The 72089-nt window shown below is 37.2% G+C and overlaps 1 protein-coding gene and 1 pseudogene across 4 annotated transcripts; both read right to left on the minus strand.

Moving 5' to 3' along the window:
- Positions 1-5675: 5675 nt before the first annotated feature.
- Tsc22d2 (TSC22 domain family member 2) lies at positions 5676-57302 on the minus strand. Of its 4 annotated transcripts, XR_007977521.1 has the most exons (5): positions 54480-57302; positions 43009-43080; positions 33825-33983; positions 13054-13105; positions 12392-12411 (listed from the first exon to the last, which is right to left on the minus strand). XR_007977521.1 is itself a non-coding variant. In XM_052180475.1 (4 exons), the coding sequence occupies exons 1-4, from the start codon at positions 56396-56398 to the stop codon at positions 12151-12153; spliced, it is 2304 nt and encodes a 767-aa protein (XP_052036435.1). In that variant the 5' UTR covers positions 56399-57297; the 3' UTR covers positions 5676-12150. The 4 variants fall into 4 exon arrangements, 2 of the variants coding, with proteins under 2 accessions (XP_052036435.1, XP_052036436.1); XM_052180475.1 differs by lacking the exon at positions 33825-33983 and having other exon boundaries at positions 5676-12411; positions 54480-57297; XR_007977522.1 differs by lacking the exon at positions 43009-43080 and having other exon boundaries at positions 12393-12411; positions 54480-57301.
- Positions 57303-65624: 8322 nt separating this feature from the next.
- On the minus strand, positions 65625-66091 carry LOC127683690 (40S ribosomal protein S13-like; annotated as a pseudogene).
- Between the last annotated feature and the right edge of the window lie 5998 nt (positions 66092-72089).

The raw sequence follows: 72089 nt of genomic DNA on the forward strand, positions 1-72089 counted from the left end.
TTATGCATTCTTCCTAATTTCTGAATAGAAACCCTTTCCCAGACTAGACACATGGGAGCCACCAGAATAAGTGGACACAGCCTCTACCCCCAGCCAGTCTGTGTTGTATGTGTGTGTGTGTGTGTGTGTGTTTGCATGGCTGTGTGTGACCAGCAGCTGGTGCAGGCCAAGAAGCAGGCCATTAATAAGCAATCTGTGGCTCACAAGCAAAAGAACCCGAGGAGGAGGCAAGCCAGTCTGGGGTTGAGAGAAAGAACAGAACCACCTACAGGGGGAGGAGGAGTGCCAGGGAGAAGCTGTGGCTGAGAGACTCCTTGACAGTGAAGTCTAAAGGGGCCTGAGGAGCACTGCAGAGCTTCCTCTGTGGACTAGAGGGGAAGTGCTAGATGACCTCTGTGACTTCTGGGCGGAGGTCCACAGCATAAATAGAAGAGGGAGATTTGGTTCTGTAGAAGTCTGTGACTTAAGCAAATGTGTGTGTGTGTGTGTGTGTGTGTGTTGTGTGTCAGGAGCTTGCTCATTCATGCTGGGCTGTGCGACTGAGCTACATCCCAAGTGTTTTTGTTTTTTGTTTTTATCTTGACATAGGGTCTGGCTAAGATGTTCAGGCAGCCTTGGTAGCCCAAGCAGACCTTGAAGCTGTGTCCCTCTTGTCCTAGGCTCTTTAGCAGCTACAGTACAGACTTATGCCACCAGGCTTGGCAAGTGTGTCCTTATGCAAGGCAAGAGATTCCGTATTGTATGTCCCTTCCTCTTTGTTGAATAGTAACTCTTTTTTTTTTTTATTTGCACAGCCTTGGTCTTATCCAAAGATGTTATCTTTCAGTCTAAGATTTCCTAGCAATTTAATGAGTATATTTTGTCTACTTTTCTATCTTTTAGCTTAGCAGCATGACCCAATTTTCTTTCTTAGATCTAGTATAAAACTGCACACAATTTCTTGGAGGAAGAAAGAAATATTAAGTAAAATTGTCCCTTTATACTTTTCTTAAAGGTCAGACTAGGCTGTGTATAAAAAAGGAGTACATTGTTATTTGTAACTTATATGAAGCAGCTACCAGCCTTGTAATAGGGCAATTCACTAGCACTGTGTGGATGACTACATTTATTCTAACCCAAATCGCTGACTGGCAGGGCTCAAGAGCCTGTCTGACCTGTGTTGTTTGGTGTATTGATGAGTCCTTTACAAGTAGTAAAACTGTCAAAAAAAAAAAAAAAGGAGTATGCACTACTTGTTAAAAAAATATTTTAATAGTCTTTTCTTTTTGAGACAGGGTCTCATTATGTAGCCCAGGCTGACATAGACCTACTAGAGGGATCAGCCTGGCCTCCACTTGCAAGCCTGTCTCCGCAGCCCAAATGCTGAGATTATAGGTGTACCACACTTGGCTTGAAAATCCACATTCCCGACAAAGGAGCAGTCGGCCCTGAGTTCAGAGAGCTGAATGGAGACCGCCTAAGGGGAGGGTGTGTTGTTGTGTGTGTTATCCTACTGTTGGTCCTGAAGGCCGGCTGTTAAACACAGAGCCCAAGGTTTATAGATGTCATGACCCAAACAAGCGAGGTATAAATAAATCTTCAGCATGTTTGGTCCAGAAAACGTGCTTTTATCCCTTTGATCCTGAGCATGTAAGCACAGAGAAACATGGAATACCAGGTCTCTTACACTCTGGCTGTACCTCTGGTCAAATCTGAGATCTTGGCCAGATGACAAGCTCCTAAACATGTCTCCATACTTGTCACATAAACAAATATTTGCTGTCCCACGCCATGGGGGTAGTTGTGCTGTTCTAAAAGGGTAAGGGGGAATTTTTTTTTTTTTTTGTCAAAGGGCTTGTAAAATTTCCCAGTCTTTCTCCAGAGCCTCTGGTGAAAACAAACAAACAAACAAACAAACAAACAAACAAAAAGATAAAGAAAAAGATCACAGCTTTAATCAGGTCTGGTGAAAACAAACAAACAAACAAAAATGTTAAAGAAAAAGATCACGGCTTTAACCATGTGCCCAGAAAGTGGTAAAATAAAAAAGCAGAAGCCGGCACTGCACAAGGTGCCATGTCCTGCCAGAAGCTATGAGTAAGTTATTACCCTGATACTTAATGATCAGAAAACTTAAGAATAAAAAAATGTACAAGGTTCATTCATGTGAATCTTCATTCACTCCTTCACTAATCCGAGTAATTAGTGCCAGAACATACAACTCTATGAAAGCAGGATCCCTGCTCTCAGAGACTGCAGCTCTGAGGCCAGCTGATACAGAAGGCTATCAAAGGGCAAAGGGGACTTTTAATGTCATACTGCTCAGCTTCTGCCTTTGATGCTCTCCTGCCCAGAGTCTAAGTTGTTCATGTTAAATTTCTGTAAGTTGCAGACATGACGCTGAGTCTCCTGTTCCTGTGCCTCCCCCACCCTGGGGCTGGCAGTCAGGACCCAAGGGGTAGAAGCTCATTAGAGGGTGTGATTATCTAGCGGAGAATGTTTCCAGGAGGCTGCGTTTCTGGATGAGTCAGCTGGCATCAGAGCCGTTTCTGAATGCTGAACTGGGTAGATTCCGGAAGTTAAGTCAGTAGTGAAAAAGCCAAGGCTCAGAGGCTTGGAACTCCACTTGTTCGCGCTCTCTAGAGACTAGGACAGCGCGGTCTCTAAGGGGCCTGCTTTCATGCTCTAAAGGCACTCCTTTACAACTTTTCTCGGTGATTGTTTTTGCAACAGTTGACTCTTAGGGGCAGGATGGGAGAGCTGAGAAAAAGGATTGGAGGAGGACCACACAGACCTAGGTTCTTGCACAATCTTGCACAAGATTATTAAGCTAATGCTTCAACACTAAGTCCTTGTCCTGAGTCACTTTCCTTGTGTCTGGAGAAAGTCCAAAAGGATGATAAATTGGTCTTTGTAGAGGCATGCTGAGCTAACACAGCAGAACCCATGGGTACCGATGTTGCTGAGCAAACTATTAGAAATAGTTTGCATATCCTGCAGGCCATTCACCCACTGCCATCTTTCTTAGTAAGCATCTGGGTCATGAGCTTATATGGAAGCATGTTCAGTAACCACGTGGTAGAAGCTGAGCTTGTAGGAGTGGACTCCTTAGCTGTGAAGTGACTCCCTGGGTCCTGGGACAGCTTCCACTGCTCTGTTTCTAGCTGCTACTGGTACTCTCAAAGTAGTGCCAATTGTGCCTGGATATGGGCTTCCTAGCTTGTCTTAGTTACTTCTCTATTACAGTGACAAAACATCAAGGCAAGGCAACTCATAGAAATATGGGTAGACTTTGGGATTAGGCTTCCAGAGGGATGAGAACCCATCACCATGACAGCAGGGAAATCTGGCAGCAGGTAGGCATAATGGCAGGAATAGTGGAGAGCTCCCATCTCAGAGCCACAAGCAACAAGCTAAGATAGCCCTAGCTGGGAATGGCCCATGACTTTTGAAACTTCAAAGACTGCCCTTAGTGATGCACTTCCTCCAGTAAGGCCATATTTCCTAAACCTCCCAAAATAGTGCCGCCAAGTGGGGACCAAATATTCCAAAGGCCAGAAGTTGCGGTGGTCATCTCATTCAAACCACCATATATCCCTACCCCTCAATATATATATTTTTTTTTTCTGAGAGTCCCATTCTATAATCTGGGCTGGCCTTCAACTCATGGCAATCCTCCTGTTTCAAAATGCTCTTGACTCAGAAGTCACTCTGTGACTCAGCAGTAGAGACCAGTTGTTTTTGCCTGCTCTGCATTGGTCCCTGGTACCGCTCAAGTAAACAAGTCAGTAAACAGCACCTGAGTCCCCTCTTGCTGCTGTCTGTAGGGACCTTTCAGTGGGGATTTTGTTGTTTTTTTGTTTTTGAGGCAGGGTTTCTCTGTGTAGCCCTGGCTGTCCTGGAACTTACTCTGTAGACCAGGCTGGCCTTGAACTCAGAAATCTGCCTGCCTCTGCCTCCCAAGTGCTGGGATTAAAGGCATGCGCCACCACTGCCCGGCTCGACCAGTTGTTTTTGATCACCAACTTTTGTCTTTTCTTTAGTTCCTTCCTGGTTCTCCCTACAGAGCACCAGAGGTTTGGTATCCCAAATGAATTCATTTTATTTTCCCATAGAACAGGATATCAGTTCTTTACATATTTATTTTTATTCATTTGTAGAACTCAATGTATTAGTTTGAAATTGGCAATAAAAGGAAGAAATAAAGCCCCCACCTTTCTTAGATGACTAGGTAACAACAAGGACAAGTTTCTCTTTAAAGGAGTGTCCCATGAGTGTGAGAGAAAGTGTAACAAAACTCATAGGCACATGGAATAATGATCTGTGATGGCAATATTGCAAGAGTAGGGGCAATCAGACAGAAACATTCAGCAAACATGGTGTTTGAATCAATTCTGACAAAAGATAAATTTGAAGTTTCAAGATCTGATTTAGAAATAGAGAACTCTACAAATATGCAACCAGGGAAACTCAAGCTTCAGGGATAGCCACAGAAAAATAGCACAGATTACTAGAGTATTTCAAGGGGTGGGGAAGAGAGACACACATGGACCTTTTAGATGAAGAGATTTCAAGATATGACAATCATTTAAAATGTGCTATCAGTCCTTTGGTCCAGATTCAAACAAACTATAAACGTGACAGAAGGAAGATGTGACCATCAGGAAACGCTGACTAGATTTCCTATAAGACAAACAGATTGCTCATTTTGAGATGGTGCAATGGTATGGTTACAAAAAATATCTTCGTGAATGTGAAGTCTAGGACATCTCAGGGTCTCTTCAAAATAATCTAGAAGGTCATGGGAGCAGTAAATAGAAACATTAGTAATATAAGATTGGACATGAGCAGATATAGTTTAGATTGGGTGGTGAATATATGGGCATTTACTAGACTACTACTTTTGCATATGTTTGGGGATTGTCACAACTTAGTGACAAAGATGATGGTAAAATAACTACTAGTTTGAGTGGACACGAGATATATAACTTTCCAATAATAAAAGGGGTAAGAAATGAGTAACAGTATCAGTAGAATAAGCCAAGAGGGGGGAATGAGACAGTTTCCAGAAAGTATTTTAAAGAGATAGCACAAAATTACATGGCAGAAATAGTCCAGACATGCCAGCAATGGTGATGCATGGGAATGGAGTAAAAGACACTTGTTACAAGACAGAGTGAGTAAAAAACAAAGGACGATCAGCTATACACTTTAAGAGACACTCTGAAAAATAAAGCGTCAAAGACAGTGAGGAAAATTGAAAGTGAAAAAATGGAAAATGATATCTCATCTAAATTAAATTATAATAAAAAATTAGGCATAGCATTCCAGCAAGAACACTATAGTTGATTAGCATCAAAGGAGCATTGGTGGCCTTGACAAGAACAGCTCCAGTGGCTCTGTGAACTAAGGCCAGTTGTCACTACTGTGACAGCCCAGGAGAGCAGGGAAAGCAAAGGAGAAAGCTTGGGGAAGGAGGGGGAGGAACAAGAGTCTGTTAGGGGAAAACTGTTACATTTTGTTGTTCATTATATACTTACATGTATAATCCAGAGGAGAGGGGTGATGTGCAAGAAGTCGGGAAGGGGGAAGCCGGGGAGGAATGGAAAAACATTCCTGGGACAGTAGTCAAGTAGGGAGGCTGAAGAAGAGACCTAGGACGTTGAAGGAGATATTAGCAGTAGACAAGAAGAAAACACTTTCTATTTCATTTTATTTCTAATTTATTGATGTCACTACAGAAACAGTACATGAATGCAAATTCACAAACATCAAATATTACACTTTAAGCTAACGCACACCGCCAAACTACTGTAAACAGCTTGGTTAGTATCCTTCCAACTCTCTATTTATATTGTACACAGATAGTTATTTGCAGAAGTACACTATACAGTATTGTGTATGGCATGTTTTTTTTTAAACGTCAACAGTATCATGTGTATTACTTTTAACAAATTTAACATTGCATCCTAGAGATCTACTGTCAGCATACAGTTCTTCTTCCTTCTTTTTCACCGATACCTAATATTTTATAGCATCTAGCATATTTCATTACCTTAGTAGATTTTGATTTTTCCAACTTTATATTAGAAGCTGCCTTATGAATGTGTGTTTCTTTAGGGTACTAAAAATTGGATCCATTGGGTCATAGGGCATCTAAAATTTCAATTTATTGGACATTACCCAGCTGCCTTTAAAAGTGGCTATGCAAACTTTATGACATCAGATTTGTTTTTCCACATTTGTCAGCTCTTAATCCTTATGTGTCTAATGTTCACCAACTGGATCTGAGATAGTGTGTTTCATGTGCACTTTGCTTTGCTGAGGCTGAACCTCTCTTCATAATTTGTAAAACTATTCACCCTCATGCATTATCCATTATCAAGGTTTTGAATTTCACAAAGTAGAACACTCACTTCTAGTGTAGCTGGAATTTTTAATTTTTGAAAGAGTGCTAAGCTTACTTTTTTTACCCTCAAAAGGGTACACAGTCTCAGTATTGCCTGTTGACTAAGCCATTCTTTCCCCACTGATCTGAACTGTAAGGCTTACCACTTACCACTTACAAAGCCTTGTATTTATCTCAGAATTCTCAGTCCTAGCGGAGATTCATTTTTGGCATCAGGTACCTGAGTTATTAACTGCATTCATTGAATAATAGCTGATTAGGACAGCCAAAATGCATGTTGCTTATGAGACGAGACAATATAATTTATGACATGGAAATTCTAGTCAAATTAGGTTAAATTAGATCAATTATCTATAAACAGAGTATTAAAATTTTTGTGTAAACTCTCACAGATTAGTTTTTGGTGGTGACCTCCCAGGCTCAGGTGTGAAAAGTCTTTTGTCTGGTCTCCTCTTTCCAGAAGGATTATTTGATGCTAAAGCTTTTTGGTGATTTATTTCCTGGCAATGGCAACAGATTTCACGCGACACAGCAGATTGTTATTTAGAGACCCTCCACCTAACAGACACGGTCAATAAACTGAGTATCTATTGTGGATAAGCAACATGGCACTTCTGCTTCTCTTTTCACATTGGATGATGAGACCCTGGGGTTGGGGAGGGGAGCGCACAGATCATGTCCTAAACAGCTTTCTCTCCTCAAACATTCAGCATAGGGTTAAGCACCTAAGTTAAGACAGAATCAAACTACTTTTCAATGTTTCTAGGAAACAAAAATAAAGCTCAAATGATTTTCCCAAACATCTGTGAAGACTACTACCTCATTAAGGGATTTACATATTTTATTTTTCAGTGAGCTAGAACTAGTCACTGGCTGAGTATTATAAATGCCATGTGTAGATGTTTTCTTTTCTGCGGTGTTCTTTGGGTTTATCTATCTATGTACTAATTGCAAGAAGAAAGAAATTATGACCTGGAAGACCTTGTGAATTGCAGTGGGCAAGAGCACTTTACGGTTATTCTATGAAAGCATGCAAACAGTTGGCACTACAAGTAACTTTAACTTTTATTATGGGAAAGCTGAAGTGTGTCATTTGGCTTGTCTTAATCTCCAATCTTTTATTTTCTAAAGTTAGCAATCTCTTTTCCTTCCTTCTTTTAGAGGAACATTATGGCTTCTGAGGGAAGGTCCTAGTCTGTAAACATACGGACTCTGGATCTCTGAAAGGCAGTAAGGAAACACTCCAAACTGTCTAATTTATCAGTTTCCCTGCATGAAAAGGAAACATAAAGCTAACTCACTATTCAATCATGTTGAACAAATTTAGTTTCCAAGTAGACTGTGCCATCACAAAATAACAGCTTATCTTGCCATCACTAATCACCAGTCTCTCAAAGACTGCTCATTTTTAAATTCCATTAAAACAGAGAGAAAAGAAGGTCTGTGAACTTTTAACTTGCTTTCTATAGTACTCATTTGGTAATTCCTCCATTTGAACATGCCAGACCAATATAGATCACTAAGGGAACTATTGTACAATAACCCTTCACATATATAGGAAAGATGTGCACGAAGAGAGATTGAAATAAGATAAATTTGTAACCTATTATGGAAATATCAGACAGGGATGGGCCCTGGAAGATCAAACGGTGGGCCAGTTGGTGCAAACATCGGAGGAGACTAGTATTAGAATTATTAGGAGGGCTTGAAGCAGGGGGCAGGAGAGGTCTGTTACTGCATTAGCAGATTGTTGAAAGAAGGCTGCAGGGCTGATCTATGTTAGAGATGAAAGGCAAAATTAAAGGAAAACCTATTCTTAGATGTCAGTACTTGCACTAGAGTCAGAATCTTCAGGAAGCAAGGGACTGGAAAGGTTGTGGAATTATCGACCACAGTCGATTGTTTACCATTGGGCTGAGTCTACAGAGGCATAGAGTGACCAAATTCCTGTTTGCCCCACTCTTTGGTCAGATTCTTGCAATTCCTTCAACAAGGAACAAAGACCTTACTTTTGAGGATGCATGGCTCCTGGCATGAGACTGACTAAACAAACATTGGCTGAGCTGTTTTCTCAAAAACCTAAGAGAACAAAGTGCTGATTCTGGAAGTGGAATATTCACTGAGAAAGTTGAGGAATTCCCAGCTTCTTCAATAAACTTCAATTTGCCCCATGGAAATGCTGTCTAACCACTTTTCTGGATTTTTCTAAACTGTCTTGTTTCCACCCACCACTCTACCAATGAACTGAACTGAGCTTCTCCCACTAGCTGTCATCCAATGAATCATTCTTATTAATAATGCCAAACTACCAACACTGATGAGCCAGTTAATTCTAGTTTCCTTCCCACAAAATTCTGTGCTCTTTAGGAGCCCTGTTTACGTTTTCAGAGCTTTGAGAAGGCTTTTCTTGAGTTTGGAACACACCTTTCCTCTCATGACCTTCAAGAACTGGATGCCGTTTCAGAAACCACCCAAGAAAGCCATCCTTTACTCTATTTCTTGTCATTGGTTAGTTTATGTAGCCTCAATTCAATTGTGAACCCTGGGGACTGGCCTTTCACTTTTCATCACCGAAGACAAAAGAAACATGTCCACCATAAAGGACATGTTATCAGGGCTTAATGCCCTTCATCTAACAGTTAAAATAGCAGAATGCTTAATTCTCCAACTCCCTGTATCTTTTTGTTTTGTGGATACTTAAGATCATTTTAGGACTACCTAAAAATAACTTCCTTTGGGCAAAGTTAGCTTTCAACTGTACATGTAGTACTGTATTAGAAAATTAAACCAACATAAAGCCTATGTATTAGCACCTGGTCTATAGGCTGAGACAGAAAATTAAAGGTAGATCACATTCTCATAAGACTTACCTCATAAACTGGAATTTCAACTAGTTGATAGTTTAGGTATTCAAAGACTTTAACTCCAACAAAAACCTAATCTAAATGAAGATCCTTAACAATTCCAAACCAATTTGGAATAAATTATTCAAATATTCCCAAATAAAAGCACGCTACCTGACTCTCCTTTGTGCCTGACTTGAGTGTGCCTCATGGACATGGGAAACAGATTTAGATGTAAACTTCATTACAACTTTGGGTAGGGACAAGAAATCAATAAAAGTTTTGTATCCTAGGAAGGAATGAACATATAGGATAGACACACAACTGCAGTTTTTGAACCCTGCTCCCTAAGTATCACACCACTGACCACTGAGCTTGTTTATTAATATTTAAAGCTCTGCCAAATTTCATTCAGGAGAAAAGCCCACCTTACTGCATTAACTCCTGCTATTTAAAAGATATAACTGATTAAAATGATTTGCATTTCCTAGTTTATCAAAAGTCAATTCTTTTGGAATCTCTTTTTATTAACCATTTTCTAGGATTTTTGCTCCTTTTAAAAAGATACAGGTACTAGCAATTGCTGTCACCATTTTTAACCGTAGAATATTAATGATCTCCTTGGTGGATACTATTATATTTTGCTTATTTTTCTATCCCTAGAATTAAAAACTCATTTGTTTTCACAAAAATCACTTTTTTTTTTAAGTGCCAAGCATCAAACAAAATCTTATACATTCTTGGGCAGCCATTTGCCACTTAACTGTCTCCTTCTGCAACTCTTTTCTAACATTCTTCGTATGAAGTACCACACTATTAGCAATGAAGGGCATGGAGAGAAATCTTCAGGTTTATATTCCAACAGCAGTCTCACATCCTATCCTGCCCATAGTAGTTCTACTATAACCTCACTCTGAATCCTTAGGGCTATAACACAGTCAAGTCTACATACTTACCTAGTTCTTTTAAGTATTTCTAATATTACTAATTAACATGAAAATTTTGTTTATTGAACATTATTTCTTGTAGCACAACTAGAATTATAAAATATTTGGTAATCTCATGTATGTTTCAATTTTATGCCTTTTGTTTGAAGTTAGAACGTTTCAAATAGATAAAGAACATTTAACCTCTTCTAACATGGAAAGCTAACTACTGTTTCTCATTAAGACTTAATTAGCTAGTGGGCTACCCATACAGGACATGTTAATTTCTACAGGCACCTTTCTGAATTCAAGTAAAAGTTTTGGTAGACGAGGATTTTCTATTTATATTGTTAACATAATATGAATATTGAGTACAAATATTGCTCACCATTCTTGTGTTCTTTAAATTATTTTACTTTGAAAATTTAAGAACTATCATTGTCATTAACATCATGGGTGTTCACTTAAGGAATATTTTGAACTGTGAAAATACAAATCTAGTCAAATTCTGAACACATATAGAGCCAAATATTTGAACAAAACTGTAGTTTAATTTCAGAAAATGTGTTAAAATATATATTTTTACATCAATTTCTGACATACACTTAATGTGTTAGTATACACAAAATGATGCTTTCTCTTGAAACTGTATTTATGAAATGTACATTTTAATTTAAATACTCAGTATACACTGCACTTAATCTGCATGTTGCATTTATTAAATACATTAAAATCTGCAATGTAACAAAACGTTTTCTGCATATGAAATTCAAAACACCATTTTAAATGAACAAAAGATGGCTCACTTCATTTTTGTCTCTGTACAACTGGTGCATTGTACACTAGCTCAGCTCCACCATACGACCTGTTCGTTCTTTTTTATTTGACATTGTTCACAGACTAGTACACAGTACAATAAGAGTGCTGGATAAAAACATGAGGTACGAAAGTGGTTCAAAGATTACAGGCCATGCAGATCATGCTAGACAGCAAAGAAAATTGTGACCAAGAAAACACTAAATAAAAATACATAAAGAATGTGCATTATAAAACAAAACAAAACTCCATTACACAGCTTTGCTTCTTTGGTTACAAAGTAGGTTGAACAATTTCACAGCTTTTTTTTATTCCCACCCAAAAAAAAAAAAAAAAAAAAGTCATACGAAATGTTGAAAAGCAGAGGAATCGTGGCAATTTCTATTAGAAAGTAGAAACAAATGAACAAAGTTTTCTTCATGAAAATAGCCCAATTATTTATTATATCACAATAACTGGTGACTACCTGTACAGGTGCACTGTGTTTTTCATACTTACAACTATACAAAATTTACATTCAAGCTGGATTTTACTATTGAAAATAAATACCAACGGTAAATTGCCATTAGTGTTAGAAATGTGCCAGGATTCTTTTGTTCAATTATTGCCTAAACGGTTTTTTATTTATCAAATGTAATCCTGTCGTTCAATTCCTTTACTGATGCTTATAATTATTCAAGAAAATTAAAAAAGTTCTGTGACATTGTTCATGTACAATATGAAAATAGCAGCCCTGTAATAAATAAAACACAAAATAAATGAAAACTTATGTAGGCAAATGTTACTGATATTGAAAGAAAAGTGGCTCTTTAGATGAACTGTTATTTATAATGTGACAGGAAGGCTCAAGGTACATCCATGGGTGATAAGAAACATGGGAGAGCCACCAAAACTTTTAAAGATCCCACTCATGCGCACATGTAGAATGCAGACTCTGCTTGCTTTAATGAACCCCGTCTAGTATTCTCCTCGTGTACTGATGACACACAAGTGGACATCAACAGTGCCGCATGACATCTTAGAGGGAAAGCTCCTGGAGAGCGATTGTCTAATACTGAAAAGGCCAAGCACACAGCCGAAGCATGGCTACTTGCTTTCTATAAAGTGGAAAGAACACCAAGTGGCACACAAGGAAAGATTGCTTTCAGTTTTTTCCTTAACGAGGCTTAAGAAAGCTTTATGCTGAGGAGACATTCGGCTGCTGTGGAGGTTGCGTTGGCTGCGGAGGCTGTGCTATCATTGCTTGTTGTTGAGAAGTGCTACCAGGATTGGCCTGTTGGGCTGGGAGTTGGGACAACTGATCATTGTTTGAAAGAGATTTTAACAGTGCATTTTCTCGTTCAAGTAAAGAGTTTCTTTCCACTAATTCTTTTATTTGCTCCTTTAGAACTTCCACTTCTTCTCTTACTGCATACATCAAATGGCTTTTCACCAGATCCTGTGAAGAACAAAATTAGGAATGTCAAAAAACGAGTTGATGAGAGTTAAGAGCTACTTAGTTCTAGATTATTTGGGTGCCTTATAAACACTAAATGGTTTCTATATTTTTGTTTTTTAAAAGCAGTTTTCTCCTCTTGCTTTTTAATGTTTCTGTGATATCTTAACAGGGCCTGTGGGAGGTGGGGTGGAAAAAAGTCTCTTTCCTAGCTAGTATAGAGTTTCCAAAGTTTAGCGTGAGCATTTTAAGATGCAGAATAAAGACAACAGAGAAGTAACATTTCAATAAATGCAAAGCTGTCTGACACAATCTAGTCACAGAGTATTTTAGAGACTGAAGTGCCACATAGCCTCCACTTTAAATGAACAAAAGGCCGAAGCTTTTCAGATGAACACATACTGTAATGAATTATGTGTTTCCCTCTTATGGTCTGGATCCATGGTGTTGTACAAAGTATGACATGATCAGATGGAAGGACAACTAGTATGCGTGGATTAGAAACTTTCCATGATCTAGCATTTTCTAAATTTTGATAGTAACAAGTAACTTTTGGCTTAAAGAAATCTAAGGATTCTGCTATTTGGACTTAGGAGATACAGGCAGTCTGACCAATGAAGTGAAGGAAAATTGGAACCTACTTACCATTGCTTGTTCTATTTTGTTGTCAATGGCTACAACACCGCCCCCAGATGCACTGGAAAAAATTAGAATAGTTTATTAAATTATCCTCAGAACTTTAACCATCCTTCTAACTCTTAAAATAATGTAAAAGATATTTGTGTTTATCCAATATGAAATGTGATGACTTTTAATATAATTTATTAACTTTTTAACCTGAGGATCTTGGTACATAGCCATCATCTAAAAATCATTTATAGTCCCAATATTTGTAATTTGTCTATGTCACTTTAAAACTTACTCCCAATTTTAATTAGGAGGTTTCTCTTTGGTGGTCTTAATATATTAAAACTCAGGTAATGACTTCTACCAATTTTATATTTTAATGTCTGTTTTTTAAGTGTGTAGGAAGGGCTTCTAAAAAGAATTCAAGAGGATTTTGAATAAGCTGGTTAAAATGGAATTCAATATTCTAGTAGATTTATGTACTTTGATTACAGGTTACTTGCTGGCAGATATCACCTAAGAAAAGCGTGTGTTTTTCCTGAAAATAATTCAGTTGTCTGACTATTAAGTAGATATCCCAAGTTCAAATACTACCTGAGCATTTATATGTCACAGAAGATTAAATAATTGTTCTCTACGTTTTATATTCTCCCATTAAGTAGTAAAAAGTAGCATGACTCTCTCTATATACACTCACTCTTGTTAGTACTTTTATAGATTTTTGAAAGACAGAATTAGTTTAAACTTTTTGTTTTAAAATAGTCTTGTAAAAGAAATCTGATACTTCTTTGAGTTAACATGAGGTCTTTAATTTTGGAATAAAACATTACTTAGACAGGGGAAGAGAAGGGGGCTTGCGGGACTTTCGGGGAGTGGGGGGGCTAGAAGAGGGGAAATCATTTGAAATGTAAATAAATTATATCGAATAATAAAAAAAAACATTACTTAGTACTACTTACAAAGTATACTATTGCTGACAAGAATTTGGGATTTAAAATATCTGAAGACTACTTTACTTTGAGTGGTTTGGACTATTATATTAGTATTATGCCAGGTTGAGGTTCAGAATCATACTTTTCCATGTACCTTTGAGATTACAATCCAAGTAGGCCTGGCTATCATGCCAGGTTCTGCTACTCACTCATTTATTTAATGTCTCTGGATCTCAGTTTCCCTATCTGTAAACGAACAGGGTCAGTCCCTAAGCTTCAATGGACTTGCCACTTTGGTACTTTCAGCCAACACACAGAAAATGCTTTATGTCTTTATGAGAGCCCTAACAGTATACTAGTTAACTTTTTGCTGCTGTTAAGATAAAAGGGTACTGCATACTTAAGATCTTGAAAGGATATTCACTAACCAACACTGTTTATATGCTGGGCTTTCAGTCACTGGAGAAATATGTGCAAAGTAAAATATATCTATACAGCTTTAGTATAAAAAAAATCACCACAAATAAGATGGTGACAGGCGTTTGAACTACATACACTTGCTTGAGAATCCTAGTTTATATTTTCTTTATTATTACTTCTACCAAGAAAGGCTGTTACTTTAAGTCATTTCATGGTGTGAAAACTCCTATTCGTTTGATACATGTGGCTTAAATAGAATACTTTAAAATGTTAACTATAATACCAGTTTTATACATTAACAGTTTAAAAATTAGAAACAGGAGTTTATTATTTCCTTTTCTTGTTAATTAAAACGAGTCAGGAAGTTTTCAAGTCATTACTACAACTAAGGAATAGTAATGAGCATGCTATACTTTGAATGCTAACCTAACAAATTCTTGTCCTGACTCTGATCTCGTTGCAGCAAGGAAGAAATGAATTTACAAGCTATAGAAAGATCATTTTAAAGAAAAGTAATCCATTAGGACTCAAATTTTAATTTTGTTGAGCACTGTGCTCTAATAAAATTAATCACAAGTACAATATTCAACTACTTATATTAATTATGGTTTATGCAAACTAGTATGCACCAGTCATCTTGGGGTCTAGTATAAACAGATTGCTGAGCTCTAAACGGCTCTTCTAACAAGTTCCCAGAAAATACTGATCTTGTGCCTGACTATTTGAGAACCACTGACTTACTGCGAGTGAAAGTTATAGGAGAAAGAGTAAACAAAAAAATCCCAATCCTATGGGGGGGGGGGGGGGAGGTGGGACAGTTAACAGTCTTACTATGCAAGGTGGTCCAGGCTGGCCTCGAACTCAGGAGATTTATCTGTTGCTGGCTGCCCAGTGTTTTTATCAAAGGTATATATACCATCACACACAGCGACCAATTCTATTTCTAAAACGACTTAGTATAGGAAATTCTTCACAACTTTGACCTTTGCTATAGATGGTCTCTTACCCTTTTATGTATCCTGCTCTTATGTAATATTTATAATCTGATACATGTTTTCTCATGCTTCCTTCACTTTGTAGAAACTGCTCTCCAGATGGAGATACCTGTAGTTCTAATTTATGTGGCTTTCACTTGTTCTTTAAGGTATGCAGGGCCATCTCTTTTTGTGATACCTTTTGCTGTTCTATAGTATAGTCAAATATTCTATCCCTCTTCTAGTCCAGAAACATGTATAGTTTTAATTTTAAATAGTGTAGGAGGGTACCACAGCACCATACCAAATTCTTGCTCCTTAATATACTCACTGTGAATTCTGAGAAATTTATATATATTTTTTCCTACCTCAAATAGGCATTTTATGTCATAATCCTCTGAGGATTAAATGAGTTTAAATACTATTTTGCATAGTTCTTGGCACAACGAATTATCAATGCAAGGTGATTGTTTTTACTATATTAATAGAACTACAGTTGATTTTATTAGATTGAATTCTTGAGGGAACTTCAATTAGCTTTAGAGAAGTAAACAGTGCCCTGACACATAAGAGCTCAAATGCATTCTGACAGTAATTAGAGATAACAATAATTTGATTTCAAACACTAACGGCTTATATTAGGAAGCCATGAAAATTCTTTGGATTCAAATTAGTTTTCAAAGTGAAGTTCATTTCAAAGTGAAGTATTAACTGGTTAATACTGCATCAACGTTATCTGGAAACTTGCTAGACGTGGATATATCTGGATCTGTCCCAGAACTACTGAATCAGACACTCCTGAAATGAAGACAGTTAATGTATTTTAATAACCCCTCTGGGTGATTCTGATAGAAACTTAGGTTTTGGGAACCACCATTTAAATGGCTAGATTTATAATGACGATACTTAACACTGTTAAGTCTTAAGTGCAGTTTCAAATGAGGTAAATGTTCTCTGTGGTGCTCAGGCCAGAGATTCTGCTTCCTTTAAAATGAAACTGATAAATTAAACAAAATATCTTTCCCTTCAATTTTTCTTCATCTAATGTTTATTTATACCATGATTTCTTTTTTATTACTACATCTACCATATTTTGAATAGTTTCAAGTTCTAAGCTCAAGGGAATATTTTGTCTTTTTTTTTTTTTTTGCAATGTATTCATATGGTACCTACCCATTAAACAATTAGGTACTCCTAAATGTAGTGTTGGAATAAATGCAGTGTAATAAGAATAAACCATGTGTTTTAGATTACGGGGTGGTACACACACACACACACACACACACACAAACACTCAAACTGAAGTAAGTCCATTTTAAATTAAGTGCTATAATTACTACCAGAAATACAGAGAAAAATACACTCAGAATCTTCTTGTTTTAAGCTATTATTGTAAACTAGAAGTGCAAAATGAAGCCAAAGGTTAATTTTTAAATATGGGCAACATCTTTCAGGGAAAAAAATTTTCCTGATCAGCATTTATTAACAAGTTAAAAGTTCTAACAGAGGTAATGAACAAAAATACAGATGTTGAATGATAAGAACTACTGAGCTACACGCTTAGCCCTGAATTTAATGTTTCAATACAGCTAATTACAGTTCTAGTCAAAGAAAGAGCAGAAGTCAGAGTAACCGTGCTACTTTAGCTAGTGTGCCTTTTCAAGCCGATCTACTTCATCCCAGCTGGCAGCTACCAGCTGCTTTTCTTCCCAGGTTTTTCTTATTCTTTAGCAACTGGTCATGACCAAGTATGTGTAGACCAAGAAGTCAAGAAGTCAGAAAGAAACCTGGACTTTACAAGTGAAATCAGTGAAGACAAGGTCGTCTAATTTGATTTCACTTTTTAAATGACATGAGAGGTAACCTTTGTGTAATCTATAATAAGGTAGACCAGCCTTTTAGTTACCTGTCTAAACTAAGAATAGGAACAATAAAAGAAAAATGCAAACATATTTTTCCAAGTGGACATAGTGCTTTAACATATAAGAACTCAAATGCATTTTGACAGTAACTAGAGATGTTAGTAATTTGATTTCAAGCACTAATAACTTGTATTGAGAAGCCATGAAAATTCTCTGAATTCAGATAAACTAGTTTTCAAAGTGAAGTTCCTTTTAACTAGATGCAGCAACATTACCTGGGAACTTGCTAGAAGTGGATATATCTGGATCTGCCCTAGAACTACTCAGTTAAAACACTTGTGGAATGAGAACAGTTAATATATTTTAATAACCTCTCCAGTCTCCTGTCTTTTCTCTATCTAAATGCTAATGAACAAAATGATAAAGCAGAAGAAGTTTATAACAATTCATTTTATGGCAGGCCTATAATCATCAATAAGCCTGGGCAATATTCATATTGTCAAGTAAGGAAACTAACATGCCTCGGAAAAATTCAAACCTAGACCTAAGGTTAAAATCTACAACTTTTTTCCCTGAGAAAGACTGTGAAAGAAAGCCCCTATCTATAGTTACCTAAATAAATCTTGAACTATTGCATACTAAAGAATAAGCACTAAATGTTAGCTTTAAATAAGCACTAAATGTTAGCTGTGAAACTGAGCATGGACCCAAAGATTAAACAGTGTTCACAACATGTTATTATCTTATCTAGTACATTCCCAGAAGTAGTCCCACTCTCCGTAAGGGAGGTAACTTCTTAGAAAAGGCATTTATTTGCTGATCTTTGGACACCCAACACAGTCTGCCTGTTTGCTAGGAACTAAAATGTTCTTGTCTGACAGAGTTAATATATTAAAATTCTATGTGTCTATAAATCGAAAACTATAGAAAAGTTACCTTGTTTTTACTCAAACATCCTTCAAATTTTCTGTCAAGTCACATTCACAGTGATACAAATACAGTAAAGAAATTTCTTAAATTACAGAATTAAATCTGTAATAAGAGTCAATTACTTTGAATAGGCAATTCTGATTCTTTATCCCTAAGCTCCATTCTGCAAACCAGGTAAAAGTGACTCTTCATCAATCATGATAGGAGCTAAGTCCTATACCCCTCAGAAATCATATGCTGCTTACAGTAAATTATTTACCATTTCCTACCATTTCTCAAAAGAAGAGATATAATAATAGCATTATTACTAAAACATTTATTGAAACCCAGGTAGCATTTTTCCTGTCTTTTAAGAAATACAGTTATTTAAGAGAAATAATACAACTGTGAGTTGCTGATTGAAGACTAAATCTTATAAAGTTCTACAAAACTGAAGGTTAAATATACTTAAAAAATTACTGATTTCTTAAGATTATATTACACCATTTCCTCCTGTCTTTTTCTCCCTCTGAAGCCTCCCTTTCCCCCCTCTTTGCTTTCTTTCAAATTCATGGCCTATTTATTTATTTATTTATTTATTTATTTATTTATTTATTTATTTATTTATTTATTTTTGTTGTTGTTGTTGCTGTTGTTTTTCAAGACAGGGTTTCTCTATTTAGCCCTGGCTGTCTCCTGACTCTTGTTTCTTGAGTGCTGGGATTAAAGACATGAGCCACCATGCCCAGCTTAATCATGGCCTTTAAAAAAAATTAATGTTGTTAACATATGAAGATGCAAACACACAAACATAATTCTAAGTACAACCTTTGTAGTCCATATAGTTTTGTTTGGGTGCATGTTTTCAAAGCTATTTGGTAATGGGTAATTAATTGTGTGTTTTCCCTGGGAAAGACTAATTTCTCCAAACTCACATGGGCCTAAAATACTTTAAGTTTACAGTTAAGAGCAATGAATTCTCCCCTCCCCTGAAAGGACCAAAGAAATAAAATTCACAAAGAACTAATCTCTAGGCAAATGCAAATTTTAATCTTCTGTCTTCAGAAGAAAATATTATGGCTAAGTGATTACATATAACCTATGTGAAGTCCTTGGCTTATCCCTAGGAAAACAAGACAGGCAGAGCATGTATGTGTGCATGCATATACTCCCCCCCCCCCCCACAGAGGTAAATTAGCTAAGCATTCACATTTTCATGTATTTTGTACTGACAACTGATCATAACTTCTAATATAAAAATAATAATGTGCTTAATTTAATGATGAAAAGTTCCCAGAAAAATGTTCCACTGAGATTTTCATTAGTAGTAACCTAAAATAAGAAGTGGGGCAGGGGTTTTACTATGGTCCCACTATACATCCACTATACATCCCAAACTGACTTCTAACTTATGGTTCTCTTCCCTCGGTCTTAAAAATACTGGGATTACAAATATGCACTCCCATGCCTGCATCACAGTGATTTTTTTTTATAGCTATTATTTATCTTGAGCAAGCAGATACGAAGGCTACTGTAAGATTTAGATTTAGGTGTTATTATTTTCTAAAGTAACCAGAGTTAACAAAGATGTAAAAGCTTTTCACAAGGAACCTTTGAAAACTGAGATAAATATCTATGCAAAGACCGATATTCACTGCTAGCATTTTCTATGAAAATTTTGTTCACTAATCCTTCAATTTTTTTTTTTTTAAAGAAAATTCATTAGCTAATTTTAGGTCAAATTCCTAGCTAGAAAAGCAAATGTTTAAAAGGAGAAAAGGAAACGTGGATTTTATGTGCCTATGTCAGGTTCCTAGTTTAGATACTACAGTCATAAAAGATTATTCATGGAAGACATTGGTGAGTTCAGAAGTCTTCCCTCTATATGTGTGTGTTTATGTGAGAATTATTATATTAAAAAAATTAAAGACATTCACATTGAACATTGAAAGACATTCAATGTTCCTTTTCTAATTTAGCCCTCTTTTGTCTAAAGTCAACTACGTAATTTATATTAAGGGGTTCAAAAAACTTATTAAGTCTAATTATGTCTGAAACATAAAAGCAAAAAAAAAAATTGTCGTCTATACTTTTCCTATATATAAAGTACTTACAGATATCTAAAAGACTCAGAGCCTATCAGAAAGATAGAAGAATTCACATAGACAGCTTACAAAAATATTTGAAAAGGCCAGACTGGTCTACATGAAACTGTTTTCCCAAACAAAATAAAGCAAACACCCCAAAACACAACAAAAAACCAGAAGATATGAAAAAATCATAAATCATAATATATAAAAAGCTACAACATGGTATTTTTCAATTTAGACACTCAACCCAATTTTCCCTTTATTCTTTATTTATTCACTCTGAACCACTAATCTTATATCTAAGAATTTATCTCTCAGGTACACATATAGCATATCTTATTTACAAGGCCATTCATTACAGCACTGTTTTATTTATTTGAGATTTTATGTTCATTTTATGTGTATGAGTATTTTGTCTGAATGTATGCCTGTGAGGGTGTCAAGATTCCTGGGACTTGAATTACATACGCTGTGAGATACCATGTAGGTTCTAGGAATCAAACTAAGGTCTTCTGGAAGAGGAGCCAGTGCTCTTAATGGTGTGGTGCTTCTCCAGCCACTATAGTACTATTTTAATAGCAAGAGTTCTATCAGTGGAAAAATGGTTAAATAACAGCTGAATGGTATGCATCTCTATAAAAGCAAACACAAAGGCAGTTTTTCTCACAGCATAGCAATATATTTAACTGAACAGTACATATCTTTGGGTCAGGGGGATGCTTCTTTTATTTACTGAGGAGGAGAGAATGTACAGAACATCTTTAAAATTGTTGTGTGTACAAATATTATCATATACACAAAGGAGTGCAAATATACAAAGAAACCAAATAAATATATACACACAAACTAAGAAGGTGCATGTCTGGAAAGGTGGGCAAATGGGTAACAGAGACAGAGGACTGGTTTCACTGTATGTTATATAATATAGGAAAAACATTAAAAAATGACTTAAGTTACCCTGTGCAGCATACTTAAGACATGAGTCTGTGACTGCAGAAAAAACTAAGAGGAAAAGGGGAAATGATGGAAGTAAAGGAGGAGCTATTGATTCCACTGTCTCTAGGGAGACACACAGTAGGGCTTTTCTTTTTACTTTTCCACTTAAAAATGTGTGTATATGTGCATATACTACAGTGTCTGCATGTCAGTCAGAGGATAACTTGAGAGAGTACGTTCCCTCCTTTTGCCATGTGGTTCCCAGGGATCAAATTCAGGTTCTTAAGTGTGGTAGCAGCATCCATATCCATATCCACATCCACTGAGCCATTGCCATCAGGCATTTAAATTTCTATTTATTATTGTTGTTTTATGTGTGCGGGCAGGCACACATGTGTTATAGCACACATGTGGAGATAAGACAACTGAAAATCTCCTCCTCCTTAGTAGGTTATAGGGATTAGAACTGAAGTTTTAGGTTTACAAGGCAAACACTTGTACCCACTGAGCCATCTCACTAGCCCAGAATAAGGCACTTTATTAGCTTCTACCTCCCAGGGTTAGGACTTCATGATATGGCATGCACCAGGATGCCAGCTTTATGTTGCACCAGGGGATAAGCCTAGAACTCTGTCAAGTACCCTACCAGCTGAGCCTCTACTTGCTTCTTATCCCACTAACATCAAACAAGTTTTGAGAAGACTTAAAGATTACCTTCCTTCTGATTCATTCTAAAACAAGGAAGGATGTGAGGAAGGGGAGGAGAGTGGCATTCTCACTAATGCTGGGGTGCTTACATTTAAACAGGCTTTTTTGATTTCATTTTACTGTCTGCAGAGCAGCAATTAGCTAATCTGAAGATAAACTACTAAGAAGTGGATGCTACACACCAAAGGGCTTAAATTCAAAATTTAAAAAGTGGCACTATAATGATGAGTACTTCTATATTTTAACACCATCCTTTAGTTTACTGGGGTAGGAGTTGGTGGTCAGCTGGCTTCTAAGCATATTGGTAATTCTTACAAGCAAAAACCCGAGTAAATCCTACATGGTTCATATATCAGAAACACCTAATGAGTTAGAAGATTTCAGCTGGGAAAGGAATTAACATTAAGAGCCAGACATTTTATAGTAGAGATAATCCTCCTCCTTTCATAGGTATTTTCCCCCCTTAACTAAGAGGAAATGTTACCTAATGTTTATGGTAGTTTTCATGGTAAACATCTGTGAAGACAAATACAACCTGAGAAAAACTATGGCAGAAAAGAGTGTAGATAAAAACATACAAATATAAAAAGTTCATCCAGATTCCTGTTCCATTTTAGAACCCATAAACAGAAAAAAAAATTCAAACAGTAGTGGGACATAAAAATAATCTTCAACAAATAACCATATTCATTTAACATTAACTTGGGAATTCTCAGCAGTAAGGATGCCTCCTCTCCCTGCAAAAGGAACTAGGCTATTAATGGAAACTCCTAAGATTTTAAAAGGTAACTTATTTTTTTTTTCTTTTTTTGAGGTAGTAGCTCATTAGTCTAGGCTAGCTTTGGCCTCTTATGTTCATGCTGAGGTCAAAGGACAACTTGCCGGTGTTGATTCTCTCCTACTATGTAATTGCAGGATACAGAACTCAGGTCAACTGGCTTGGCCTTTACCTGGTGAGCTGTTTCACCATCCCGATTTTGAACTTTTTATATTTTATATGTATTGGTGTTTTGCCTACATGTATGTTCATGCATCACATGCATGCAATGCCCAAGAAGGCCAGAGGAGGGTGCCAGATCCCCCTGGAGCCAGAGCTAGAGAATGGTTTTGAGTTACCATGTGGTGGGTTGGCAACTGAAGCCTAGTCTAGAAGAGCAAGCACTTCTCTTTACCACTGTGCTCATTGCCCAGCCCCTAGCCATGAATTCTCTTGATCCTCCTGCTTCCACATCTAGGGTGCTAGGATCACAGAAATCAACTACCAACTACCATATGTCATCCTTATGTTCTTTCCTAAAGCCATTTCAAATATCTGTTCAAATTTTAAATTGGAAATTCTTCATTTCATTAAACCCTCCAAGGTTCCTTGGCTCCCTTTCCACCTCCCCCCCCCCCCCCCAAATGCTGAGGCTGGGGCCCAGTGTCTTCTGTAGAAGCCTGGCAAGGGCTCTATTACAGAGCTTTTTCCCCTCCAGAACTTATGAGATAATTAATAATAGTAATAATAATTCCTCCTTTTTATTTGCTCTCAGCTCAAGTTCAAGTTTTGTCTTCTATAAAGGTTTAATAAAAAAAATTGTATACTTGAATTCTGTGTCATTTACTGTGCTCTAATTCTGAGGCCGCTTTCTCTGTGTATACAATTTTATATCACTTCGCAAACTTTTTCCTTCATTCACTGTATAACTTTCTTTATGATAATTCTTCCTAGCTAGTATACATTGACAATTTTACACTCAATGGACATAGTTCTGAATCTCATTGTTCATTTTTAGTTTGAAGCTAACTAAATACTTGCCACTTTAAAATTTTACATTGATTTCATATAAGCATGCATACATACAAACATTCATACACACAAAATAAAAATAAGTAAATCTTAAAAAGGGGGACTAGAGAGATGGCTCCGTGGTTAAGAGCACTTCCTGCTCTTGCAGAGAACCCAGTTTGATTCCCAGCAATTACATGGTGGTTCACAAATGTCAGTAACTCCAGTCCCAGGGATTTTGATATCTTCCTTTTCTATACCAAGGATGCCAGCCAAAGAACATTGGTTATAAGAAAAGTTTGGCAGCATCTAGGCGTGGTAGAGTCACTCACTAGATATGGAATTAGTAAATACACAGTGTTGCTTGGCTTTAACTCAAGTCATCTGTCCTTTGGCAAATTACTCTTATTAGATATATATTCCTTTATCAATTGGTTTTATAGTTTTATGAAATAGTATTACCATGTAAATACTGTTTCTTTCCCTTTCTGTGTAGGAACTGATAATAAGATGAATGGTAGAAAAAAGTTAAAGAAGAAAGAAGCAGAAGTAGATAGATATTCATAGGTATGAAACAGTACTATATACTTAAGGTTAAAAAGGGTTTTCACAACTGAAGCATAGAGACCATGAGAGATCAAACAAATGAAGAGGGAAAGGGACTCTTCTGTAAAGAAATGCAAGGAGGCAGGGGACAGGGCCTAGGACTATCTGGAAGTGGATAATGGTAGTATGTTATAATGAAAGCAGCTAGATTTGTAGGTAAAGTAGGAAAGGAATGAAATGAGTTTAAGCTGCACTTGAAATGTGAACGCTGCAGAGAAATACAGAAAGAAGACATAGAGAGTAAGCTCCAGGAGTCTCAGGCCAAGAGCTCTAGATCTGAGAGTTGTTAGAATGTGGTAGCTAGTTCAACCTGTTGAAGAAAATGAGAATGCTTAAAGTTAAGATAAAATGGGAAGTACAAAACACATGAACAGTTATGGAGTAAGATGGGATTGAGAAAGCATGTATAGTTTTTAGAAATACTATTTATTCAATAGCCTCAAACTATCTCCTTTCTCAAGCACCTAACATACTGTTTCTTCCAGTTTAACGGATATTTTTGAACAGATCCTCTCAATCCCATTGCTACATCAGACTTGACCAAAATGAAAATCAAAACTATTCCTTTGTAAACTAAAATGAAATTCAAATGAGTACATAGTTCTTGCTGGTTTTATAGCTATTGTTTTCAGTTATGCTCACTTCTTAACAGAAAAAATATTTAAACCTGTGTTCTAGAAACTCTATGGACAATACAAATGAAAATTAAGTCTTAAGATTAGACACTAAGATCCCACAGCTCAATCACATTCAAAGGTTACTTATTTTTTTCTTTGCTACTTTATGTTCCTTCATTCATAACCTACCCCTATCCAAAGTCCAGGGTAGTGATAAATAAAAATGAAGGTTGTCAGGGAATTGTTTCAAAATGGGATTAAACCCAGAAGCACAAGAGAACATCTTGACGTTTCTAAATATGTAATTGCTTGCTTCTTGTTTGGATTAAAATAACAAGTCATTATTCCTTAAGGAAATTCTTTATTCCTTAAGTATTCTTTATTGGGGGAACTATCTGCTCAATTTATTTTGCTTAGGATATCTTCATGTAGCATAGGCTAGTCTAAACTTGGAATCCTACCCCTTCTTCCTCTGGAGTGCTATGATTTCTGGTGTGTATCAATACACTGTGGCTTTTTTGGGTTTTAATAAACCAAATTGGTTTTTAATAAACCAATCAATGTTTTACAGTTGAGATGTGTAAAAATTACAGTCTTAACCCTGAATAAACGAACACCTTTAACAATAGAAGACAGCATAGATTAAGCACAATGCTGTTTAGGCCATCATTTCACTACTACTAAAATCCCTTTTTCTCTCTGTTTCATGATGAGGTAGCCATTCTGGGGGGTAAAATATCTTGTCATCTGTTGTCTGAGTCAAAAATTGAATTCTCAAAGAATATTACATTTTTAAGAGCACAGGCTTTTGAATTAGAAAATTTTTGTTGTTGTTAATGTTGTTCAAGATAGGACTTCGCTACATAACCCAGGTTAGCTTCAAACATGCAATTTTCCTGTTTCAGTCGCCAGTTACTTGTTACATCTAAATTCTATCCATTTATTATAGGGGTATATCCCCTAGAGAGTTAACATACTATGACCAGCCTCATCTGTAAAGTGGGGATCACAGTTGTAATATATTAATGGAACCTCGTCAAAAGGTCTTATGCAAATATAATATTTAATTAATTAGTTCATTCTACTGTAACAGTTACCTTGTCTTCTGACCCTGTAAAGGTCAGCTTTTAAAAATTATCTTAAACAACAAATTAAGAATTAATTTGGATTCTGAGGCCATGAAATATTAAGACAGTTGCTGGCGCATGCCTTTAATCCCAGCACTCGGGAGGCAGAGGCAGGCGAATTTCTGAGAATTGAGGCCAGCCTGGTCTACAGAGTGAGTTTCAGGACAGCCAGGGCTATACAGAGAAATCCTGTCTGGGGGGTGGGGGAGTGGGGGAGGAAGGGAAGAAAAAGAAAAAGAAAAAGAAAAAAGGAAAAGAAATTAATTATGCTTAGTTATTAAAAACATGTTTACTGTTACTCCAAAGAATTTTAAACAATTCTAATTAATAGCCTACTATATTTACTTTGATTTTTTTTGTATTCTATTAGTCAAATTTTAAGACTTCATACAATCCCAAAATAGATACAATAAAATTGAGATTGAAATTTGTATTAAGGCTCAAGAAACAGCATTTATGTAGACTACACAGTAATAAATCTAATGCTTAGATTTAAATAACCCTTAGATTGTCAGAGTTTAACAGTATAAAATAAAATATAGTTGCCGTGGAAAAAAATTGCCAATGGTTACTAGAATATAACAGAATCAATTCAATATAAATTTTGCAAAAAAGGATAACTCAAAATACTCCAGAGCATTTTTTAGTGTTATGTGAAACTCCAACAATAAATATTACAAAATGACAACAATAACAAAATAACCTAGATGCACTGGGATACCGGGCTGCTTTGCTTAAGCCATTTATTTTCCTAGTCTTTTACTACTTTAGACTTTCAGAGTTAAGAGCCTGGTGCAGAATAAAGGCACTAGGAAAATAGCACTAGGGTTTCAAATTTTGTTTTTCCATTAAAGAATGGTACAAAGAATAGCACATGGTTAGCTTTTAACAACTTTCTAGTTTAAAGCTGAATTGTATTTCTGAAATGATAGGTATATTGTAGGTAACAGTGAAATTTAAATGGCAGGATGGCATAATAGCTGTTTACATCAGCTTGTGTAAAACTTTCAAAAACTTTTTAAAGGTTTATTTTTTTTATGTACATGAGTACACTGTAGCTCTCTTCAGACACACCAAAAGAGGGCATCAGATCCCATTATAAATGGCTGTAAACCAAGCCCCACTGAGATCTCTCCAGCCCCCTTTAAAAACATTTTTAAAAATTATATTTAATAAATTAATGTATTGTGTGGGGTGTGTCTGTATGGAAGTCAGATGAGAAGTTGTGAGATTTGGAGTTGGTTAGCTCTTTTTCTACCATGTGGACAGAAATTGAGCTTGAATTGTCAAGTATGGTGGCAGGTGCCTTTATATTCACTAAATCATCCTATGTGCCTCAGTTTTATATAAAGTCTTTATGATGAATTTTAAATTTCTATCATGGTCTGATATATTTGTTATATTAATTTAGATAAAAGAGCTAAGTCATCTGCGATGGGACCTTTCCTATGAGGCCTTCATTATCTGCCTGTCTTGTCAATAGTCTTCTGATTCTTCACCATTCAATTTTGTTTGTTCTCTTTATCAAATGCTGCCTTAGTGTAAACCTTAACAGCAGGAACTATCCATCTCAGGGGTCTTCTTATATACTCTGAATATGACAAATATTTAAAATATTTCCAAAGAAAATGATGAAACACAGCTTGTTTAATTTATATTAATGTATAATATAAATGATTAGAAATGACTAGAAGAGTTTCATAGGAAGTTAAAAATGAGCAGTTCTCCCCACTAAGGTTAGTGAAAGTCAAGACAATAAGAACAGCTCTTCCTACTTTTTTTTGTTGTGAACCTATCCTTTAATGCATACTCATTCTAAAATGTTCTTTACATTTTGTTTTTATTTACTGAGAAAAAGATTACAGCAATTTCTATATGTTATCAGCTGTTGCATGATGTATATGCCAGTGAAACACAGCAGTTCTGTCCTGAGCAATAAAATATTTCATAAAAAACACGGTGGACTTTCTAAACTCCTAATCTTTCAGATAATGAAGATTTCACATTGTAATTATAGGTTCAGAGGTCAATCTAGTGAAAATATAAATTTCATAATATTTCAGAAATACCTATTTATGAATTCCTCTCAACTGACCAATCCCTTTGGCAATTTGATCAGAAATGAGTTTAAAAGGAAGTAAAAGAAACCAAATTTTCTGAAGGTGATCAGAGCAGGACAAGGAGTTGAAGATTTAATTAGATGAGATGAAGATGATTCATAATGCTTTTAAAATGCCTTATAACTAGTGGGAGTTCTTAGTAAATGACATTTTGGAGCACGAAGAAATTCCAAGACACTTTACTCTTTTTATATTAGTAGATCTGAGCATAAATAATCCTAAGAAGTCCCTGTACAATCAACAACTACAAAGAAGTCATCCTTGTGATTTCTAAAGTTAAAATTGTGATTTCTTTTAAGCAATACCTCCTTACCACTTTGGAACTATAGTTATATTAGTATTATAACTTATATGAGCACAAATGGAAGCCTACATTTATAATTAAGACAGCTATAAGAACAGCTAACTAGACCATGTACCTTCTTTATTATTTCATATGCATTATGTGGTAGTAATCATCTTTTTGGTATCATCTAAGTGATGCTGGCTTTCTAGCCATGCAGAACTTAACACTGAGAGGCCATAGAAACTTCCACTGATATCCGAAGGAAGTCTTGAAAGCCAGGCAATGTGTGGCAAGATTAGAATCCCTGTGGGAAGCCCTGGAAAGGTCAATTACGTGAAGTTGTAAAAGTTATCCTTAAGCTGACATGAAGATTCCAGAAACCCAGAGATGACAAAAACATGGGATTTTTGCCAAGGAAAGCCATAGGCAATGAACAGAGCCAGCCCAGTAGAGAGGTCATATGTGCTGCAACCAGCAAGGCCAGACGGGTAGGGCTGGCTAAGTGTGTAAGAGTACACATCATACCACTGCATGTAGCAGATGCCACACAAGGAGCTAGAGGATTTAATGTCTTTTCTCCTGGGGCTTGGTTTTGCTGTGGTTCAATTCATGTCTATGTCTCCTTCACCGTTGGAATGGCAATGTTTATACTGTGGGCAAATTGTTAAGTATATAACTTATTTTTGTTTTGTTTTGTTTTTTAAGATGTATTTTTTATGTGAGTACATTGTTGCTGTCTACAGACACACCAGAAGAGGGTGCCAGATTCCATTACAGATGGTTGTGAGCCACCATGTGGTTGCTGGAATTGAACTCAGGACCTCTGGAAGAGCAATCAGTGCTCTTAACCGCTCAGCCATCTCTCCAGCCCTATTTTTTTTGTTTTTAATGCAGTCTTAGAGGGACTTTCCCTGTGGAACAGGGTTGGAACTTTGATGTTTACTGAATGAATTTTGAGTTAAAAACAGCCATTAAGTTTTTGGAGGCTGAGGCAGAGTAATGCAGTTTGGATATGGCTCCGCCCCTGAGGAGAGGTGATTACATCATGAAGGTGCTAATGGGTTCTTAGGAGGAGATAGAACCCTAGTGGGAAGAAGTAGAACATAGGGATATGCTTTTGATGAGTATGTTTTGTGTGAAGGACCCTTCCTTTCATACTTTTCTTACACGCTCACTGCTTCCTTGATGACACAAGACAAGCTACTTTCATCCACTATGCACTTTCCACTACGATTTTCTAACTCTCTCTATATTCAAAACTAAAGCTTGGATTGAGGTCTATGGATTGAATCTAGGTCAAAATAAACCCTTCCCTTAAACTACGTTTTCAAGTATTTTGTTACAGTGGCAAAACAAGTTTTACTTTATATAAGCTTAAAAGGTACTGAAAAGTTACACAATTATCACTATTAGTACACATACTGATTATGTTTATGTGTGTGCATGTATGTATGTATATGTGTGTGTGTATTTATGCATGTGACTCAAAAGTCTAAAGGGGAATATATAAGGACTGGGACGGTAACTGTGGTAGAAAGATTAGGTAACACTTTCTTTTTTGTCTAAACTTTCCAGTTTCATTTTTTAAAACATTACTACTAAAAAAAGATAAGGCATAAATGTATTCTCAAAAATAATATATTAAAGATTTTCCTATTCTGATTAGATATCAAGTTGTTTGTATACTTTTAACCACGGCATTAAATAGAGTTTCTTTTTCTGCAAACAATGTCAATGTAACTGCAAACTCTTATGATTTTTAACTTGAACTTATTTTAAGCAGTATCATTTTGGAGTAAACGTTATCTTCCCTCTCTCTTCCCATTTATTATGTGGTGATATAGACTGAAGCCAAAACTCTGTACATTTAAGGCAATCAATGTATCACGAAGCTTAATCAACAGCTCTATTGTTTTGAAATAGGGTCTCATCAAATTTGACTATCGTCAAACTCTTTAGTTGTCCTGCCTCTGCTTTTTAAGTACTAGGATTACAGGTGTGTATGACCACGTCTGGCTTTGTAAGAACTAGGATTACAGGTGTGTATGACCACGCCTAGCTTTGTAAGTACTAGGATTACAGGTGTGTATGACCACGCCTAGCTTTGTAAGAACTAGGATTACAGGTGTGTATGACCACGCCTATCTTTGTAAGTACTAGGATTACAGGTGTGTATGACCACGCCTATCTTTGTAAGTACTAGGATTACAGGTGTGTATGACCACACCTAACTTTAAGTCATATTCAGTACACAGAACTTTATAGGCTTTATGTACCTAAAAGAAACTTTGATTAATAAGGGTTTCAAAATTAAATAAAGAGACTTCTCCATGGAATTATTAAAACAAAGTAAAAATTCACAAAGTAAGAAATTCTTACAATGAATTTAGTAGTGAGTTTTACATATATTTCCCACTATCTTAGAAAATATATGCTATTAGAGTTTTTAAAACAGCCTCCTTATTGTTTGCTATTTATAAAACTTGGTTATTAAAGGGCAAATTTCATAATAATGTCATTTAACACTATTCTAATCGTAAGACTTTAATGCTTCGCATTATTTACTTAATTTAGTGTGTGTTTGTGTACATGCACACACGTGTACATACCATGATGTGCATATGGAAGTCAAAGGACAACTTGTGGAAGTTGGGTTTTTTTCTCCTTTCTACCCTTACATGAATCATGGGGATTGTACTCGGGTCATTGGATTTGGTGTCAAACACCTTCAACCTATCTTGCGGGCTAAAGACTTTTTTGAAAAAAAAAAGTATTACAATAGACATTTATTTCCTTATAATCATAAGCATTAAACATGAACAAAATGTTTCCTAATGCAAAAATTAATTTTGGACACTATACAATTAATTCATGATATATATTTTGGAAATACTTTATGGATCAAAGGATGATTTTCTAATAAAGAATTACACATTGAACTGAAGTTCAATGTGAATTAAGATTATGTGTTTTTGTATGATATAAACTTATTTATCAAGTTATCTAGGGTTACTCTTCATGCCAGCATACTGAGAGCATATGTGTGTGTGTGTGTGTGTGTGTGTGTGTGTGTGTGTGTGTGTATATTCCAATGAAAACTAAATGTGACTCCTAGTGCTACAATTTAATGGCTATATAATAATTATTTAATCTCTCCATGCTTCAATTTCCTTCTCTGCAAAAAAAAAAGAAAATTTGATAGGAATGGTGGTACATACTTTTAATAATAGCATTCTGGAAGCAGAAAGAAGGAGCCTTTGAGTTCAAGGCTACCCGGTCTACACAAGTTCCAGGTACCCTGCCACAAACCAAACTCCAAACAAACAAAAAAACCAAAGGGGAACCCTCCCCCCAGGGATACTGATAGACGGTGTTTATATAATTATGATTTAGAAAAACTAAATGAGATATATCTAACAGCAGCAGAAACACAACTAGTTTAAAGAGAAACTGAATCAAAAATTAAACAAGGATTGACAGTGTAAGAATTCCTGGGGGCTGGAGAGATGGCTCAGCGGGTTAAGAGCACTGACTGCTCTTCCAGGACCTGAGTTCAATTCCCAGCAACCACATGTTGGCTCACAACTGTCAGTAATGGGATCTGACACCCTCTTCTGGTGTGTCTGAAGACAGCTACAGTGTATTCATATACATAAAATAAATAACTCTTAAAAAAAAAAAAGAATTCCTAACCACCGCCACCCCCCCAGATTTCTCTGTGTCATTCTGGCTTTCCTGGAGCTTCACCCTCAGAGCAGGCTGGCCTTGAACTCAAGAGATCTACCTGACTCTGCCTCCCAAGTGCTGGTATTAAAGGCACATGTCACCACACCTAGTAGTATGAAAATTTAAAACTAGAGTGACTAGGCTCTGATTTTGTTCTATCATTGTCAAGGACAATTATTAGTGAAAATCAGTAGGATCAATGCACTTGTTAAAAATTCCTCTTGTAAATCATACACTTGGGTGATTAACAAGGCTTGTCTTTTAAAACAAAACCTACTCATTTTGTTTGCTTGTTATTTTTCAGACAAGGCCTCATTATACAGTCCTAGCTGTCCTGGAACTTGCTGTGTAGACCAGGAGGAACTTCAGAAATCCTCTTACCTCTTACGCTGCAGTGCTAGGATTAAAGGCAAATGCTACCAAGCAGAGGCAAACATTCAGTATTGATATTAACTATTCTTGAAGATCTGATGAATACTCTTAACTTTTTACATAAGATTGTGCACAATTCTACCTTAAATTCCTAAAATTTACAATTTTCTGAAGCCTTAAACATACACTAGACAAATTAGACATTCTCTTGATTGAGTTATGCAGATTTGTTATAGAAAAATGAAGAAACAAGAAGTATATGGAATAATAAAGAATTTACTGGTTTGTTTTATTTCTTTCCACACTCACAATTACTACTTGAAGGAATTTAAGTTTATGCTGTAGTTATAAAAACCACACAAAACAACTGAGGATTTTATTGAAAAGACAGTGTAGGCATGAATGTGGCTAAAGGGATAATGGATAAAGACTTATGTCTGCTTGAGTAAAAAGCTGAAACAGCTACAGTGGCTTGCTTAGTATCAACCCACACCTTTTAGTTTTCTTAGAAAGTAACTCCAAATAGTTGTTGATAGCTTTGTAGTATTTGTATACCATACCTTAATAAAGAACATTAGTTCTATAACTATATGATTATGGACATACAACTTAGTCCATACTTTTTTTCTTCATTTTCAAGATATGAATTTCAGATAAAACAAAAATAAAGATCTTATTTATCCTGACCTAAATCCTACTAAGAGTCCACTTCATTAAAACAGTTTTAGAAAACAAGCCAAGGAAGGTACATAAAACAGTTTTCTAAGTAGAGAATTCTGAGAGAAATTAATTTTCAGGATATAAAAAAAAAAGTATATTGACATCTAATATACTGTTTTCAGATGACACTGGCATTATAAGTATTCTCAACATTATAATTGGAAAAAAACTGGCTATGTTTAGAAACAAAGATGGCCTTGATGAAGAAAGTAAAATCCTCCAAAGAAATAAAATTAATTTATACAATATTTTATGAAGAAAATGGATGTTTCTTTAAAAAATTACTTCTCAAATATTTCCTGGAAAAATAGCTGCAAAGTATTCTGGGCTTTCACTACACTGTATACATCTAGAACAGATGTAACAGAAATATTTGATGTCACTCTCATACAGGATTTCACTTTCTTTTTTAAATTGCTTTGTTTATTAGATACTACAGAGACAGGGGCTTGTGCTTTGAGACTCTGAAATGATTACATAATCCATGTATTTAAAGTTCTAAGTTTAACTTATATTTTATACTGTTAATTACACAACGTGCTCATTTTGTTCATATAGTCATCTCAATACAATAACATCAGGTATAATACATAAAATCTAATCCATTAAGTCTTACCAATTTATGACCTGATGAGACACTCTTGTGGACAACATTCAGTCCTTAGAAGCTAGAATAACCCTCCAACCATGTGAGGGCATCACAACTTTTAAACTTTCGGCTTTCGATCATTATTATGTCACATTCCTCCTCCGATGCTGAATTCTAAAAAAAATTCTAGCAAAGAGTTTAAGTAAATAAGTGCTGTAATCAAATAGCCTTTAAAATCGTTTATAGCAAAGGTTCATGTTTTACCATGATTACACAACTGATATTTTTAGATGTAAAATAATTTGAAATACTTGATTTGATTAAAACTTAATTCCAACATGGAGTTCCAGGCCACCAAAATACTTGTCAGTGAAGAGTCAAATAGAAATGGAACCAATTCAAATTTAAGATCATGATCCAGAAATTCTGATTTAACATCATACAACCTGATATAGACAGTTTTTATTTAACACTACAGAATGCACTGTAGCACTATACTCTAGCCCAAATCCATGGATGTTTCTAATCCAGTACAGTTGGCAAGATCATGAAAATCTGCATGGATCACTTCAACGCTTAAACAGCATTCCATGTTTATTCTGACATCTCTATCTATACTCCCAATTTTTAAAGTAGACATGTTGGACAAACTTTATCATGTGCTTTATATACAAAAATGGTATATCCTGAGTTATTCAACAATGGTCCACAAAACTGGGAAAATATTTTAAAATGTTCAAAACTACTTTGTTAAGAGTATCTTCCAAAATTAATTTTTTTTTTGCCAGAAAGTTTCTTAATGGGCATCTACTTCAATCCCTAAAGAATGACATCATTAAAAATATTTCCTGTCTTATAATTAATAATTTTATTTTTAGTTGTCAGTGATCCACAGCAAAGACAAAAGTTGTGGATACAATCTTACCTAAATTATACTCAAAATAAAATTATTTAATGGGTGGATGAGGGGCAAAGAGGAGGGAAAAAGAAAGAGACCCATTATTGAGGAAGATCAGTATGTTCAAAACTCCAGACAGTCTTGGAAAGGAAACTCTGCAGCTATCTATGTTATCTGCCCTAAATGTATGAGGTGCATTATGCTGCCACAGATTTTACCTTTGAATGGAACTTTTCTATCATACATAGCTACTTAGAACTACAATCTTTCCAAATGTAATCTCACAACACATTTGACTTCATTAAAATTATGTGAATTGGATTTTTTCCCCTGAATGCATAAGCTTATAATGAAATCACCTGGTGAAGGCAAAAATCCATATTTATCAAAAGCCATGATTGTTTTATCAACTATCACCAATTGTCTCTGAAAATTCTTAGTTATAATCCTAGTAATCAAAACACTCAATATCTTAAGTGTCTAATTTTGATGAATTACTGTTATAGGAAAAATCTCATTAGAAGAAAGAATACCTATTTAATAAACTAAATGCTTCTTGAAATGTGTATTGATAGCACTGGTAATTTGCTGGTCTAGAAGGCTTGAATGAATTGGTCATTTAATGAGCAATCTGCTTGCCTTTTTGTTAAAGGGTCTGCTAACTAACACACAGTATTACAGTCAGTGCCTAGGAAGGCTTTGGAAGACAGAATTAAAGTAGCCACATATAAGGCAAATTCTGTTATTTTACTGATAAGCTTATAGGAAAAAATAAATACATACATATTATGCAAATATAATACCAGCGTTTAAAAACTATGTTTAAGAAATACAAAACTTCCACTTCAATTTCTCCCTTTAGCAAACATTTTAAAGAATTAGTTATTATATAGAACAGGGTCGTATCTGAAGCTACTTCAAATCATTAAGTTCCAAATGGTAGAAAAGTCTTATTTTAATTAGCTGAAGTACTTATAGATGAATGAAGATTAATCAGATGATCTTTGAAATTTTATTTTATGATCTTTGAATTTCCTTTTGTGTGTTTACCTAGATGACTTTTATCAACCATGATCTAACAACATTTTGTTGTTCCGAAGAGAAATCCCACTTAACTGACAATGTGCTTTTGAAAGTTCCAAGTTAAGAACTAAGTTTATGTTTACCATCACTTAGCTCACTTTTATGAAAAACAAACAAAACCAAAAAACAGAACAAAACAATGAGTAAGAGGGCACACATGAATGGCTTAAAATCTCAAAATATTAATTTGAAAAGTGATAGACACTGAATAATAAACTTGCCAAGATTTCCCAAATAACGTTTTGTGAATATTTCTTGACATACTAGGTGTTAAAGCCAGGACTTTGAGCAGGTGAATGCTCTCCCACTGACAGCCAAATCCCTAACCTTAGTCACTTGAATGGACATCTTTAGAGACATACACAATCCCATGTTCAAGTATAAACCATTTTTCTTTTAAAGTATTATAAAAATTCTATATGACTACCCATAAATATGTAGATACAATTTCATTGCTGTTCAAAGTTCCCTATACTTTTACACATAGTTTTTCCATAGATTATGTATTAGAAAGATTAACTTAAATATTTAAGATAAGTAATTAATAATAGTCCTGATAGAATAAAAGCATGAGAAGATCACATGTTTGCAGAAAGTAACATAGAAACTACAAATGTTAGAACTGATCTAATATGACACAGTAAAAAAAGTCTCAACATGCTGACATATATTTTTTATTTTTGTGTCAACATGTATGTATGTATGTGTTCTATGTGTCAAGGAACAGATATGGAGGCCAGAATTTGACATTACGTGTCTTCCTCAATCAGTTCTCCACCTTAGATTCTGAACTAGGGCCTCCTCAATGGCTGACCTTTAAGCCTCATGGATCCTCTTCAGTGCTGGAATTGAACAGGTGTGTGTTGCTGTATGCTGAGAATCAATCTAAGATTCTCAAGCTTGTGTGGCAAGCATTTGCCACTGAGCATTTCCCTTGCCCATTCTCCTCTTATTCTTTTTCAGTGATAAGGCTTGTGTCCAGAGCCTCACATATATTAGATACAAACTCATCATTAATACTAAGTAACATCCCTAAGCCCTATATACATTTTTAAATTTACAAAGGGTATAATAACAAAATAAAAAATTGAAATTGGATAAAATGGAATAACAAAATAAATGGAAGCCAGTTATATACTACTAAAGAATATGTAAAGAAATCTACATACTTTAATGAGAAACAACAACTTCAAGTTGTTGATTTTCTTTGAGACAGGGTTCCTCTGTGTAGCTCTGGCTGTCCTGGAAGCTGCTGGCCACAAACTCAGAGAAAACCACCAGACTTTGCCTCCCGAATGCTGTTATTAAAGGACCATGCCACCATGCCTGATACAATATACACTGAAGAGTGTATTACATACTTATATAAGTATAAATAAGTAACTATGGACAGTAACAGTCATACTGCCCGCATACATTCTTTATTATATCGAGGATACCACTATTTCTGATTCAAATACTACAGAATTAAAAAGCCAAAAACAAACAAAAAAACAAAACCCAGTAGCATCTGCCAAATCTTTTCATATTTATAATGAATCTTCAAATTTTGAAGAGATAAACTGTCATAATAAATATTATTATTTTTTTAAAGATTTATTTATTATTATATGTAAGTACACTGTAGCTGTCTTCAGACACACCAGAAGAGGGCATCAGATCTCATTACGGATGGTTGTGAGCCACCATGTGGTTGCTGGGATTTGAACTTGGGTCCTCTGGAAGAGCAGTCAGTGCTCTTAACCACTGAGCCATCTCACCAGCCCCCCAAAGATTATTTTTAAGGATATTTATCAAAGGATAATAAACAGTGTAATTGTTTTTTTTTCTATTTAAATGTATTTCTTCTAAATAAAACAAATATTTTAGAAGTAGCCAACTAAAAATCCAAACATAGAAGCTAATTTTTGGTAATCCACAGCATTTATTTAACCAAAATATTTAATGATTTATTATTTTTTAGTATGAGCATGTGTGTGTAGGCACATAAAGAACACTAGCTACAGTTTAAATTTTCTCTTACTCTGAGCCAGACTAATACAAGGCTTTTCCTAACAAATCTTTACTATAAAGTTCTAGATTTTGTAGAATAGGTAATGGAATATATAGTTTTCTGCTATTTAAAGCTCTGGTTATCTTAAAATTTGGTGATATATATATATATATATATATATATATATATATATATATATATATATATATATATATATATAAAAATAAATGAATACCTTTTCAGTTCATCTAAAATTTCACCCTGAAGATCTCTATAAGTAGGATGGATGATTTAAACAAAGACAGGTGGTAAAGGAAGAAACAAAACCATTTAGCCTGGCAAGTTGCTCAACAATTTCTGATTGTCAATTCTGAAGTCTACTGATGTGCAGAAAACTGGTTATCAGTATATCAAGTGTTCTAAATGAACTATAGAAAAAATAAAAGAAGAAATATCTAGGAACCAATGAAACAGCACTGCAGAGTAAGTTTAAGACTATGGTTAAAAGTCCAGCAAGTAGACAATCTGCCTAAGAGCAGACACAAACATTTGGGAGGTGGGGGGTTAGGAAGCAATATTCCCAAAATGTTCCCATTTCTAGAACACCTTTTTCACACTGCCTCTGTTCTGATCTCTAAATGTTAGGGTGCTGCTGCTTATGGTTCAGCTTGACCCGTGTCCTACCTATGGTACTTGTTACTCTTATCTTACTCTCTGTTCCTTGGCATCCTGGCCTCTTCTGAAGTTTGGACTTTAAATACTGAAGAAAAACCTTCTGTATCTTATTTCTCTATGCAGTTGTATACCTGGATCATTTTTCTTTTTTCTTTTTTTTGGATTTTTCGAGACAGGGTTTCTCTGTGTAGCCCTGGCTGTCCTGGAACTCACTCTGTAGACCAGGCTGGCCTTGAACTCAGAAATCCACCTGCCTCTGCCTCCCAAGTGCTAGGATTAAAGGCGTGTGCCACCACCGCCTGGCTACCTGCATCATTTCTAATGGTCTGTCAACTAATCCTTAAAATAGCTAAAACCATAAACCTCATCTATGTATGTATGCTTTTCTAAACTAATTCTTTTGCTAATGTAACCTATAAGCATTTCCTCAATCAACTGGGTTGACACTTTGGAGTCCTTTGGGTGCTTATAATCCATGAGCTGTAATACCTGATTCCTACTTTCAGACAATCATATTTTTCCTCTATTCAATCAAGCTCTTCTCTGATGCTTTCATATACGTAAATCAAATCTGACTAAGCATTCTTATTATACTAACCCTCTCATACTGTAAGTTCTATATCTTCCACAATGATCCACAGTACTGTTTCTGTAACTGGAATGTTCCTTTTCCTCAGTTCTCTAACTCTGTAACACCAAACTATTTCTACTTTTCAACTAAGAAAGCTACCTTCTGAAGTAGCTTTGACCAATGACTCCAACTCTCCTTGTTAAGTTGAAACTGCTTGCATATTATAAAGGAGCCATCATTTTCAATTATGTGGGTTATGTATCTGGTTATCTTTTCCCAGAGTTGTAACCAATTTCTTCATGAAGACAAAACACTCTAAGTGCTTATCCCTAAGGCAAATAAATTTTTTATAAGCAGTCTGATTTCCTCCCTTTAGTCTAAATGTTCTTTTCTCTAGCACTCCTTTATCTTCCTGATATGTCATTAAGAAACTGTAAAACTGTCTGCTATAATTCTTACACTAAACTTTCATAGATAAAGCCTCTTAATGATGTTTGATTCCCAATGATTATTGAGCCAGGGTTCTAAACTAATTCTGAAAACAAAACAACAACAACAACAACAAAAGGTAGATTAAAGAAAGCTAAGAATGAGCATAATTTTTAAAAGGTAATCAAAATTTAGCATCACTAAAATGGTAATATGTGAAGATATCACAGAAAATTGACTTCACAAGGATATAACCTCCTAGAAAGCTAATTATATAATCTACACTATTAGGAACAGCTTAAAAAAGGGTTGGATCCTTTTGGGGCAATAGTATCACTCTCTTCATATTTGTAGATACTTTCCCCCAACTGACCCTGAGGACTCTGCAAAACTGACAAATGAGGAACACAAACTATAATGGTACCTACAAAATGATGAAAAGGAAGGCTTCAAGTTCAATACTTAAGCAAGGAATATACTAGCCACCTCAGAAAAGATGATTTGAATATAGACAAAGGCAATCTATGTCAAAAGTCTCTCAAGGCTAATTCTAACTTAAATACAGGAAGAAACAAAGGAAAATTGGTAAGTTAATATGTAATAGCATATTAGTTATTCCTATTTTGATTGTAAACACTTGATAAATTGAAAGTATCCTGGCAGGAAGAAAGGGTTTCAGTCCTTAAAATCAGGTGCAAGCATGGACTTTCAGATATTCTGGACAATTGAACATTGGCTTTAAAAGCTATCTCCAGGACTAGAGAGATGGCTCAATGGTTAAGAGTTCTTCCAGCTATTCCAGAGGACCAAAGTTTGGTTCCTGGCATCCAGGATAGTTCACAATCACCTTTACTCCAGATCCAAATTTGGTGTCCTTTTCAGGCCTCCATAGGTACCTACACACAAGCAGCATACCTCGTCCCAATAAAAATAAACCTTAAAAAGGTTACCTCTAGTGGATATCATTCCAAGATTTCAGAAACAGAAGCCTGAATATGGTATCAGGCAACACTGATGAAAATTTATGCTTCAAAATATGTAAATAAAAGACAGATCATATAAAGGACTTATGGCCTCCTAAGTCAGTGTTTCTCAATCTGTTGATGTGAACTCTTTGGGGAGGGTCACATATTAGATATCCTGCATATCAGGTATTTACTGTTATGATTTATAACAGTAGTAGTTCAAGCCTGGTCTACAAAGTGAGTTCCAGAACAGCCAGGGTTATACAGAGAAACCCTGTCTTGAACCTCCCCCCCCCCTCCCGCCCCCAAATCATACTGAAGTAATTACCTTTGTAAAACCTGGCAAACTGTTAACCCCCCCCCCCCAAAAAAACACAAAAAAACAAAAAAAAAAAACCTCCCTAATTTATAGGAGTCCAAAATTAGTTTTTTGGTGAGATCCAAAACAAAGTCAAAAGTTGTAATTACCATTTTAAGCCTAATATTACAAAAAATGTTTAACCCATCTGTTATGAATAAATAGAACCACAATGCTTTCTCTGTCCCTCAACAAGCCTGTAGGGATATGCCAAATAAAATTGTATAAACTGTTCTCCATCTTTGTTTAGAACTAATAAAGCTAGTCATTTTCCACTTTGGCTTGTGTGTGTATATGTGCATACATGTATATAATTACTCTATTACTGAGCCCACATTTATTTTTTTTTTCATATAAAAAGTTAAAAGGAAACTATTTTCCAGTCTCCACTGTGTTCAGTTTGTTACCTTGGTATCAATCAGTCCAGCTTACAGAGAAGAATATCTACAATATTAAGCTCTGATTATATTGGCAACAGTACAAATATCCACTAAACTTCTTTAGTTCTAGATAACAGACTCCAAAAGGAGAAAATACATATTGGGGTATTAGAGTGTGAGAGTGTGTGTGTGTGTGTGTGTGTAGACCAGAGGTCAACATCAGGTGTCTTACTCTATCCCATCTTATATTTCAAGGCAAGGTCTCTCACTGAATCTGCACCTTACTAATTGGCTATATTAGGTAGACCGCAGGCCAATAAGATCTTGGGAGTGTTCTGTTTCCACAATTCTGGTGTCTGGATTGCTACATACATACTTTTACATTGTTGATAGGGATCTAAGTTCTAAGTTCAGGTCCACTGCCTTTTCCCCAGCTCAGAAATAATTTTTAACCAATAAGAAATGATACAGATGCAGCAACTTGCCTCGTTTCTGATATGTTAAAAGGATTTGGTATTTATTAAAGAGAACAATTAAGTATTTCATTGTAACAATAAATTATGAGCAAGTAACTTCTATGGTTGTCTTATAATGAAACCTAAAAAGACCATTTTGATATTAGATCCAATTTATTGAAAATAAAGATCAAACCTCTCCAGAAAATACAGCATTCATACTGACATGACAGCTTATGAGAGATAGATATTACAAATAATTAAACTGCATTTAAAGCTACTTTTATTATATTCAAACAGCGTACTATATTTCCTTTGTATTCAGGAAAAGCATAAGGTTCACCTCAAGTACTATTTGAGTGACTAAAACTTCAAGTATTTCTTACTATAATCTACTTATGTATTTATTTATAATACTTTATACTATTAGAGCAAAACTAGTTAAAACTTGATTATACATAAACACAGTACTACAAATTTTAAAACTTCCTCTTCAAAATTATTTAAAATGATTTAAAGGTTTACTGTTTCCCATTAGTCAATGCAGACCATGTCTTAATATGACATGTACATGCACTCAGCAATTCTCCTTTCTAATGAAAAATACAGAGTTGAGCCTACAAGTGTTATCCAAAAAAATGCCAGAAGACACAAATGCATTGCCAGGCAGAGTTAAAAGAATCTAACAAGCTTTGTAGGAATTTAAACAAAACAAAACCAAACCCACTGTGCTCAACTCCTATTAATTAAACACTAAATGATGGATTGCTAATAAATATTCAGCCAAATAACTGAACAAAGCATAAACTATTTAAAAATGTGTGTTAAGCAGAAAGATAAACCAAAGTATCTTTTGCCAAAAGTGAAATTAGGTTTCTTTTCTTTATTTTAAGTGAAAAGTAAGACCTAAACAGTATCTCTGTAAAAAACAAAAAAACAACTTGTTGAGGGCTTACAAATTGTACAGATCTATGAAATTCTAATAAGCAAACTTAGTGACAATTTCTTGTCAAAATTAATGGCAGTTTTGTTATCCAGATTGTGTCCCTCTTCCAGTTTTTTAGTTTGAAGTAGTATTGTGTGTGTGTGTGTTATAAATCCTATAAAACACAAAAATTAAGACCAATTTAACAGAAAAATGTTTTGTACTAAGATATATTAAGTGACTATTTCAAGACAAATATGTAAATCCTTAGAAAAGAAAGACATAATATGGAGAAAATACAGTAAAACAAAAAGCACATTTACATTTTATAGAAAATAGTCTTTTGGTTTATTTTGCTGCTTTGTCCCATGCTAAATACCATGTAATCCGCCCCCTTTAAAATAGCAAAGATCAATTTTATGCAAAGCAATTCATGCATACACTTTCGCATGTATGCATTCCATATCAAGTAATCATACCTATCCCAGAGGCTCTTTGATTCCTGAAACGTGTTCAAATGGAACGCTTGGTAGAAAGCAGTTGAAGGATTCCTGTGAGATCCAAGAATCAAATGGAAATGAAGTTGAGAACGTACAGTATAATCAGAACTTACAAAAAATGGAAGACTTTAGATTCCTACACAGTGTAAGCACTTAAACTTGAAAAGGAAAAAGAAAATGATAATTGTTTAAAACAATACTTTGGAGACACACACACAAATACACACACTCCAGAATCCACAGTAATTCAGGATAAACATTCTAAAAGAAAGAATAGTGGATAAAGTTAAATGCTAATATTCAATTGTGTGCATAGATATGACCAGTTCAGAGTCTATCAACACCAAGTTGTATCAGATGCCTTAGCAATCATCTAGCCAGGCAGTGGTGGCACAGCCTTTAATCCCAGCACATGGGAAGCAGAGGCAGGGGGATTTCTGAGTTCAAGGCCAGCCTGGTCTATAGAGTTCCAGAGCTTCACAGAGAAACCCTATCTTAGAAAACAAAACAAAACAAAAACAAACATCTATAGTTTTAGCTGTTAAGTTGTTCTCCAGTAGAGTATACAGGTACAACACTAAGCTAATAGCTTCCTAGGATTTGTTAAAAGAACAATTAATGATAATTAATGTAAAATCCTTCCTGATTTGCTCATGATATATTTCCACTTTAAATTTATTTGTGTGCAGTTTCTCTGAGTTAGTGGGTGTTTGGGGGGCAACTGTAGAAGAGCATTCTAATTTCTAGCATTAGTATACTGTCCCTTTAAAGGGTAAAAAACCTATCAACTCTATCACTTTTTCTACTATCCTTAGGGCCAACATCACAGAACTATAAGTAACTGATGAGCGTAGGCAAATTATAGTATGTACAACTGTCTGTATGTTAGGAATAATTTCTCAAGGTGCTACATTTTTAAGAAACTTGGTTCCTAGCCGGGCGGTGGTGGCGCAAGCCTGTAATCCCAGCACTCGGGAGGCGGAGGCAGAGGCAGGCGGATTTCTGAGTTCGAAGCCAGTCTGGTCTACAGAGTGAGTTCCAGGACAGCCTGGGCTACACAGAGAAGCCCTGTCTCCAAAAACCAAAAAAAAAAAAAAAAAAAAAAAAAAAAAAAAAAAAGGAAGGAAGGAAGGAAGGAAGGAAGAAAGGAAGGAAAAGAAAAGAAACTTGGCTCCTAACAGTTTTCAGTCATTAAGCATAATTCTAATGTATTCTTTACCATCCACCTTCACCATCTACCTGTACTTTATGGGAGTTAACAAGTACCTGTTACATCACTTTAAAAATCCCTGACTTGGAGCTAAAGATGGCCACTCTGGCTGAGAGCACATTAAGTGCTGTTGCTGAGGGCCCAAGTTTAGCTACCAGGATCCTCTCGTAACTGCATGGGACTCCAACTCCATGGAATCTTATGCCGAATCAATCACCCAATCAATCAATTAACCAATCAATCTTTCTTCTCTAAGTCCACAAGGGAACACAAAACAAATCTTTGATCCATGCTTTAGTATAAGAATAGTAGCTAAGAACATGCTTGCTATATACCAGACACTATTCACACTACTTTACACTTATTGACTCAATTTCCACAACAACCCTACCTAATAGGGCTAAGATTTATTGTTTCTATCTCACCGATAAGAAATGGATCACACAAAAGTTAACTTCCCAAATATCTGAGTAGGTGGCAATCAATCTGGCTCTCAGTTCCTATCACAAATGTCAGTTGGGCCACAACAATTCACTGTAACTCCAGTTCTAGGAGATCCAACACCCTCTTGTGGCCTACATGGGCACTGGGAGGCACACAGTACACAGTCACACACACATTCATATACACATAAAAGAAAACTTAAAACAAAAAAACCTTAAAACTAGTTAGAAAGTTGTCTGCAATAATAATAAAATAGCAATGATCAAACTAAAAACAACAGAATCATGACTTCAAAACCAGAATTGTGTCAAACTGTATGCTATATAACAATCACTTTTTAGAAAACAGTTTAGATTTTAACCAACAGATACCCCTTTCGATAAACTAGAAAAGGCATACTGACACTGGATAACAGAATAACCAAAGTAGTTGTTGAATTAATTAGGACTCTTAAACAATGTAGTTCTTACTCTTTCCCTACTCTATTATTTCCTTTCTATTCTTTGAACCTTCTCATCAGAAGCACAGATTAGCACAGATTCGATCTGCCAACAACAAAATTTAATAGGATTCCAACATTTTCTAACTTTTGTTAAACTACTTTTTTTTTCCCTACTGTGCTTCAAAATCAAGTCAACTAAGTAAGATAGAAAGCAAATGATCTGAAAACCTAATTTGGCTCTTCCTACCACCAAATAAATCAGGTCTGCCCAGGACCATATGAGAACTGGTTTGCTATTCCTTGCACTGTTTAGAAACCTCAACTTTAATGAAATAACTCTAAAATGATGCAGAGGGGGAGGAGAATAGCTGAGTGAACTTTGAAGTTAGTGCCCAGTTTGGAATTAAAGCTTCTTTATGAAGAGTATTTGAAATTAAATCTACTCAAGAAAGGTAACATTAAAAAAAAAAAAAGAACTTCAGATATCATGACTTAGGAAATACCCACATTTAAATTTAATTTGAAGTAAATTCACCCCCTAAGCAAATTGGCGTCAAATAAAGTCACATGACTTATGTTATAAAGTGCTGCCATTTTTCAATGTAATATTTCTTATAAATCAAATATAAAATTAAAAAATGATCTACAGTTAACAGTAAACATTAGGGTGGTGTGAAAAAGGTTCTATGAAATAAAGTACAGTAAGAGGAGGAAAGGACAGATTTTTATCAGTGGTTTTGAAAAATGTTTACAAACAAAAAAAACTCAGCATTTTCAATTAAAGACTGCAAAAAATTCAATATAAACTACATCTCATTCTTCTAAGAACTGATTTACCACCCCTTAAGAGCAGTAGTTTATATCCACTTCAAGTAAGTTGTTAGAAAACTGGTTTCGAATGCAATTTCTTACAGAAAAGAATATACAGTCAAAAATGCACAAACGTTTAATATCATTTCAGTTACATCTTTGTACTATTAGTTTTCATCTAGCATTTAAATAATCTATTAATAGAGTTTTCCTTAGGCCCTTAGGCCCCCCAATTTTTATGTCATTTGAGAGTAATTGTTTAATTGTGCTCACTGGTATTTACAATGGCCTTTTCTTTCTCTAGTCCCAGATTTCATACACTAGTCACTTTAATTTCCCAGTTCATAAAAATGGTATATCAGAAAGTGACAAACACATATAACAAATATTCACTTGCTTTAGCAAGATATTCTATTTGTAGGTTAACTGTAGTAGGGAAAAGAAACACACATATATGCATCTAAAAGCCATAAAGTTGGTGAAGCTTAAAGTATGTCAAAACTTAACTTTCAAGATTTATGTAGAAACCAAACCAAACCAAACCAAAAAAAAAAATCACTAAGGGCCATTCCAATCTTACATGTGGACTAAGCACTTGTAAGTATCCTTCAGGTCAAAACATAACCATTTATTAGTGGTTACTGAAATTCTTCTCTCTTCCCATTGTTTGCTAAGTAATAAAGCAAAGGAATACTGGCTTCTGAGTGTCAGACCTAAGTATTTGTTTTCTTAATCCATAAAAGATAATAAAACATTTGTTTACAGGTTGTTGAAGAGACCAAATGAAATTATGTTTATATAGGACTTGACACAATTAAGCTTAATTTTATGTTGTACAAAATGCAACTTTTGGTAGAGAATCTTAACATGTATCAAGTGTTTCATCATCACCAAGGTAATGTTGAAGCAAAAAATAATAATTTAATAATTTAGAGTTCGGTGCATTAAAACTATTTAATATATTTGCCAAGTAACAGCTCTGACTTTGGGCTTCAGTGCAATGCCCCTACCCAAAGCCCCTGTAAGTTTGTCACATTTTAACATATAATACAATAATCACTGAAATAAGTACTGAAGTAAGCTGTAAGAGAAACACTAATTTAGCAATGAAAGTTTGAAAAAAACTTTACAATAGCAACTGGAAAGTAAGAATCTAAATTTACTATGGTATTAAGCCCTTCACTCTTCTTCCTGTCAATTAATCAAATAATTTCCCAAGTATGACAGTCTCACTCTTCAATTTCATTTCATAAACTGCTACTTCTCTGAGCTTAGCAAATCACCTCTTATCAGTGATCTAATGTGAATGGCCTTTTAAATTAAAACTCAGTTCAAGAGTTAATTAGCCCCAGAGAATGTACAAATAATGGGTTGATTCTGAAGACAGAAAACTGGGTGGCAGGAGAACAGAGGCAAGAAGTTTTCAGTTTATCCTGGTGTAGATATTTTAAGTTCTGAACTATACAAATATACATACATATGCACATATATACATGTACAAAGACAATATCTGAACAGATGTAGGTCTATATTAAACCATATTTCTGTTTCCCACTAGCCATCTACTATTTCTCCATCAACACCTAACATATGTATTATAGATAATCTAATCATATAGAATGCCACCTTAGAAGAAATAGAATCTCATTTCTGTACCCTAATGTTTACAACTTGGAGAATACAACAAAAACTGAATGACTGGTATATTGTTCTTTTAGCTATTTATTTTGCATTCAATTTACTTCTGGAATATTTGGGTAAAGCAGCTCCATTTTCTTTCTTTTTTTTTTTTTTTAAAGATTTATTTATTACTATATGTAAGTACACTGTATCTGTCTTCAGACACACCAGAAGAGGGCATCAGATCTCTTTACGGATGGTTGTGAGCCACCATGTGGTTGCTGGGATCTGAACTCAGGACCTTCGGAAGAGCAGTCAGTGCTCTTACCCACTGAGCCATCTCTCCAGCCCAATCAACCAATCAATCAATCAATCAATCAATCATATGATGGTAATAGCAAAAAAAGTGGTGGAGGATTTTGACAAAAGTTCTTCCCAATCTCATCTTTTATGGGCTCAATAGAACTAGAGAGAACTTTAAAATATAACTAAGACCCAAATTCTAACTTTACAAATGGAGGAGGATAAAAGCTGAGGGGAATTAAAAGACTTGGCCAATTAATTCAGCAAAGTAGTTGAAAATCAAGATTAGAACACAATTTGCTATAACTCTTACTACATCATGACTAAAGCAATATTCTCTTTTTCCATAGGCATCAGCAGGCACTTATATACATCCAAGTAAAACATCTTTCCATATCAGTCTTATTATCAAAACTGAAGACTCTTTGAAAAATTTATACTATTTCAAGGGATAATCTGCAGTGGAGATGGGAATATTTACTCGTTTCTTATTCTATAGATTACTCACATAAAATTTAATGTTAGGCCAGCAATTCTCAATCTGTGGGGGTGCCAAATGACCCTTTCACTGGGCTGCATATCAGATATTTATATTACCATTCATAACTAGCAAAATTACAGCTATGAATTAGCAAAGAAAATAATATCATGGTTGGAAGTTATCATAACAAGAGGAACTGCATTAAAGAGTCCTAGCATTAAGACTGAGATCTCCAAGGTAGGTATCCTCATTTTTCGCATACAGAAGCAGAAATTTTATAGGGCTAAGTGACTGACTTAAAGTCTAATATCTCAAATATACAGCAACAGATTTTAATTCAATGTCTGGTGTCATGGTCATTCATATGTCAATATGCAAACATATTATTGATTGCATTTAATCAAAAGAACATCCTTTTTCATTTTTGCTTGTTTCCATGGCAGAGGTAAACTATAGGGAATTTGTTTGTTGTAATACATATAACCTTCCAAATGGTAAAACTGTAACTCTCTTTTAGAAACTAAAGGACCTTTAAATTTGCTTTTAAATCCTTTATTACATATTAAACCTTTTACCTATTATATAAGCTGTTAATAAAAACTAACAGCCAAAACCATTCAAAAGAGATTTAAAATATTCCAAATATATAATTAATATGTTTGCCAGAAGAAAAAGTTTATCTTCTATAGAGTAAAACTCCAGCCAAATTTTAGTGAATACTTATGGAAAAGAGACTGAGCTAATTTAAACTACCATCAGATTTCACCTGCTTGCCTTGCGTAGTCTAACAAATAGTAAATATCCTAAGTAGATAGCAATAAAATTAGTAACTTATCTGCAAAGTTTTCACCATACCAATACAATGTATGCATTCTCTCTCTCTCTCTCTCTCTCTCTCTCTCTCTCTCTCTCTCTCTCTCTCTCTCTCTCACACACACACACACACACACACAGTTTGTCTGATTTGGAGTTTTGAACTTGAAATTTGAAATTGAATTTGAAAGGGGAGGGGATTGGAGAAATGGCTCAGTAGTTTAGAGCAAATGCTGCTCTTACAGAGGAGTGGGTTTGACTCCCAGCACCCACATAGCAGCTCACACCATCTGTTACTCTAGTTCCAGGAGGCTCGATATCTTCTGGTCTCCACTGGTATCAGCAAACACACATGTGGTACACATACATACATGCAGTCAAAACATTCATACATATAAATTAAATGAAGCTAATTTTTAATTTGAAAAATTCAGAGCAACATATATGAAGCCAATTTATGTTATCTTCAATATTATCATTCAAGTTTGAACTATACACATTAAAGTGTATTTTATTAATGTTATAGTATGATAAAACAAGCTGGTAAATCTTTATGGGAGGCATATAATTTTGATTTTTGAGATGGTGTCTCATTATGTAGCCCTGGCTAGCCTGGAACTCACTATGTAAACCAGGCTGGTCTTGAAATTAGAGTCTGCCTCTGCCTCCCAAAAAGGCAACTATTTTATTTTAAGCAATGCCAGACTAAAAACATACAAATATTGAGTAATTAGTATGTTTTTGATTTGCTATGGGAAAGCTAAATAATTTATGTATGTACATTCTTTGTAGATGCACCCCATCAAGTATTGTGCTATCTAAAATAATAATTTTAAACTAGTTGAATATTAAAAAAAAAACAAGCTTAATAGTTAAGCTTTTCCAATACATGAGTTTTGCTGCATAACACCCTACAAATACTAATAATTAAAATGTCTTATTTTTTGAAACAATCTGGCTTATTCTTTTTGCATAAGCATCAAACATTTAGGCTACATTTAACAAGACAGGCTGACTTTTATAAAGTCCCTTCTCCTTATATTAAAGATTAAATAGTAAATAGTATCTAAGTGGTCTAAAACTATTATTCAAAAGTAAAAAGTTATAAAAACCAGACTATTAGTCCATCCTCATTATTGACAAATTCACTTCTTCTAAGACCAAACTGGATGTTACTCTAGATGATTTTCTTTCATCTTAGTTATTTGTCATCACTCAATATAATACTTTCCTACCCCTAAGTTCATGGGAAATGAAAAATCAAAACCTCTTTTTTACTTTCCTCTCATCTATTTCTTCTATTAAAAAGACTGAGAGCATTTGTATAATGGATCATCGGAGGACATCTGCATCTAATCTCTCCTTATGCAAAAAGATAAATTCCACTCTAAAGTATCACATACCAAATACATAATCCCAGTGTCATACCAGTGAATGCTGTCAGAGCCTTAAAGAATAGACTGATGGTGTATTTATTCTCAGAGATACATATTATCTGTTTCTAATACTTTGTAAAATGACTTCTCACAAAGGTGATTTAGTATATTTATGATTCCACAGTGTTCTTTCACCTACCTGAAAAAAGCCCACACTAAAATAGTTACTTGGAATGTGTTTCATCCATATACATATAAGCATGTATTTTCTTTAAAATAATAAACATTTGGCCAATAATAACTATTTCTCAATTTAAAAGAGATATGTTCCTGTGAATATTAAAAAGCCAAGATCCTACTGATAAAGCTGTAGGAATTTCAGCTTCTTTGGGAAATCTGTAAATTCAGATTTATTTTATTTACATCTATGTTTACAGCTAATGTATATTTTAGCAATTAGATATTTCTAATGACTGTACCATTATCAGTTTTTATACTAAATATAATGTTATGTATACATCTAACCATATACTTTGACTACCAATCAACTCCTGGGTAGAAACACATTCCCAAAGTCTTGGCTTGGCATAAGACAGTATCTTGCTTATGATTTACTCTTTAACTGGAAAAGCAAAATCACCTCCATGATGCAATAGATTGAAAAAAAAAAAGTTAAGGTCCAAAGAAACAGATTCAAATAAAGGAGCGTTCATATTTTTAAATTTATATGCAGGAAGATCTGGGAGACCTTTCTATAACATAGCTCTTAAAAAGGGGTCAATACATTTTACACCAAGACAAGAGGACAGTATTGTTCCTGGCATATATTTAAATAAATCCTCATTTAAACTTCAAGTTAAAAAAGAGAGGAATCCATTAAAGGTACATGAAATCCATTAAATAAATATATATAGACAAATTTGTTATAGCACATACCATCACATGCCAGTTAACATTACTAGACATTAGCAAACTATTCAAATTAAAGAAGACTAAGGAACATGCCACTAAGGGATCCTTACAATAATCAGGTTTTCAACTGTCAGTTAGACAGTTGACAGTTCACAATTATAGCCATTCATGAGTTCCTGGAATGCTACCTTCTGAGTTCACACTGGTCAGTTATTTATGGAAAACAATCTGTACTGTGCTCCATTTAGGGCCAGTGATAGTTTACATCTCCTCTCATTTATAGTAAAGGAATCTGTTAAATGTACTGGTAGTTTAAGCAAAGTTCGAATTGTTCACTATAAAAGTGGCTATGTAATTCTTTATCAATCATCATTATAACCATCAGTTTATACAAATTCAATGTGAGAAGTCTTAATGTGTAACCATAAATTTTTCTAATCAAAATGGCTGGAAAAATCTCACAACTTAATTACTTAATAATATAGGGTCAACAGGCAATAAGGACTCTGCATCACTAGCTGTTTAATAATCTCAAAATAGACTCCATATAGGCCTTTATATGGAACCAAACCATGACAGACTTCCAGTGTAGGAAGCTAAAACCCACCTTTTGTTAACTTCCCATAGTCCTGCCTTTTGTTTATAAACAAAAGAACTAAAACCTGTTTACTAAATTTGGAATTTAAACAAAAAATGCATATTTACAAGTATTTCCTTAGGATCTAAATGTGTTAACCTATTCAGGAAGCTTAAGACATTGATTCCTCAAGAATTCTCCAGTTTATATTGTATTTGAAGTATTATAAATGATACTGCAGATTTTAAGAAAGTCACATCAAATTATATTAAAAGTAATGTTTCTAGTTAGTACTGTTTAAGTTATTCATCTGAGTAATTTAAACATATGCCTGGAAAACTGTTATCCCCATGTGTTAACTTTAAAATGCCCTCTTTTACACAGACTATCCTTTAAACAAACAAGTAAACAAAACAAAACCCTATTTCTAATTAATGGATTCATTCCTTCACCAGGTGTGTTGGTCTAGTGACAAAACATCAAGTGTGTAAGATTACATCTTGGAAACTAGCATGTTAAAAAACAACGGAAAAACAGATAATATGCAATGCAGAATTAAGACTGGGGTAAAGTGGCATATTTAAAATGCGACTATACAAAATCAAACCCTTGAAAAGGATCAGCTGAAGAACAATGACATAGCACTATATGCAGTCAAAATATTCATATTTGGAAATAAAGATTTCTGAGATTACTAACTTTTCCTACAGTAAGGTAAAATAAATTTATCTGTAGAAATACTCAACAGGAATATGTTTCAGAGTTTCCATTTGTCAATAGATTTCTGTTTCAATAATATATTATTTTCCTTTTAAGTTCTGAAGACTATAACTACAGATGTTGTAAATTGTAACTGTGTGAAGAGGAAAGATGTACTTTTCACTCATAGGTTTTATGTGTAAAAGAGGAGATTGGGGGAAAAGTCATTAATTGAAGAGATACAGACAGGACAGTGTATATATAGATCAGAGAGGGCAAGGAAAAGATAATTTACTAAGAAAAGATAGGTTACTGCTAGCTAGAAAAGATAAGGTACTACCATCAAAGGTGAAAAGTAAACTCCACCTGCCTGTTATATGTGGTCCTACCCTTGAAAATAGGAGCAACTAGAGAATAGAGGGGGTTTTTTGTTGTTGTTGTTTTGAGTTGCTTATGAAGTCAGTTTTCTTTTTTTTTTTTTTTTAACTTGTAATCCCACCTATTAAATGTTTCAGTGACTGGCTAGTTGACTAACACACTTGCGAACACTTGAGCTCTCAAGTGCAACAGATTTTCCTATAACTTGACTACAAAAATCATGAATTCTGAATCACAAACAAGTGATGAATGAATTCCAGTAAGCATTTTTAAACTAGCAGAAATATATAAATATATAAAGTAAAACAAGGATAACTGGAAGTCAAAAGTTAAGGCTGCAAGAGACTAAAATATAGTAGAGAAGCTCTATTACTCATTGCATGGTAGTCTTATACAAACTAATGATTCTAGATCATACCAAATTTCGATCCTTTTAGCTCCTAAAATTAACCTCTCTCGAAAACATACAACACAAGAAGATACCCAACTCTTTTCCTGTATTTTTTAATGTAGTGTTAATACTGTAATTAAGTTTTTAACAAGGTTGGAATTATGTCAAAGGTCTATGTGACAGCTCCTAAAAGACAGACAAAAAAAACCCCTACAATTCCTGAGTAGGCCATAACCAAACATCACTGCTATTGAATGGTGTAGCAATACACTAACTTTTACCTAAACTATTAAAAAAGCATTCCTTACACTCTAGGTAGAGGGAGTTGGTTACAGACATTTTAAAACTATAGTTACTACTGTTTAAGCATTTCACACCTCCCTTCCCTACACTAAGACTGATAGAAGAATGTCCATTTTCCCAGTACTTTTTCTTTGCTTTTTTCCTATTTTGCTTACACAAAAATAATATCTTTGAGAAGTTACTGGGAATTCTCATGACCCCCTTCTATTAAAAGACTAACTTAGGGATAATCAAAGCTAGACTTCACACTTTATCATTCTCTTCAATCATCCCAATTCACTGATGGAGACTACTTCTATTCCATCGCTTCCCTGCCCCCACGAAAAGGCTTTCTGGTTTTCAGTCTTAAGAGTTCAAAACTAACTCAGGCAAAACTCTACCATAAACATTCAAAAGGAATTACTACCTTTAAAAAAGGACCCTCTTACTGAAGGGTGGGGGCAATACCAACTCTCATCTTTAAACTGTTAAGCTGAAATCAACCAAGTTGAATCACTATTTAACTGCTTAAAAAGAAAACAACAACAACAAAAATCCCGTGACTTTTGTCTCCTTACTTCAAAACTTTGAATTGATTTTTACCAAACTTAAGTTTCAAAAATAAAGACCTTAGTGGAAACTCCCAAAACTGCATCCTAAGCTATTTGGGCCAAGCAACTCTACCAGATATTCAAGATAAAGATTTACATACCTGTCTTCATCACCATCTACAGGGATAGCTATGCTGAATACAGAGGTGGCCAGACTGTTCATAGGTGTTAACTGAAGAGGGTTTGCCAGGGCATCTGCAACTGGAGGCTTCACAACAGGCTTATTTTCAGCAATGAGAGAAAGTGGTGCTTGAGGTAGGGGTTCTGATTTTCTTCTAGTATCGTCAACTTGCCCGACTAAAGGCTGGGTCTGAGTCTGAAACTGGCTTAGGTCAGACTGTGGTAGACTAGTTGGTGCACTGTGTGTGCCTTGCGCTAAGGGCGGACCAACTTGCTGGATGACGCTGCTGCTCCGGCTGACTGGCGTATGGCTGCTCAGCTGCTGAGACTGGCCCAGAGGCGCGGGGACATTTGGCATAGTAACAGAGGTGGTGGGCACACTAGGCACGCTAGGAACGGGTACCGCTGCAGGCACGTTTGGAACTCCGGGCACCACGGTGTGAGGACCACCAGGCACGGCTGACAGCTGACCAGTGCCACCCATCTGCTGCGGAGGCTGCACGGGCTGGGGCTGCCCAACCCCGGTAAGCCCGGAGCCCGGCGGCACCACGCCTCCTAGAGCAGCTGTGGCCACTCCGGCCGGCTGGCATGGGGCGCCCTGGCCTACGGGAACCGGACCCGGGGCCACAGCTTCACTGGGCTGGGCAGAGGCGCCCATCATCTGGGCACCCAGGGAGGAAACGCTCTGGCCAGAGCCCAGAGGAAAGCTGGCCGCGGAAGCAGAGGTCGCGCTGGCGCTGGTGGACAAGGGCTGCGCAGGGCTCGGCGGCTGCAGGGCCACGTGCGGCGCCAGGTACTCACTCTGGCCCGATGGCTGGACCGATAACAAATGCCCGGGCGGCATCTGCGGCTGGGGATAGGAGAATTGCTGCGACAACGAAGAGCCGACTGCCGGGCCGGGCTGGGCGGCTAAGGCCAGGGGCTGAGCCAGGTTGACATTGGGCGGCGGCAGCCCCTGACCCACAGGCCCGGGGAGGGCGCCGCCGGCCACAGCTCCCTGGAGCTGGCTTGGCTGAGCGGCTGCCGTCATTGGCTGCGGCCCGGTCGCCGCTCCCGGGAACGGTGGTAGCGCAGCCGAACTCGGAGCCACAGCCCCACCTACGGGCGGTGGAGGCTGGGGCTGCCCAACGCTGAAACTCTGCGGCTGGGCGAGAGTGGGCTGGCTCATTTTCTCCGACGGGGGTAGCTGTGACACAGCAGTCAAGGAGCTGTCAGGCCCCGAGTCCAGCCCGTGCGCCCCCTGCATGGAGGCCACCACCACCACCACCGACCCTCCGGTGGCGCCCAAACCGCTGTCCCGCTCCGCAGTCTGCTCCAAAGTACTGCTGTGTCGAATGCAGTCCCCGGACCTAGTGAGGACGCTGCTGTCTGAATCCCGCTCGTAGTATTCCATACACGTCCATCTGCCGCGCCGATACGGCTCTCCGCTCCCGTGGTCCAGTTTGATCACGCGGAAACGGGAACTACAAGTGGCGGGGGGCTGCGATGGAGTTGCGCTGCTCGGCCCGGGAGCGGACACCGGAGTGGCGGCGGCCGCCAGGGTCTGGGCGAGCGCCCCCGCCACGTTCCGGGCCGACACGCCGCCGCCTCCGTTGGCGGGCGCAGCCGAGGCGGCTGCCAGCTGCCCATCCAGGATGAGATTCGGGGACACGGTCCCGGGAGTTTCCGCATCCCCGACATTGTTGAGCGTCTCTTCCGAGGAGCTGCGCTCGCACACCTCCTCCGGGCCGTAATCCGTGGCCCGAGAAACGTCGAAAATCTCGGAGGACACGTCCTCCGTGCGCGACTCGTCCGGGTCGTCCAGGCTCTCGGTGTCCTCGGTGATGCTAGTGGCCACCTGGGCCGTGGTGACACTGGTGATCTGGAAGCAGCTCTTCTTCTTGGCCGGCATCTTGGACATGGTGGAAAAAAAGGCTAGAGGGGCAGAGGCTCCTCTGGGACCCCCCACCGGAAACCGAGAAGGGCCGAGCACGGGCCCCCAAAAGACAAAAGTCCGAGTTCGCGCCTGGGTCTACGGCCCACGCCGCAAGTCACGGGCTGCTCTGGGCGCCGGCGTCTCGGCGAGACATCCTCCTCCTCCCTTCTCACCTCCCGCGGCAGTGGTGCCTCAATTCAACCCGTCCGTGACGGCCCGAGCGTGGTTCAGGGGCGGGCCGGCTGCTCCAACAGCTCAGCCGCCGCGGTCAGTCCAGCCCGGCGCTCGGCGCGGTCAGCAGGCCCGGCTGGGGGTGGAGCGCAGGGCGCAGGAGGCGGCGGCGGCGGCGGCGTGAGGGGCGGTTCTGCCCCGCTCGGGCTCTCCTGGCCGGGTCCCGCGGCAGCTCCCGCGCGGCGACGCGGAGGAAGAAGGCGGAGCGGCGAGGCCGGGACCGGCGCTTCCTGACGGGGCTGGAGGTCCGCGGCGGGAGGCAGCCCTCCGTCCCGGGCTCTAGCCCGAGCGCAGTCCGGGGGCCATGCCGGCGGTGGCGGCGGAAGCCCGCTCGGGGGCGGGGAAGGCCGGCAGTCTGGTCTCCCTCAGGGAGCCACCCGCGGCGGCGGGCCCGGCCTCCTCGCGGCTCTGAGGCGCGTGAGGGGCGGCGGCGGCTGAAGGAACGGCAAGCGAGCGGAGGCGCTCGGCGGCGTGAGGGGACCGGTGGGCGGCGTCTTCCGTTTCTCCTCGGTGCGGCCGGCTCGTAGACTCCGGAAAAACTGAAATTCAAACTGCTGAAGCAGCGGCTGCAGCTCCCTCCACTCGGCCAAGATGGGGCTGAAATGGCCGCGCCAGGGATGCTGGGAGGAGCAGCAGCCCCGCAGCCGCTGCCGCCGCAGACTAAAATGCCGCCGCTGCCGCAGCCACCGCCAGCGCCGCAGCCGCCGCCGTTCCGTGACGCGCCGGCGTCGTGACGTCACCGCCACGCCCCCTCCGGTTTCCTGCAGCTTCGCGTGGAGGCTGGAGGGGGGGTTCGTGGGCGGGGCCAAGGGGATAGAGAAAAGGGAGCGGGTTCTTTATTTAAAATTGTTTTCAAATTTAAATTTCACGCTGCAGGTTCTTTAGGGGTTGAGAAGCCTGAGGACGGTTTTAATTTGCAAGCCTGGAGCCTCGCGCGGTTTTGGTGCCGGCGTGTGCAGATCCTGGATGACTGGAGGTCATGTGCTGGGTCTAATGTTTAGCATAGTCTTAGTGGAACCTGGGCGATTGGGAAGAAAAGTAGGGCGATCCAGCTCCAGAAGAGGTGTATGGCTGGAGAAAGCGAGCCCTGAAAATATATGTTGACCAGGATAGTCGGAGAAGTGAGATTTAAGAGAAACGAGGGTGACTAACATAGAACAGCAAGCCAGACTGAGTTAGAAAGATGATCTTTCAGACAGAAATTCTGACTATTACAACGGCGTCGGGGATGGTTACTTGCCCAGAGTAGAGTCGGTTTTCGACAAAGATTAGGAGTTAATAACATAGTCCAAATTTTCCTGGACTTGCTGTGGTTCAAGGCTGGAAGAGTTCATTTAAACTTTTCAGACGATGAACACGAAATCTGCTTTATAGGTTCCAAAAGTTGAAAAGCCTACTGTGTTAAGTGTAGCTCTTTTGATTCTAAGGTTCTTGTTAGAGCCATGTTGCTTGGTTTGCCTTGGATCATGCACAATTAAGAGAATACCTTTTTCTTCCAGTACTAAGTCAGACAGCAGCTCTGAAAGTGCCACTGAATCCATTTTGTAGCTACTTCCCAATCAAAATCGAATCCCCACCCCCGACTTTTTTTTGAGACCTGTTGTAGCCTAGGCTACAACCAAAATGGCCTTGTACTTGTAATGAGCTTCCTGCCCCTGCCTCCCAAGTGCTGGCTACTGTCTCCACATTGGGAGGGCTAGGGTGTTATTTTAAACACTGACCAGTCTTGAACTCTTGACATATGAAAACAACTCTCATTTAGCTAAAATCTGAGAAGTTTGCTGGAAATCAAGATGTCAGATGTATTGCAACTTTTAGAGATTATATCAAGCTGACTCGTTTAAAGTAGTTTACTCACTTCTCTAATCTTTAAAGAAGTCTTTTATCCAAAAACTGATTGAGAATTAAAATTTACACAGAATTTTTTTTTTTTAGATATTTAGCTGTAATTTATGGAGATAGATATTTTAAACTCAATAGAAACTGTCCTTCAAACCCAAGTGACAGAGGTCAGTATATAAACCAAAACCTCATTGTAACATCCCTGTTTCTTGAGGGGGCAGAGGAAAAAAGAAACTGTTGAGTGCTGGTATTATTATGGCTGAGATAGCTGATGGAATGCTTCATTTCTAAATCTATAATTTCAGTAATTTTTCAAAACAGTAGAAATAGTTGGCTTATTAAGCCAATGTGAATTTATAAGAGATTATTTTAATGTTGATGTTAACATTGGTGGGAATTGTTGACCATATGAGTTTCAGAAAAATAAATACCATATACTTGATCATGACATTACATTACCTTATAATGTAATGTATAAACTTCCCTTCGTGATTATTAGTGTGGTATTCTTCAGCCACACAATTAAAGGGGGAAGAGTAATCTGTAAGCATCCATTCTTAAACAGCAGGTGGTAATCTACTATGAAATGAAAGTAAACAAAACTAATTTGAAGAAAGGAGAACATTTAAGCTACAAAGGGAATAGAAAATGTTAAAAAGATATTTTAGGATTATAAAGTAAGAATATTTCGATGTTTTATGAAGTGTGTGTGTTTAACTGTTTTTCTTGAGAATAACATTTTCCAAACATTTAAAGACCCTACTTTTGTATATTTTCCCTTAAAAAAAAATTGTAGAACTCATGAAGCTGAGACAGATGGATGACTTCAGCCCAGGAGTTTCAGGCCTGTCACCTTCCTACCTCATTAATATCCTGTTTCTTAACAAGCAAGCAAACCCTAGGTTTAAAAAAGGAAAGAAAAAAATGAAGAGAATTTTATACTTTAGACTGTTGGGAAGAAATGAAAAGAATTTTAGGTGTAGGAATTTTGAAATCTATGTACAAAGGAAAAACTAAACTATTCCCAAACTACAAAAAGTATATAATTCATATTGTCTACGAGGAATTAAAATTCTAGAAATAACAAAAATGACAATAAATAAATAAGTAAATAAATCAAATCAATAAAAAAATAAATCGATGGCAGACTATTGGTGTAATTACCTTTGCTAGTGTGTAGAGAGTTGTTAATAAGTAACATGTTAGCCCTGTTAGGATTGGAGAGGTCCCTGGAGAGCCAGACTTAAAGGCTTTAATGCAGTTATGCTGGCTCTATACCTGTACCCACAAACCATGCAGGGGAGGCTGTGGGAGCCCTGAGCACTGCTCTCTTAGCCCTCGACTCGACCATTTGACGAACTTCTGGTACTTCCCCAAAGACTTCAGTTTTCAGAAAAGTCTGGGAAGTACATTTAGAAAGAACCACATAGGGAGAAAACAATCCTAAGAACTAAGGCCCCATTTCATTGATGAAAAAACAAGCCAGGCGGTGGTGGCGCTCGCCTGTAATTCCAGCATTTGGGAGGCAGAGGCAGGCAATCTCTGAGTTCCAGGACAGCCAGGGCTACACAGAGAAACCCTGGGGGGGGGGGGGGGGGGTGAACAAAAGGAAGGGAGGCAGGGAGGGAGGGAGGGAGGAAGGAAAACAAAAAACAAAAAAAAAAACAAAAAACAAACAAGCAAAAAAAAACTCAATGCTGCTATGTGAGCTTTTCATTATTTGTAAACAGCATACTTCTGCTAGGCCATTCATTGTCTGACAGATGAGTGCACCGAATCAATAAAAGATAAACAGTCGTGTAACCAAACACTCTATGGATTTTTTTGTTGTTGCTTTGTTTTGTTTGTTTGTTTTTCGAGACAGGGTTTTTCTGTGTAGCCCTGGCTGTCTGTAGACCAGGCTGGCCTCGAACTCATAGATCCACCTGCCTCTGCCTCCCAAGTGCTGGGATCAAAGGTGTGCACCACCACTGCCCAGCCCTAAATTCTTTTCTTTTGAAAGCTTTTATTTCCCATACCAATAATTAAAAAGTAATAAAAAAGAAAGGAAGTCGTGGAGCTGGGGAGCTGGCCCAGTGGTTAAGAGTACTTACTACTTTTCCAGATGACTCAAGTTCAATTCCCAGCATCCACATGGTGACTTACAACCTTTCGTAACTCTAGTCCCACTGTATCTGAACCCCACTTCTGGCCTCCATGGGCACTGCATGTGCATAGTGCCCAAACTTATGTACAGTCACACAGATTAAAAAAAAGAGAGAGAGAAAGAAAATAATTACTACATAAACCTTATTTTTCAAAGGAGTCACATTCTGTCATAGATGAGCTAGCTTGTTTGGAAACATTAATAGCTACTTCTAATAAATTAAAACATTTGTTGAATCTTTCATATGTACATAGTTACATATATGTAAACTAGGTGTATGTATAAGTATAATTATGCGTTGCTTAAAATAATAACTTTAAGTTATAACTTCAACACTCATAAAACACTGGAAGATATTGCTAGTTTCTAGGCTTCTAGCTTATCACCTCACTAATTATTAATACTATTCTAATACTATTGTTTTATTAGTAAAACAATTATATAAAACAAAATTGTTATTAAAATTGTTATAAAACCTTATAGCAAAACCGAACTCATTATTAGTAATAATGAATAGTATTAGTTACTATTGCCAGCTTACAATGTTTTTTTAAAAATATGTTTGTGTAGAAACTTGTATAAATTGGATTTAAATATAAAAGATGTTTCAGCTATTGTTTTTATACTTTAAGAAAAGTGCTTTCATATAGTGCTGAAACAGCACTTAAGCCTTACACATGGAAGGCAAGTGCTATCTCCCTAGACAAGTCTCCAGCCCCAGATGTTATTCTCCAGTGCTAGTCTGAAGCTCGTTCTAGCTTGACTCTGCCGCCTTTAGCAGGTAGAAGCCAGAGGCTGAGAAGCATAGGGCAGATCTTGAGTACCTTGTACTCCCAGTTGTGATTTAATTAAAAATAATTAGGTCTTTAGTCACTAGAAGCAAAGCATTTTAAACATTATAATGCTTAAAATCCTACTTTGAAAATATGACTTATTGACGTTGTAATTCATGATCCATGATCACATAAAATTTGATCGTTACTTAAAATGCCCATATAATGAGCTGTTGTTGGCAAATTAATATCCGTTCCCTTACCTGCCTCTAACTCTGGATCTTTAGAAGACAGAGAAGTTACAGAATGGAAAATATTAGAGGCAAATACAAAGTCACAATTAAAGCTGACTAGAAGAGCAGTCCAATTTGGGCCATTAAGTCCCTGGTTACAAATAATAAATGTATTTTCTTCAAATGATGAGAATTTTTTTTTTACCTTTCCTCTAAATTTCACTAGTAATCTCTTTTGGATCTTCTGTAGTCACTCAACAATTTATCTAATTCTAGACTTTAAATTAAAAAACATTATTTCTTATTGGAACTTCTTCAATACGATGGTTCTACCTTCTGTGATTGTTCATGTTGTCAACCTGACAGAATCCAGAATCTCCTAGGAGACAAACCCCTGTGTATGTCTGAGAAGGAGTTTCTAGATTAGGTTGATGAGGCAGGAAGTCGGACACAGAGTGGGAGAGGCACGTGGTCCATGGGGTTCCCGGCTGAATGAAAAGAGAAAGGAAGCGGAGCTTGCTTAATCTCGGCTGCTTCCTGAGCAACCGCAGATGTGGAGGTGGCATCCATCTCCCCTCTGGTGGACCAAGCCTTTAGACTCTTCCCTCCTTAGTTGCTCTTTGTCAGTCTCTCACAGCAAAAAGGAAATTAAATAATACACCCTCTGCAAGAAAAAAAATATCAACCTCTCCCCAGAAAATGTTTTTAAGAAAGATAAATTTTGTGGTAACTATTTATTTATATTATTAAAGTATTTGCCACTGGATTTTTAAATTTTAGCTAACTAGTATGTTTAAAATAAACAGTATTTCTCTTCTCGGTTTTTGTTGTTGTTGTTGTTGTTGTTGTTTGTTTTGACAGTGGCCCAATGTGTAGACCAGGTTGGCCTTGAACTCACAGACATCTGCCTGCCTCTGTTTCCTGAGTGCTGGGATTAAAGGCATGTGCCATCAAAAACACAAAGAAATATAGTAATTCAAATATCCATGTCATGTTCAGGCTCTAATGGAGCCAGCTGGCCCTGGTATTTCCTTCACGTTTTACCTTCTTCCGGTTTCAGTCCTACATGAATGAAGGTTAAATCTCTCTCTCTACCTCACTGCTGGCTGTTCTTACCGAGAACAAAACATAAAGAAAAGGAACCAGATTTGGGTAGAGATGATTCACAGACTGTGTTACTCCCCCTGGAACACATAGGTAGGTAACCCTTTTTTCAAGCAGGATACAAGAGAAGAAACGTGTTTTATTACAGTGTGCAATATAAATGTGAACAGATTGGTATAAATTCCAAACAAAAGTGAGACATATATTAAATCTCATCAATACTTTTGAAATTATGATAACTTTGATAAATCCAGTGCCTCGTAGATGCCATTATAAAGCATTGAGGTTTAAAAAATGAAAGAGGTAAGCCACACCTTTAATCCCAGCAGTAATTAGGCACAAGCAGGTAGGTCTCTGAGTTCAGTACCAGTCTGGTTTATGAAACAAGTTCCAGGACATCCAGGGCTGTATACAGAGAAACCCTGCCTTAAAACTACAACAACAAACCCCCAAACCAAACAATACCCCACCCAAAAAAATTTTATGAAATGGACAAAACAAACGAAAATGGATTACCCCAGGATGGCAAGGAACATCGTTTGACTTAATTATCCTGTATGTCACTAGTGTCCATCACTGAGACTGACACATTAGATTCTATGGAAGTATTTTGGAATACACTGGTCTTCCATTTATAACAGCCTAGTATTTTCATTCAACATTTTGAAAGTGAGAAACTAGGATGGTCAGAGTCATAGACCATCGGTACACTGGGGGATGTCTGCAAAGAGGATGATGCCTGCAAAGATGAACTTTTTTTTGTTGAAGAAAAAAAGAAAACAATTTCCTACTAAACAAGAGAAGTTACTTTATCTTTTTTTTTTTTTTTTTTTTTTTAACAGAGCTGAAGACGGAACCCAGGGACTTGTGCTTGCTAGGCAAGCGCTCTACCACTGAGCTAAATCCCCAACCCCACTTTATCTTTTCATTGAAACATTTCATTCATTTGAAATTTTTTAAAAAATATGCACATTTATATTAGAGTCTGTTGAAATCTGAGAATATAACTTTAGTATTTTACAGAAAACACAGATAAAATTTTGATCAGGAAAATACTCTGATAGCCATTTATTTTATTTTTTATTGAATATAGATTTTTTTCATACAGTGTATTCTGATTGTGATTTCCCTCCCCTGATTCCTTCCAGATCCTCTCTACTTCCTCACCCACTGAAATTCACACTCTTTCTCTCATTAGAACACAGGCAACTAAATAATTAATGATAATAACAATAAATAAGTTAAAGTAAAAACAAACTAGAGAAGGACAAAACAAAGAAGCAGAAAACAAAAGGGACAAAGAAAAAGCACAAGACATACATAAAAACCCTGGGATATACAGAAAACTTACAAAAACAAAATCAGGCGCCATAATATAAAAGGAAAAGATAGAAGGAGGAGGAAGGGGAGGAGAAGGCAGTGGCCCAGACAAAGAGTATTAGACAAAAACATTCTCCCAAAATACCATTTAGTTCCTTTTTTGTGTTGCGCATGGGATCTGCTCTTTAAGTATGATTTGAGACCGCACTGGAGAAAATGAAGTTTTTCTCTGTGAGCAGTTATCAGTTGGAGATAACCTCAGGGTTAGAGACGGGATTTGTATCTGCTTCCCCACTCAACACTGGGACCCTCTTTGGTTTAGCCCTATGTAAGCTCTGTGAATGCTGCCCCTGTCTTTGTGAGTTCTTTTGTTGTTCAGTGCTGCTAGGTCTAGAAGGCCTTGTTTCCTTGTGTCTTTCATTCCCTCTGGATCTTTAATCGTTCTGCCTCCTCTTCTGCAGAGTTCCCTGAACCCTGAGGAAAGGAATCTGATGGGGGTGTCTCATCTTGGACTGAGTTTTCTAAGGCATCTCACTCTGTGGATAATGTCTGGATGTGAGTCCTGGAATTTGTTCCCATCTACTGTAGAAAGACACTCCTCTGGTGATGGCTGAGCAAGACACTGATCTATGAATACAGAAGAATGTCATTAAAGTTATTTTGTTGCTATGTTCCTCCAGAATAACAGGAGTATTTTGCTGTCCCTGAAGTTCATGGGTTCCATGTTATGGACTGGCCCTTGATTCCAGTCAATTAGTGATTGGTGACTACTACAACTTTTATGCCACTATTGCACTAGTGCACCTTGCTGGCAGGTCACCATTGTAGATTTCAGGGTTTGTAACTATCTTGGTGTTTGTTTATCTTTCTCCTCCAGTAGTGAGCAGAGTACCATGAACACTAGTCAATAGGGGTGAAGGCTCTCTAGGTAGGTACCACCAGGTCAACTTCTCTATGTTCAGCAAGTTAATATAGGCATTGCCTTCAGCAATAGGGCTTTACTATCACTGTATGGAGAGCAATCAATAGCCGTGACAATACATATTGCTTGGGAATTTCCATAGGGCCCTTTGCCCAACAACTCAATTAGACGTAACCCATTCCTAGCACTGGAAGTTTCATTTGGTAGTAAGAGATATTTAGTTGGGGCTTTGTTGATCCTGTTATTTGGTGATTCTAATTTAGATCTCTGTCATAGTTTAAATATGCTTGGCGAAGGGAGTGGCTTTATTTGGAGGTGTAGCCTTGTTGGAATAGGTGTGTCACTGTGGGTGTGGGCTTTAACAGATTAAGGGATTTGGGGGCAAGATCCTACCCAGCTCAACGTAGATCCAGGCATGGTGGTGCACACCTTTTGGTTTTTTTTTTGTTTTTTGTTTTGTTGTTGTTGTTGTTTTTGTTTTTTCCCAAGACAGAGTTTGTCTGTATAGCCCTGGCTGTCTGTCCTGGAACTCACTCTGTAGACTAGGCCTCGAACTCAGAAATCCGACTGCCTCTGACTCCCAAGTGCTGGGATTACAGGCATGTGCCACCACCGCCTGGCTTTTTTTTTTTTTTTTAATTTAGTCCTCAGAGTGATTATATTGCTTGTGTACACAACAGCATGCAGAAGCTGTGGATGACTCATATTTCCAGTTGGGTGGGAGTACCCGCTTAGTCTTAAAGTATCGAACCAACCAGTGAATTCTGCTCTCTATCAGAATCAGGTGGAATTTAGCATCCTTATACTTTCTGTTGCTCTCAAGGTGCTTTCGTACACCAACCACTTTCTTAAGAGTGATCCTCAGAGAGATCAGGGTCAAGTCCTTTGGACTGAAGGAGTCTCAAGATTTTATTTCCAGTCGCAAAATGGACCTGTACCATTCTGAGGGTCTATGTGAGTCCCTCGAGATCACACTTATCTGGGAGGGAGTTTGTAAATCTGTTCCTTCACATTGTCAGACGTCAACTTGAGCTATGTGGGGACTCTATGGCCGTAGGGCAGGGCCGATTGCGACAGGCCCTTGCCAGGAGCATGCATTCGACCCATAATGTCGGAGGTCTGGAAACAAAGAGAGAACAAGGTAGGAAAACACCTTTAATCCCAGGAGACAAAGCCAAACAGATCTCTGAGCTCTTTTCCAGCCTGGGACAAAGCAGGTTCTAGGTGAAGAAAAGCTTAAATCCAGGCATGGTGGTACATACTTTTAATCCCATCATTACAGGAGACAGAGCCATAGAGATCTCTGAGTTCAAAGTCAGTCTACAGAGCAAATTCCAGGAAAGCGAAGCTTAGGCAGAGAGGGAGTTGGAAAACAAAAAGCTGATAATAGAGTAAGGGGAAGAGGTGGCATGTTCCAGCCCTAGCAAGCAACAAAATAGTTTCAGCCATGTGGCTCTGGTTTTAGAGTGAAAAATAGAAGGGACTACCGAGACAACTGATGCTGGTTAGCTGGAGCTAAGAAATTAGTGGTGATTAAGAAGAGACCAGCATCACCGAAGTGAAATCTTCTGGGAAATGTTTCCTGAGAGCACAAAGAAGCTGTGTTCGAGATAGCCAAGGTTGTACGTCATGCTACAGCTGTACTTGGTAATGTATAAAAGTCACCCAGGTGGTACTGGTTTTGAAGGCGTGAAGGGGTCATGAAAAGCAGCTGAGGCTCGGCATTGTGAGAGGCCATGGAAGGCCACTGAAGAAGGTGCAGCCTTAGTTGTACTTGATAGACCAGGATTGAAGGGGTCATGCAAAGGAGTTGAGGCTTGGCACCATGAAGAGAGCCTATGAGAGGCTATTGGCGAAGCCTAGTTGCAGTGGAATATCCCAGCATATTGGAGATGCCAGTACCATGGGATGATCACCAAGAACAGCAGCATCAGTAGAGTGGAAACAACCAGAACCTAGAGTGCTACAGAGGACCAAGTGGAGAAGTGGCCTTTGGAGGTGCCCAGAAGATCATGTATGATTGCTAGACACTGAAACAAGGAGCTGTAAAGCTGAACCTGGAGACACCAAGATTTTAGAGCTGTCAGAGCAATGGGATACCTGCTGAGGATAGCTACTAACAGGAAGTGGAACCAGCCAGAAGAAAGAACTTTGTTGCAGTCAACATAAATGAAAAAGGAGTGGAGATCTGAACACCACTTTGATATCAGACATGGAGATGTTTAGAGTTTGTCCAGCTGTTTTCCTGTCTTGCCTTGGGGTTATAGTTAAGTGATTGGAAGAAGAGACTTTGAACTTTTAACGCTGTTGAGACTGCTATAGACTACGGGGGTCTTTGGAAGCTGGACCAAATGTACTTTTTTAAATTATGCTATGGTTGGATATGGCCTCCTTAGATGCCTTGTTTGAACAAGCCTATGGGGGCCAGGGAGTGGAATGTCATGGTTTGAATATGCTTGGCCATAGTTTGAATATGAGTGGCACTATTTGGAGGTGTGTCCTTAATGGAATAGGTGTGTCACTGTGGTTGTAGGCTTTAAGACCTTCACCTTAGCTGCCTGGAAGTCAATCTTCCACTAGCAGCCTTCAGATGAAGATGTAGAACTCTCAGCGACTCCTGCACCATGCCTGCTTGGACGCTGCCATTCTCCCAACTTGATGATGATGGACTGAACCTCTGAACCTGTAAGCCAGCCCCAGTTAAACATTGTCCTTTATAAGACTTGCCTTGGTCATGGTGTCTGTTCACAATAGTAAAACCCTAACTAAGACAATCTCTTTCATATATGTATATATTTTAAGAAGGCTTTACTATTTTTGGTTTCCATACAGCCCCTTAAATAGTCTGTAGTGTTAGCAGAATTCCTTCCCTCACTGCATTCTTTCCTCCCCTTCATGTTTGATCTTCCAGTTCTAGCCACTCCCCAACACCACCTCAACCCCACCCACTCATTACTATCTGTTCCATTTCTTCTTCCTAGGGCAATTTTCCTCCCCATCACCAGTGTGGTTACATAGATTGTACCCTACTTATTGAAGACGTAGCAGCTAGCACCCTCATATAAGCAAATACATGCCAGACTTTTAACTGTCATTTCTAATTTTATTTGGTTCAAAGAGCACTGAACTATTTAAAATATTCGATACAATTGAAAGTTTAAAAAATGTATCCTTTACAGGGAAAAAAAATCAAGCAAATGGAATTACTGTAAGGGTAAAAAGTTCTTAGTTATGCTAGAATAACTATTGGTAAAATTTTCTGAATTCACAAATTAGTAAATACCTAGGTTTATATATATATATAAGGAGGACTCCTTGGGGTTCTTTTTCTCATCTGTTTGGTTTGTCTGTTTTTGTTTAAATACTAGTTCTCATTAGGGCTTGAATTTAGTGCTGACCTTGATCTACAGCAAGAGAGTCTCGCCATGTGATTCTAACTTTACATTATATTCTGAATCATTTTCAATCCCAGAGGCAGAATTGATGGTTGCTACAGAAGAAGTAGAACCATCACATAAATGAAGCCAAATCTGAAAATATTTTTCCTTGGTGCTAGTGCAGTTTCAGTGTAATGAGGACTCAGAATCATCAGCTAATGACCAAAGATGAATCATAGTCAAAACACTTTTTTTTTGGCATAGAATACCCAATGTTTCTAGCTGGTTGATAATTTTCATAGCAACCATGAAATTTGGCATGTCTTAAGCACTTTTCATTAGATACAGACCCCTTTGAAGCTGCTTATTATGTTCTGAAGTTGTCAAAAGAATCGGGGAAGATGGTGCATGAGCTCTCCTGAGCTGTAGCACTGCAGAGCATCATGTATCGCTGTTTAAAGTGTGCCGAAGAATTCCTCTGTGCTTCTCCAGCCAAATAGGAAGCTGAGGAGATGCAGCTGGAGAGATTCAGAAACACTGAACCAACTCAAAGTTAGAGTTTGGTCAGAAGTGTGAAAAATTGATGTATAAACTTACTTAGTCTTTGGAAGGGCAGTGAAGAAGTATGTAATATGAATAGGGATAGGAAAAATTAATAATAGAGTTAGTTCCATGAGTTATGGATTCATTAAAAGAGATATTACATTTAAAGGTTTTGTAATTATGTGATTACATCGATCTCAAGAAACACACAATTGTCTTAGAAGGCTGACATATAGTCTAGCTAAGAAATGTGAGACTCTATACAAAGAGCAAAATGTTACCTCACTAGTACAAGATAGTAGTTTCTTATTTTTAATTTTATTTTTTGGAAACTTCATACATGATTGCTGCATCTATATCATCCCTGATTGTTATTCTGTTCCAGAATAAAACTTTTTAAAGGATATGAGCAAATATTTATTTTGAACCATGGAATCACTAAATTTTATTTCATGAGATTAGCTATAATATTTACAAGTTGCTGAACGTATCAGGCCACCTATGACAACTGAAAACAAGAAATTTGTTTAAAAACCAGTTTGGAGATGACTAAATCCAAAGTTATTATGCATTACCTAAACTAGAGAAAGAAAGTAGGTAATAGTTTGTTAAAATAATGTTTTTTTTTTTTTAAATATCTGCATTCAGAGTGTAACATAAGTCAAATGTAAGATATTCTGGTGGCTTCTGTATTAGAAGAAAACCTCCTGAAGATGTTGGATAGTTTTATAAAATGCCTCAATTTGAATAAAATAATATTCCCTGGCTTTGGAATTACTGTGACTTAACTTTTTTTGTCTGAATAGACTTGATTTTATTTATATGTTTACTTATAAACATATAAACCTTGGTGGGTTTGTTCATTTGTTTGTGTGTTTGGCTGTACAGGGCCTCACAGATGCTATGCCTGAACTCTGCCACCAAGCTATGATTTAAGCATCTTTTAAGTTTTTATTCATTTTAGGACAGCATCTTACTCAGTTGTCCATGTTGGTTTTGAACTCACTTTGTAGCAGACTGGCTTGAATTTAGCATTCTTCTGATCTAGTTTCCCAAGAAGTTAGCACTAAACATTGTGGGTTTTTTTTGTTTTGTTTTTTGTTTTTTTTCCTGAGACAGGGTTTCTCTGTATAGCCCTGGCTGTCCTGGAACTCACTCTGTAGACCATGCTGGCCTCAAACTCAGAAGTCCGCCTGCCTCTGCCTCCCAAGTGCTAGGATTAAAGCCCGGCTTGTTTGTTTTTTAAAAAACTGCTCATTTTACAATGTTAAGGAAATATTTAAATACAAATAAAAGTAGAGACAGTTGCATAGTGAATTACAATATTGGTATGTTCAATAAAGCTTTTGGGATTTTGAAGGCTAGTCTTTTTTTTTTTTTTTAAACTATATACAGTGAGTTCCAGTACAGTCTGAACAGCACAGAGAAACCCTGTCTCTAAAGATTTATTTATTTATGATATATAAGTACACTGTAGCTGTCTTCAGACACAAGAAGAAGCATCCGATCCCATGACAGATGGCTGTGAGCCACCATGTGGGTGTTGGGATTTGAACTCAGGACCTTCGAAAGAGCTGTTGGTTGTCTTACCCGCTCTGCTGAGCCATCAGTCTTGAGTTCACAGTCCTCCTGCCTCAACTTCTGGAGAGCCCTCCCACTCAGCATAGTCTACCACACTTATTTATTGTATGGGGATGTGTGTCACATGTATGGGGATGTGCCACAGTACATGTGTGAGGATCAGGTGACAACTTGCTGGACAACTTCATTCCTTTAACCAAATGGGTCCCAGGGAACGAACTCAGATAATCAGATTTCGCAGGAAGCACCTTCCACGGCTAAGTAATCTCACCAGCCCCGTAACTGTGGTGTTTGTCTCTAAGGAAGAAAGATGAGCAGCACGGAGAGATGGAAATGAAATGAGTCTGATGGAGATGGGGTGAGCGTGCACCATGGGGTACTTTATAAGTATGGCTTAATTTGGTGTTTGCTACATCAACACAGAGAAATAATATTACTTACATAACAGTTTAGAGCAGTGTTTCTCAACCTGTGGGTCGCAACCCCTTGAAAATTCTCTTAATAGAATTTGAAAATAGTCATATTAGAATTCATAATAACAGTAGCAAAACTACAGTTATGAAGTAGAATGAAAATAATTTATAGCCAGGGGTCACCACAACATGAAGAACTGTATTAAAAGGTCGCAGAGTTAGGAAGGTTGAGAACCACTGCTTTAGAGGTAAAGAAATTAAGCCTCAGGAATTGAGGTCTGCCACAGGATTTAGGATAAAAGTCACACTTGAAATGGTTCTAAACAATACCCAGGTCTATGTCCCCTATATGACTCCAGTTCATAGTTGACAAAGCCCTAACTCACATGACCTGGGAAAGGAATCTATTTCTTCCCTGGTTTTGTTTCTTTGAAACCTCATACTGGGGTACCCTGTAGGGCCTCAATCAGGTATCGACGGATGTAAGAAAACAGACTGCTGGAAGTGAGGTGTCTGACCTTGATCAGAAATGAAATGGGCAGGAGGCAGCTCCTTTTGTGAGGAAAAGAAATGGACCAGTGCAGGCTTTGGGGCACACCACCTAAACTAGCCAACAGTGTTGGGCATCAGTGCTGTGGTTGAAGATAGCTCCTCAAAGAACTTTTTGTTCCTTTATACAAAAGACTAGAGGCTAATACTAGATGAAGAAATTTATTTGTCTGTCCTTAAGAACAGTGGGCATGGTGCAGGTCTGTCACTCTGTTTCTATTCAGATGAAGATGGGTCTTGATCTGGAATGTGTGTGTAACTGTCTTGGAATTAGATTCTCTAGGTCAGACTATTTCCACACAGCAGACGAGCAAATTCCCAGGATACCAGGCAGTATTTCTGTGAACGGCTGCTGCTTCCTGTCTGGGAGAACAGGACACTTTGCTTCTAGCCTCACTTGTACAATGGTTGGATAACTCACCTCTCTGGACCTGTTTTCCTTTCTCTGAAGGTAAAAATGCCAGACTAGAAACTCCTGGACCACTTTCCTTTCTTACAGTTCAGAGGGGGAGATGCAATCACAGGCCCTTTAGGAAAGGGAACAGAGATGTGGCAGGGAGACAGTTACCCTCAATGGTCTGCATATTGAGTATTCCAAAGATCTGAAAATTCATCAGTTCTGTAGACTTTTCCAGAAGTGAC

The sequence above is a fragment of the Apodemus sylvaticus genome, chromosome 4 (assembly GCF_947179515.1).
Source record: "Apodemus sylvaticus chromosome 4, mApoSyl1.1, whole genome shotgun sequence".
Lineage (NCBI taxonomy): Eukaryota > Metazoa > Chordata > Mammalia > Rodentia > Muridae > Apodemus > Apodemus sylvaticus.

What these genes read in the sequence shown, in the direction of transcription:
- Tsc22d2 (XM_052180475.1), bottom strand. Translation starts at nt 56,398, where the DNA reads ATGTCCAAGATGCCGGCCAAGAAGAAGAGCTGCTTCCAGATCACCAGT. An exon ending in GTAGATGGTGATGAAGACAG is followed by an intron (nt 43,081 to 54,479) that starts GTATGTAAATCT and finishes TGGATCTCACAG; the next exon opens with GAATCCTTCAACTGCTTTCT. An exon ending in ACAAAATAGAACAAGCAATG is followed by an intron (nt 12,412 to 13,053) that starts GTAAGTAGGTTC and finishes TGTTCTTCACAG; the next exon opens with GATCTGGTGAAAAGCCATTT.